General features: G+C 36.2%; 1 protein-coding gene across 1 annotated transcript; it reads right to left on the reverse strand.

Annotated features, from left to right (window-relative positions):
• Positions 1 to 3,390: 3,390 nt before the first annotated feature.
• Positions 3,391 to 9,153, reverse strand: LOC111893949 (RGG repeats nuclear RNA binding protein A). The gene is made up of 7 exons (XM_023890025.3): positions 8,744 to 9,153; positions 7,820 to 8,105; positions 7,399 to 7,464; positions 6,921 to 7,053; positions 6,240 to 6,398; positions 6,102 to 6,155; positions 3,391 to 3,831 (listed from the first exon to the last, which is right to left on the reverse strand). The coding sequence occupies exons 1-7, from the start codon at positions 8,916 to 8,918 to the stop codon at positions 3,646 to 3,648; spliced, it is 1,059 nt and encodes a 352-aa protein (XP_023745793.1). The 5' UTR covers positions 8,919 to 9,153; the 3' UTR covers positions 3,391 to 3,645.
• Positions 9,154 to 72,089: the final 62,936 nt, after the last annotated feature.

Here is a 72,089-nt window from a genome sequence, read left to right on the forward strand (position 1 = left end):
TTAATATAACTGAATGAAATGTTTAAAGTGTCATTTATAAATTGAAACGTATGACATCAAGGTCCAAGACACATTATCACAGCATGTCGTCTGAAACATCCACTACACTTCCATCTATCTAAAAGCAGTATACTACTTCAACCAACATTTAGCACTTCGATCATCATGGAAATTCTTCCAAAATCATCACATTAGTCGGGCATTTTTTTTATTGGAATAATTGTAAATGGGCACTTTGTGCCTACCACCTTCCCTGACATAACTGTCTGCTAGCCTTTCTGAAAGAACCTCTCTCACATTGTCTTGAAGCAAGTATTATTGAACAATTTACGTACTTTACTAGTAGTGCATCTTATTACTTAAGGTTTATAGGCAACCTTTATGATTACATCATTGGCTATAAGTCCTTACTTCAAAATAAATGTACATATCAACTGTTGTCTTCCATGGAGTTTATGATGCATGTTTAGACATTTCTCTACACAGCTATCCACGTTTCTCTTCAGTCTTAGACAACATTAACTTTCCTTCGCATCTCTGTATATCATAGTAGTACAGTGATTCTGACTTTGGAGCTTTCTCATAAAGGATTTTTGGTCACTAAAGCATTGAGCAAAAATGAGTAATGAGCACACAGCCAAAGTTATGTGACCAAAAATGACTTGAACACTAAATAATAATAACATATTACAATATAACTAAGGAAAATGACATTGTAGCACAATGAACATAGGTGTTTGGCACGAATTGACCATTTATGTTTTTTTTTCTTTTTCGTGCAATAGATCATCTTACTTTTACTGTATATGTTAATTAATCAATTATCGTTAGTTTTTAACCGTTAAGCAATTATTCTAAATTACACGAATGGCCCTATGGCTTAATTTTTTATTTTTTTTCGTAGTTGGTCCCTTGACCAATTCTTCACCGGCACCACCGTTCTTCTAACAACATAGTCTCATCCTAATACGCCTTTAATCTTATTTGTATCTGTCTAGAACCCCTTTCTCGAGATCGATCGCACTTCTGTGTGGCTCGTTCTTTCCTTCTTCAAAATTGATCACACCCCACCAAAATCATAACATCAAACTAGAAATCGGACCCACACTTCTTCATGTTCTTGCTTCCATCGATAGGAGTTCAGACGATCCTCTAATCGATCACCAAAACCTTCCTTCCTCCCACTCACTATCAATTATAGGTATGCCCTCCCTCTTCACCCTTCTTGATACGATTGCATTATCTCTCTCTCTCTCTCTCTCTCTCTATATATATATATATATATATATATATATATATATATATATATATATATATATATATATATATATATATATATAAAACAGTAAGGTGAGGGGAGCCTTTGGATTGGGAAGAACACACCCGGTGATTAATTGATCTAAAGAAGAAGGAAAACTGCGCTCAATATATATATATATATATATATATATATATATATATATATATATATATATATATATATATATATATATATATATATTGAGCGCAGTTTTCCTTCTTCTTTAGATCAATTAATCACCGGGTGTGTTCTTCCCAATCCAAAGGCTCCCTTCACCCTACTGTTTTTTTATTTGATGCAGATCAAGACAGGGAAACACTAATGGTGGCAGGGCGATGGTGGTGTACGGTGGAATCGGGTCAAGGAGTCGATGATGGTGGCTTGAAGGCTCGATGGTGGCTAAGATAGAATTCTTTATGCAGGTTTTAAGGGTTGAAGATAGTGGTTTTGTTGGCATTAAAGAAGAAGGAATTGTGGATTCAACATGGTAGAAGTAAGCAATAACCATTTTTTTGACATTTTTGTTTTTAGATTGATTATTGTAATGTTTTATTTAATTAATTTTTTTAATCAGGTGTGTTTAAAAACACGATTAATAACTATAAAACATCGACCCCTGAATTGAAAGAAGACTATTGTTGTTAGAAGAGCGGTGTTGTTCAACGATGATGGTTGTGGATGGTGGTGTCGGTAAGGGACTAAGTTAGATAGTATATTGCATAAAAAACCAACTACAAAAGAAATTTAAATTATAGGTGTCACTCGTTTAATTTAGAATAACTAGTTAACAGATAAATGATAAAAAAAAAAAAAAAAAAAAAAAAAAAAAAAAAAAGAAACATAAACCACTAATGATAATGGCTTAGTTGACATACACAGTAAAAGTTAAGTTAGATGGTCAAATTGGACCAAAAAAAACATAAATGGTCAAATTTAGGGGTGTCAAACGGGTAAATTTTTCGGGCTTCGGGTAGAAGGGGTTAAGAAAATAATACCAGATACCCGACCTATATTGTAATTCGGGTTTTCGGGTTTGAGGTCGGGTCGGATAATTATCGGGTATACTCGAAAATTTCTTAAATGACACTTATTGATCTTTTTTTATTTTTATTTTTTTATTTTTACATGTTGGTTGGTTTAATAAAGAATTTGATAGGAAAATACTCTATACAGTTGACAAATACATATATAATAGCAAAATATAAATCATTATAATATGTTATGTACTTTTTTAATTCAATTCTGTGCGATAATAAGAATCTGAGAATTGTGATGACGGTTCAGGACTTCAGCTTCAACGTCGTATTCCCTTTGCAAGTTTGCGTCGACTGTCGAGCCGTCCTTCATAAGAAGGAAACAAAGGGTTTTGTTTTATTTCAAGCGTGCGTACGTGACTGCATTGTATATTTGGTATTATTTTAAAAAACAAATTCAGGTATTCGGGTATACCCGAAAATAAATATTCATACCTAAAACCCGACCTATATTATTATCGGGTTAACCTATTACCCGAATGTTCATACCCGTTATCCGTTCTACCCGACCAATTCTACCCGAATTCGGAACGGGTCGGGTAGGTAGAACGGGTTTCGGGTTTTTTCGACAGGCCTAGTCAAATTGGACAAAACACCGCACATTGTGCTACAATGACATTTTTCATTTTATTTTGTAAAAAGGCTATTATTTAATACTGCTGGCAAGTTGTTAATATATTTGATAAATGTTTATTGTCATTTCTCAAATTAATATATAAAAAACTTCAAGTGAGACCAAGTATGGTGATGAATAATTGGGTCAGTCGATGTGTATTGCATTCCAATTATTAAAAAAAAAAACAAAAAAAAACAAAAAACAAAACAAAAAAAAACAAAAAACAAAAAAAAAAACTTTAAGTGGGACCAATTAAAAAAAAACCAGCTTTAAGTCAATCTAGCAAAACCTTTTTCAAAAAAACTCATACCCCCATATATTTTGATGAAAACTTGTGACAAAATGTTTAGGTTGATGATCTAACTTTGCCATGACTGCAAAGAAGAGGGATCTATTGACAAAACACATATTACAGACGTCAAAATTTAGAGACAAATAAATAAGAAAAAGGAATATATTGACTCTAATAATTCAAAAATGAGCATTGAGCAAAAACTCAAAATATTCAAGGCTATAAATAAAAATCGTATCCTCAAATGGTAAGAAATGCCACCGGCACCACCAGATGTGATCCAAGACACAAACCCAAGAAGACCAATAACTAAACAATTTACACACGTGAAACATAAAAACCATTTTAAGTTTTTTTAAGAGCAGCAGGAAATAAATATATTCTTGCAAAGACTCTCCTCCTCTTACTTGACACTCAATGATGGGAACTGACCAACATCCTCAATGGCAGGAGCCGCCACATCCATCATCCGGTTTCCACCGCCTCTGGACACACCACCACGCCCGCGGCCCCTACCACGTCCACCTGAACCTGGATTGTGGTACTTTTCCCCTTCACTCGGTTTTAAAAACTCATTGATGCTTAGTGACTGTCAAAATAAAAACAATTGCATATAAATATCATCCTAATGTTACAGCAATCATTAGCATTGCTTTGTATTTAGAAAAGATTGCTATAATTTATCAAGATTTTTCAAGCTTAGAAAATCTCAAAATAATAATAATAATAATATCAACCTGTTCAAAATGTTGGGTTAAATGATAAAAGAGCTGCATGCTTGCCTTTTTTTGTGTATCATAAATAATATCATAATTTCATTCCATCTATTACAGCCAAGGTTTTATAGTTAGGAAAAAATAATAGTACATTGAAAAGAACACCAATTTAAGTATACATTTTCACTTCAGCAGGCTTCAAATACTCAATTTCACAACAGCAATGCATTTTCAATTTCTTAAATATTAAGACATTGTATTTTGAAGTTTCTTAATTAGAAACAATAAATTCTACCCACTTATAGCAGAAATATTTGCTTTTGCATTTGGAACACATTGCGTAGATTTTTCAAAGAACAGTGTTGTAGTACATAAAAATTAGGGATAACGTCACTGTAGCACAATAAACTTTTGTCATTTTCCCGATTTGGTCACTAAACTTTTTTTTTTGCACAATAGATCCCTAAAGTGTCATTTTACCTGTTAAATAAGCCATTTTACTCGAATTTAGCAGGTAACCCAGTAAAAATGCTGATATGGCATTAATAATTATTTTATGTAGCCACGTCATATATTCTACATAGATAACATCTTACTTTTTAATGTCCAACCCCCCCCCCCATTGGAACTTTGCAGTCAGCCACCAGCCCACCACTATCTCCTTTACCATGGCCAAACCCATTGCAACCTTTCCTTATAGTCATGAACCTGTAGATGAAAACCTCAGCAATGGATTTTGCTTTGTTTGTAGATCTTGGTGATGAAGAAAACAGTAACAAATCCAACTCCCACCACTACCACTATCGTCCGCCTCCCATCACCCATCCATTGTCCACCTCCCAACATGATCACTTGAATAGACCAAAATAAACACCAAACCAGAAAAAGTTCTAAGCTTCAAAAGAATTTCAGAAAAAGCACCTGATCTAAAACGAATCTAAAAAACATTATTCGAGCTCTTCATCTTCCTCTATGAAACTACTTAAATACTTTGCCTATTCGAGTTCCTTATCTTCCGCTGTGTCTTTCACCTCCCAACAGGAGCATTATGAACAGACCGGTCGGACAGATGTAGGCATGAGAAAGACTCATGTTGAGATTCTATTACACACAACCATCACACTCTCTGATAATCTATATCACCGCTCAATGTTAACTAAGAAATCCCTAAACAAATTTCATCCCCAAGTAATTATTTATGCGAAGGATTAGGAAAATTCCATAACAGGAATACCCTCGTTCACATCGTTAGGCTCGTTTCCCAGACACACTCCTTCAAAACGTTCATCAGAGAGAAGAGTTGTGACCCTTCTCCGATCTTTGCTCCATACTTCCTATCGCTGACGCCAACTACTGCTCCTTTATCTGGTAAGTCCAACTTTCTTTATCCGGTGTAACCTCCTGGGTCGATACATGATGACTGATTTCTGGAATCGATGAAATATATGAGTCACCATCACCATTATCAACCACTTAAATTTTGATACCGAGAAGAAAGGGGGATTTGATTCCTTGGTGCTGAGGATTCACGCACATATACAGAAAATTTGTGAAGAATACAATGAATGAGGGTGCCTGTGATCGATTACTAGTAGGAGGTTTCGTTCTTTGATTGATACCTAAAATCAATACCAGAAGCTGCAATCGACAGAAGGAAACGAAAGAGTGGGATCGATCTCTATTTGCTTGGGGTAAAGGATACAAACGCAGAAGCAAGCACAATCTCTGCAAAATCGCTGGTTGATTTTTGTGGTGGTGGGAATCGGGAAGAAGACGTATTCTTGTTTAGATTTAGGGGAAAAAGAAAAGACATGTCCTTTAAAGACTTGATTTTTTAATTTTGAAAAAAGTCACATGACCAAATAACCGGTGAAACCGGAAGTAATTTACAAGACTCCCCTATTTAACAGGTAAAATGACACTTTAAGGATCTATTGCGCAAAAAAAAAATTAGTGACCAAATCGGAAAAATGACAAAAGTTTATTGTGCTACAGTGACATTATCCCTAAAAACTAAATTAGGATGCTAAAATATATAATTCAATGAAAAATAACAAAATTTTAATTATTTTATAAATTATGATAAAAAGTAAAATGTTGTCACAATGAGTAAAAGATGAAATCTGAGATCAAATGAACTTGCCTTTCTAGCTCTGTCTTCCTTGTCTGCCTCTTTGCGCTTATCCTTCTCAGAACCCTGCTTGCAACAAATAAATAAATATGAATACAGAAACTAAAAGAAAAATTCATATATATTCTTCCACTAGTGAAGGGATTTTACCAATTTAACAAATATGTCCTCTTCACTCTTTTTGTTGGATAGCAACTGCATTTTTGCTAGATCTTTGTCCAATCCAACCTTTCTCTCTTCAGACTTGAGTGCTAGCAATGCTTTTCTCTTCTCCTCTAGAACCTTCTCATACTCTTCCAGTGTCATTTCCTGTTCACCGAAAAAATCTTAAAAGTTTCCTTTAGACTTAATACAAAAAAAGAACTTAGATGAGAAAGTAAAGCCATAACTCCCAACTCTTTACATAAAAGTAATTTAATTGGCCACATGAAAGAATCTCCCAACTCTTTACATAAATGTAATTGACCACATGAATCATGATTATCTATCTGCCAATTTCATGTTAAACTAACATATTAATATTACAAAGTACAACAGATGCAATTATACCACCGCCAAGAAAAAGAAACAAGAAGGTAATGTTTGGATTAAAAGAAGAATCTAATATTAAGAAACAATCAAACTGGGGTGCTCACACTCACAGACAGAAATTATTATTACAACTAATATAAGGTTCTTTTTCTTTTTAGCAATAAAGAAAAAATGTGTTGTATTCGTTTCTTTTTTACTTAATAGAAAAAGCAAACAAATCAGAACTAAAGAAGGAGAGAAATGCAAATAATAATAATAATAATAATAATAATAATAATAATAATAATAAAGAGACATCACCTTCTCCTCAGGCTCTTTCTCCTCCGTCTCATTAACAGGATTCTCCTTATTGGCATCAACTGATTCTTCCTGAACAGCTGGCTTCTCAGAGTCCACCTTCTTTTCACCTTCAACCATAGCTTCTTCAGGCTCCCTATAATTAAAAACGCAACCAGACAAGTCAACTCATTGAACATAAAATCCATGAAAGAATGAAGAAAATATCTATTGAAGATTGCAACATATAACAGAAACAAAGATTCTGGAGACTTGAATATAACACAATGAAGTAAAGTGTGCCTTAGATTATTAATTAAGTAGCTCATCAATGTTGAAAGAAACGTCGCATTTAGGTTTTAATTTTCAGTTTTGCAATACTATACCAAACCAACCCTAAAATTGTGGTTTTCTTAGAAACACAAAACCCAAAAAAATGAGGTGCACTTATTCAGCTCATAAAAGTGGGGCTCTGAGAGCTAAATAAACTTTGAGCACTTACAAGGCAACCTCATCGGTTGCAGTTCCCCAATTGCCACGACCAGCACCTTCACGCTTAAACCCATTACTGCATATCAAATAAATAGCATAATCAGAAAGATATTACTAAATAATAGAAAAACCAGCCTCTCAGAAACAGAAAGACTTCACCTTTTAAGGGATAAATTCAAGACAAAGCATTAATTTGCATATTATAGCATCCTACTTTCATTTCTTTCAATTAAAGAAGTATACTTGAGATCTTTTTCTAACTAAGGCATGCATATCATTTTTTTCTTATCACCGCCTTTTACTTTACAAAAAAACATAGAAAATTGTGTTTATTGTATATTTCAATGGCATAGCTATACTTGGATAGAGTTATCAAGTATGATGACATAATAAACAATTCAATGAAATCAGACACAAGTACAAGTACTAACCCACGACCAGTTCCGCTGCGGCGTTCAAACACCCTCCGAGGGCGTTCCCCTTCAACATCCCCCCCATTTGTATAGCCACCCCGACGACCACCACGGTATCCGCCACGTGGACCATTATACCCTCCTCCTCCTCGTCTTTCAGACTTGTCAACATCTCCATCTTCTGAAGGTCTGCTGTATCCTCCATTGTTAGTTCCATTAGAGTTCTCATTGTTGCCAAAATCACGATTAAACCCACGTCCACCAAAACGCCCCCCTCTCTGACCACCGTTCCTCGCCTCTTGCACTACACCTCAAAACATCAACAATGTTCAATACAATCCATGTAACAACTTAAAACACCATGTGTGTGTGTATATATATATATATATATATATATATTCTATGCTCAAATTCCAGCAAACGGTGCATGTGCAGCTACAGACAATTATATGACTTGTTTTTTACCATGAAAGTTACACAATATTAATAATATATGTCATTCTCACTCGTCTCAAGAACACTCCATATATCAATATCAGCACCACCCATCCAGGCATTTGCATCATCAAAATATACATCTTAATAATACAAACTTTACTTAAAGATTAAAGAAACACGGTGGCTCGCTTCAGTTTTAAAATTATAGGTGCTTTTATACAACATCAAAAGCACATTAGTTGTTGCAAAACAAAATTTTTACTACATTTTGTGCATCCGTTGTGGAATAACCATGTTAAACGTCACTATGGTTCATTGATAAAAAATTGACTGATACAATAATTCAACAACACAAACATGGTATATCTGAGATCCTTCAAAAAAAGTGGCACTTAAACTGAGTGCACGCTTGCGCATTCACACAAAATATCATACGACGGAACCCGTGCACATTTGCAAATAGATGTAAACCAAAAAAAAAAAAAAAAAAATAGATAAATTTACCAGCCTGGGCAGGAGGAAGCGGCTTGGACGGAAGCTTGGCTGCCGGCTTAGCAGCCGCAACACCAGCCGGAGATTTCTTGATGGACGGTGCCATTGCAGGTAGCTTAGCTATGAGCTGACTGGGGTCATCGTTATCATCATCGCCCAAAAGATCAAACGGATTCGTTGTTGCCATTTTTTCACCACACTAAAAAATGTTGAAACTTCAGAAACCAAAAACTATCGGGGGCAAACAACACGGAACCTATAGGTTGTGCTTAGCGTCCATTAATCGACTCAATCAATTAACGGCGGAATAATAGTGAGAGTGGGCGTATGTGAGCATCAAGAGAAAATTAGTGGTGATATTGGGAAAAACCCTAGCTGAAGGGGAAGATATTTGAGAAGTGGCGTACTTGTAGTTTTAGAAGATAAAAAGCCCTACAGAGTACAGAGGGTTTTGTTGACGAATTCATTGGGCTGAGCGTAGGTATCTATATTCGCGGGCTGATTTTTTGAGTCAAAACAATCCAATATCTTTTTAGTGTTATTAGACAAATATGCCAAAATATGTCTTACGTATACATATTTTTTTGTTTTTTGGTTTAAATTTTTTTTGGATTGGTGTTGCTTTTAAGTTGAAATTGGTCTTTGATAAACTTTAAAAAACTAATATGCCCTCTTAATTTGTTTTTTTTATTTTTTAAATATTTTTTTAGTTAAATATCATTGTTAAAACAAATAAATAAAAGGGCATCTCTCTCTCTGCAACCTAAAAATATCATGGTTGTATTTTCTAGCTACCGTCGCCCCTCTTTTCACCTTTTAGATCGAACCTCATCCATGTCATTCGCAACAATCAGTCACCAATCTACCACTTCTCACCCCTTTGTATGATCGACAACCACCAACCTCGAAATCATTATTGCACCTACCATCAGACACATCACCCTATTCTTTCACCTTCATTTACCAGCAGTTCCCCACCTCTGTACATACCACTTTTAGAATCGATTTGTTCATATACAAAAAGGGAAAACACCACCGGTCACCTTTGACTTAAAATCAAAATCAGTCTTGAAACCTGTAATAAAACCCAAACTAAAATAAACATCAAACAACTCAAAACCAAAACTAACGAAATTTAAACCAAAATTGTTAACGTATCACACTAGGAACATGTCACACCCCAAAAACAAGAACAGCGGAATCGTTCAGGGGCGGAGGACGTCATATACAGTATCACAACAATGAAAAGTAGTAAACAAGCAACAACATCATCCATTGCATTAATAATATAATTATTATACAAGTGTGTTCTGTCAATTTTTGATAAACACTAAAACATAAATCAAAATGAAAGATGAGTCTTGAACGAGCTCCATCTTCTCTAAACCTTGCATCGGTACTTGTCTATAATTGACCTGAGGATACAAGTAATTTTGAAAGCGAGTATCAGCTTTGAAGCTGGTGAGATCATAAGTATTTTAGTGTCTTAATTTGTATGTAAGAATTTGTAAGTATTGAAAATGTATATGAATCGTAAGTATGAAAATGTTTGTAAAACAACTGTAAACGTTTGGAAAAACTCTAGAAATCCCTATGACTCCTATTATAACAGGGAGTCTTCTACCAAGACTTAACTGATCTATATGTAGCCTTCTACCAAGGCATCTAGTGTTTGTGTGTGTCTCCTGAAAGAGTGTGTATTTTCCCAAGTCTGACTATCATTAACCAAAAAGATAGTTTCTACATTACCGTGCGTCGTGTGAATATTCACGAAGTGAATCTAATGGGAAAATGAAATAGTATTATGGTGTAGTGCCGAACTACAACCGTACCAATTACCTTAAGTCTAGGGTAATTCTTCTAAGTACTGTAGCATTTGTAATAAATAACTACATCGGTACTCAACTGCCTTATTTGAGGGATAATGTGATGTGTAGATCCCAGGCTATACGCTCCCCTGTCAAAGGGATTTTGGGACCTACCCACGACCCTTGCATGTATGCAAGCCGTGAGCATCCACATTACTATGATCATGTATACTCGATATAACTATCACAATTGTGTTGTGATTCATCGGTATAGTTAGATCCTGAACTGGTTCCATGCTATAGCACCTAGTGACGTCTGTTCTATGTATATGTAAGCGTACTCATGTAAGTGTGATCATGTAATTGTACTCATGTAAGTGTGATTATGTAATTGTACTCATGTAAGTGTGATCATGTAATAGTATAGTAATGTACTGTAATGTTCTACTTGTGCTAGCTGTAATGTGTATTCTCTCTCTATCTAGCATGTATAGTAATGTACTGTAATGCTCTAGCTGTAATGGCTCTCTCTATCTAGCAAGTATAGTAATGTACTGTAATGTTCTAGAAAGTATTGGCTCATGAGTAAACTGACTCATTGTGTGATATCGCGTTCTAGTAATAGTTCTAGTATCTTCCTAAACTACCCATATGGTAGTTTACTAGTAATCTAACCGGTACGTATGAACATGGATGTATACCCTTGCTACCCAAGGGCATTGGATGAACTGGAAAGACCTTTTATGACTATATATGTACACATGATATATAACTAATATTTAAACGACCTTCGGACGAGTACCCGATATCCCACCAGACCACATCCAAATCGAGGAAAAGGAAACAGGGTGGATAGCCTTCCTAAGTCTTTTAAACGTTACTTATAACTATACATATAGAGGCATGCAATTTATAATATAAAAGCATAAAATAAGTTTTGTAAAACCTTTGATCATAATTATTATCTAATAAAAGATCGACTTGATGTCAATCTATAAAACGGTTTGAAGGCATGGGTTTGATAAAACAGTTTAGTATAAAGAAACATTTGTTTGAAACACAATTGTAAATAAGTTTGAAATAAAACATACAGAATAAAATGTACACTGTAATAAGGAGTTTTAAACACATAAAGTGTTTATGAAAAACATTTGAAGGAAACTGTTTGGTAAAACGGCTAATGAGTAGTAAACAAGCAACAACATCATCCATTGCATTAATAATATAATTATTATACAAGCGTGTTCTGTCAATTTTTGATAAACACTAAAACATAAATCAAAATGAAAGATGAGTCTTGAACGAGCTCCATCTTCTCTAAACCTTGCATCGGTACTTGTCTATAATTGACCTGAGGATACAAGTAATTTTGAAAGCGAGTATCACCTTTGAAGCTGGTGAGATCATAAGTATTTTAGTGTCTTAATTTGTATGTAAGAATTTGTAAGTATTGAAAATGTATATGAATCGTAAGTATGAAAATGTTTGTAAAACAACTGTAAACGTTTGGAAAAACTCTAGAAATCCCTATGACTCCTATTATAACAGGGAGTCTTCTACCAAGACTTAACTGATCTATATGTAGCCTTCTACCAAGGCATCTAGTGTTTGTGTGTGTCTCTTGAAAGAGTGTGTATTTTCCCAAGTCTGACCATCATTAACCAAAAAGATAGTTTCTACATTACCGTGCGTCGTGTGAATATTCACGAAGTGAATCTAATGGGAAAATGAAATAGTACTATGGTGTAGTGCCGAACTACAACCGTACCAATTACCTTAAGTCTAGGGTAATTCTTCTAAGTACTGTAGCATTTGTAATAAATAACTACATCGGTACTCAACTGCCTTATTTGAGGGATAATGTGATGTCTAGATCCCAGGCTATACGCTCCCCTGTCAAAGGGATTTTGGGACCTACCCACGACCCTTGCATGTATGCAAGCCGTGAGCATCCACATTACTATGATCATGTATACTCGATATAACTATCACAATTGTGTTGTGATTCATCGGTATAGTTAGATCCTGAACTGGTTCCATGCTATAGCACCTACTGACGTCTGTTCTATGTATATGTAAGCGTACTCATGTAAGTGTGATCATGTAATTGTACTCATGTAAGTGTGATTATGTAATTGTACTCATGTAAGTGTGGTCATGTAATAATATAGTAATGTACTGTAATGTTCTACTTGTGCTAGCTGTAATGTGTATTCTCTCTCTATCTAGCATGTATAGTAATGTACTGTAATGCTCTAGCTGTAATGGCTCTCTCTATCTAGCAAGTATAGTAATGTACTGTAATGTTCTAGAAAGTATTGGCTCATGAGTAAACTGACTCATTGTGTGATATCGCGTTCTAGTAATAGTTCTAGTATCTTCCTAAACTACCCATATGGTAGTTTACTAGTAATCTAACCGGTACGTATGAACATGGATGTATACCCTTGCTACCCAAGGGCATTGGATGAACTGGAAAGACCTTTTATGACTATATATGTACACATGATATATAACTAATATTTAAACGACCTTCGGACGAGTACCCGATATCCCACCAGACCACATCCAAATCGAGGAAAAGGAAACAGGGTGGATAGCCTTCCTAAGTCTTTTAAACGTTACTTATAACTATACATATAGAGGCATGCAATTTATAATATGAAAGCATAAAATAAGTTTTGTAAAACCTTTGATCATAATTATTATCTAATAAAAGATCGACTTGATGTCAATCTATAAAACGGTTTGAAGGCATGGGTTTGATAAAACAGTTTAGTATAAAGAAACATTTGTTTGAAACACAATTGTAAATAAGTTTGAAATAAAACATACAGAATAAAATGTACACTGTAATAAGGAGTTTTAAACACATAAAGTGTTTATGAAAAACATTTGAAGGAAACTGTTTGGTAAAACGGCTAATGAGTAGTAAACAAGCAACAACATCATCCATTGCATTAATAATATAATTATTATACAAGTGTGTTCTGTCAATTTTTGATAAACACTAAAACATAAATCAAAATGAAAGATGAGTCTTGAACGAGCTCCATCTTCTCTAAACCTTGCATCGGTACTTGTCTATAATTGACCTGAGGATACAAGTAATTTTGAAAGCGAGTATCACCTTTGAAGCTGGTGAGATCATAAGTATTTTAGTGTCTTAATTTGTATGTAAGAATTTGTAAGTATTGAAAATGTATATGAATCGTAAGTATGAAAATGTTTGTAAAACAACTGTAAACGTTTGGAAAAACTCTAGAAATCCCTATGACTCCTATTATAACAGGGAGTCTTCTACCAAGACTTAACTGATCTATATGTAGCCTTCTACCAAGGCATCTAGTGTTTGTGTGTGTCTCTTGAAAGAGTGTGTATTTTCCCAAGTCTGACCATCATTAACCAAAAAGATAGTTTCTACATTACCGTGCGTCGTGTGAATATTCACGAAGTGAATCTAATGGGAAAATGAAATAGTACTATGGTGTAGTGCCGAACTACAACCGTACCAATTACCTTAAGTCTAGGGTAATTCTTCTAAGTACTGTAGCATTTGTAATAAATAACTACATCGGTACTCAACTGCCTTATTTGAGGGATAATGTGATGTCTAGATCCCAGGCTATACGCTCCCCTGTCAAAGGGATTTTGGGACCTACCCACGACCCTTGCATGTATGCAAGCCGTGAGCATCCACATTACTATGATCATGTATACTCGATATAACTATCACAATTGTGTTGTGATTCATCGGTATAGTTAGATCCTGAACTGGTTCCATGCTATAGCACCTACTGACGTCTGTTCTATGTATATGTAAGCGTACTCATGTAAGTGTGATCATGTAATTGTACTCATGTAAGTGTGATTATGTAATTGTACTCATGTAAGTGTGGTCATGTAATAATATAGTAATGTACTGTAATGTTCTACTTGTGCTAGCTGTAATGTGTATTCTCTCTCTATCTAGCATGTATAGTAATGTACTGTAATGCTCTAGCTGTAATGGCTCTCTCTATCTAGCAAGTATAGTAATGTACTGTAATGTTCTAGAAAGTATTGGCTCATGAGTAAACTGACTCATTGTGTGATATCGCGTTCTAGTAATAGTTCTAGTATCTTCCTAAACTACCCATATGGTAGTTTACTAGTAATCTAACCGGTACGTATGAACATGGATGTATACCCTTGCTACCCAAGGGCATTGGATGAACTGGAAAGACCTTTTATGACTATATATGTACACATGATATATAACTAATATTTAAACGACCTTCGGACGAGTACCCGATATCCCACCAGACCACATCCAAATCGAGGAAAAGGAAACAGGGTGGATAGCCTTCCTAAGTCTTTTAAACGTTACTTATAACTATACATATAGAGGCATGCAATTTATAATATGAAAGCATAAAATAAGTTTTGTAAAACCTTTGATCATAATTATTATCTAATAAAAGATCGACTTGATGTCAATCTATAAAACGGTTTGAAGGCATGGGTTTGATAAAACAGTTTAGTATAAAGAAACATTTGTTTGAAACACAATTGTAAATAAGTTTGAAATAAAACATACAGAATAAAATGTACACTGTAATAAGGAGTTTTAAACACATAAAGTGTTTATGAAAAACATTTGAAGGAAACTGTTTGGTAAAACGGCTAATGAGTAGTAAACAAGCAACAACATCATCCATTGCATTAATAATATAATTATTATACAAGTGTGTTCTGTCAATTTTTGATAAACACTAAAACATAAATCAAAATGAAAGATGAGTCTTGAACGAGCTCCATCTTCTCTAAACCTTGCATCGGTACTTGTCTATAATTGACCTGAGGATACAAGTAATTTTGAAAGCGAGTATCACCTTTGAAGCTGGTGAGATCATAAGTATTTTAGTGTCTTAATTTGTATGTAAGAATTTGTAAGTATTGAAAATGTATATGAATCGTAAGTATGAAAATGTTTGTAAAACAACTGTAAACGTTTGGAAAAACTCTAGAAATCCCTATGACTCCTATTATAACAGGGAGTCTTCTACCAAGACTTAACTGATCTATATGTAGCCTTCTACCAAGGCATCTAGTGTTTGTGTGTGTCTCTTGAAAGAGTGTGTATTTTCCCAAGTCTGACCATCATTAACCAAAAAGATAGTTTCTACATTACCGTGCGTCGTGTGAATATTCACGAAGTGAATCTAATGGGAAAATGAAATAGTACTATGGTGTAGTGCCGAACTACAACCGTACCAATTACCTTAAGTCTAGGGTAATTCTTCTAAGTACTGTAGCATTTGTAATAAATAACTACATCGGTACTCAACTGCCTTATTTGAGGGATAATGTGATGTCTAGATCCCAGGCTATACGCTCCCCTGTCAAAGGGATTTTGGGACCTACCCACGACCCTTGCATGTATGCAAGCCGTGAGCATCCACATTACTATGATCATGTATACTCGATATAACTATCACAATTGTGTTGTGATTCATCGGTATAGTTAGATCCTGAACTGGTTCCATGCTATAGCACCTAGTGACGTCTGTTCTATGTATATGTAAGCGTACTCATGTAAGTGTGATCATGTAATTGTACTCATGTAAGTGTGATTATGTAATTGTACTCATGTAAGTGTGATCATGTAATAGTATAGTAATGTACTGTAATGTTCTACTTGTGCTAGCTGTAATGTGTATTCTCTCTCTATCTAGCATGTATAGTAATGTACTGTAATGCTCTAGCTGTAATGGCTCTCTCTATCTAGCAAGTATAGTAATGTACTGTAATGTTCTAGAAAGTATTGGCTCATGAGTAAACTGACTCATTGTGTGATATCGCGTTCTAGTAATAGTTCTAGTATCTTCCTAAACTACCCATATGGTAGTTTACTAGTAATCTAACCGGTACGTATGAACATGGATGTATACCCTTGCTACCCAAGGGCATTGGATGAACTGGAAAGACCTTTTATGACTATATATGTACACATGATATATAACTAATATTTAAACGACCTTCGGACGAGTACCCGATATCCCACCAGACCACATCCAAATCGAGGAAAAGGAAACAGGGTGGATAGCCTTCCTAAGTCTTTTAAACGTTACTTATAACTATACATATAGAGGCATGCAATTTATAATATAAAAGCATAAAATAAGTTTTGTAAAACCTTTGATCATAATTATTATCTAATAAAAGATCGACTTGATGTCAATCTATAAAACGGTTTGAAGGCATGGGTTTGATAAAACAGTTTAGTATAAAGAAACATTTGTTTGAAACACAATTGTAAATAAGTTTGAAATAAAACATACAGAGTAAAATGTATAGTGTAATAAGGAGTTTTAAACACATAAAGTGTTTATGAAAAACATTTGAAGGAAACTGTTTGGTAAAACGGCTAATGAGTAGTAAACAAGCAACAACATCATCCATTGCATTAATAATATAATTATTATACAAGTGTGTTCTGTCAATTTTTGATAAACACTAAAACATAAATCAAAATGAAAGATGAGTCTTGAACGAGCTCCATCTTCTCTAAACCTTGCATCGGTACTTGTCTATAATTGACCTGAGGATACAAGTAATTTTGAAAGCGAGTATCAGCTTTGAAGCTGGTGAGATCATAAGTATTTTAGTGTCTTAATTTGTATGTAAGAATTTGTAAGTATTGAAAATGTATATGAATCGTAAGTATGAAAATGTTTGTAAAACAACTGTAAACGTTTGGAAAAACTCTAGAAATCCCTATGACTCCTATTATAACAGGGAGTCTTCTACCAAGACTTAACTGATCTATATGTAGCCTTCTACCAAGGCAACTAGTGTTTGTGTGTGTCTCTTGAAAGAGTGTGTATTTTCCCAAGTCTGACTATCATTAACCAAAAAGATAGTTTCTACATTACCGTGCGTCGTGTGAATATTCACGAAGTGAATCTAATGGGAAAATGAAATAGTACTATGGTGTAGTGCCGAACTACAACCGTACCAATTACCTTAAGTCTAGGGTAATTCTTCTAAGTACTGTAGCATTTGTAATAAATAGCTACATTGGTACTCAACTGCCTTATTTAAGGGATAATGTGATGTCTAGATTCCAGGCTATACGCTCCCTTGTCAAAGGGATTTTGGGACCTACCCACGACCCTTGCATGTATGCAAGCCGTGAGCATCCACATTACTATGATCATGTATACTCGATATAACTATCACAATTGTGTTGTGATTCATCGGTATAGTTAGATCCTGAACTGGTTCCATGCTATAGCACCTAGTGACGTCTGTTCTATGTATATGTAAGCGTACTCATGTAAGTGTGATCATGTAATTGTACTCATGTAAGTGTGATTATGTAATTGTACTCATGTAAGTGTGATCATGTAATAGTATAGTAATGTACTGTAATGTTCTACTTGTGCTAGCTGTAATGTGTATTCTCTCTCTATCTAGCATGTATAGTAATGTACTGTAATGCTCTAGCTGTAATGGCTCTCTCTATCTAGCAAGTATAGTAATGTACTGTAATGTTCTAGAAAGTATTGGCTCATGAGTAAACTGACTCATTGTGTGATATCGCGTTCTAGTAATAGTTCTAGTATCTTCCTAAACTACCCATATGGTAGTTTACTAGTAATCTAACCGGTACGTATGAACATGGATGTATACCCTTGCTACCCAAGGGCATTGGATGAACTGGAAAGACCTTTTATGACTATATATGTACACATGATATATAACTAATATTTAAACGACCTTCGGACGAGTACCCGATATCCCACCAGACCACATCCAAATCGAGGAAAAGGAAACAGGGTGGATAGCCTTCCTAAGTCTTTTAAACGTTACTTATAACTATACATATAGAGGCATGCAATTTATAATATAAAAGCATAAAATAAGTTTTGTAAAACCTTTGATCATAATTATTATCTAATAAAAGATCGACTTGATGTCAATCTATAAAACGGTTTGAAGGCATGGGTTTGATAAAACAGTTTAGTATAAAGAAACATTTGTTTGAAACACAATTGTAAATAAGTTTGAAATAAAACATACAGAATAAAATGTACACTGTAATAAGGAGTTTTAAACACATAAAGTGTTTATGAAAAACATTTGAAGGAAACTGTTTGGTAAAACGGCTAATGAGTAGTAAACAAGCAACAACATCATCCATTGCATTAATAATATAATTATTATACAAGTGTGTTCTGTCAATTTTTGATAAAAACTAAAACATAAATCAAAATGAAAGATGAGTCTTGAACGAGCTCCATCTTCTCTAAACCTTGCATCGGTACTTGTCTATAATTGACCTGAGGATACAAGTAATTTTGAAAGCGAGTATCACCTTTGAAGCTGGTGAGATCATAAGTATTTTAGTGTCTTAATTTGTATGTAAGAATTTGTAAGTATTGAAAATGTATATGAATCGTAAGTATGAAAATGTTTGTAAAACAACTGTAAACGTTTGGAAAAACTCTAGAAATCCCTATGACTCCTATTATAACAGGGAGTCTTCTACCAAGACTTAACTGATCTATATGTAGCCTTCTACCAAGGCATCTAGTGTTTGTGTGTGTCTCTTGAAAGAGTGTGTATTTTCCCAAGTCTGACTATCATTAACCAAAAAGATAGTTTCTACATTACCGTGCGTCGTGTGAATATTCACGAAGTGAATCTAATGGGAAAATGAAATAGTACTATGGTGTAGTGCCGAACTACAACCGTACCAATTACCTTAAGTCTAGGGTAATTCTTCTAAGTACTGTAGCATTTGTAATAAATAACTACATCGGTACTCAACTGCCTTATTTGAGGGATAATGTGATGTCTAGATCCCAGGCTATACGCTCCCCTGTCAAAGGGATTTTGGGACCTACCCACGACCCCTGCATGTATGCAAGCCGTGAGCATCCACATTACTATGATCATGTATACTCGATATAACTATCACAATTGTGTTGTGATTCATCGGTATAGTTAGATCCTGAACTGGTTCCATGCTATAGCACCTAGTGACGTCTGTTCTATGTATATGTAAGCGTACTCATGTAAGTGTGATCATGTAATTGTACTCATGTAAGTGTGATTATGTAATTGTACTCATGTAAGTGTGATCATGTAATAGTATAGTAATGTACTGTAATGTTCTACTTGTGCTAGCTGTAATGTGTATTCTCTCTCTATCTAGCATGTATAGTAATGTATTGTAATGCTCTAGCTGTAATGGCTCTCTCTATCTAGCAAGTATAGTAATGTACTGTAATGTTCTAGAAAGTATTGGCTCATGAGTAAACTGACTCATTATGTGATATCGCGTTCTAGTAATAGTTCTAGTATCTTCCTAAACTACCCATATGGTAGTTTACTAGTAATCTAACCGGTACGTATGAACATGGATGTATACCCTTGCTACCCAAGGGCATTGGATGAACTGGAAAGACCTTTTATGACTATATATGTACACATGATATATAACTAATATTTAAACGACCTTCGGACGAGTACCCGATATCCCACCAGACCACATCCAAATCGAGGAAAAGGAAACAGGGTGGATAGCCTTCCTAAGTCTTTTAAACGTTACTTATAACTATACATATAGAGGCATGCAATTTATAATATAAAAGCATAAAATAAGTTTTGTAAAACCTTTGATCATAATTATTATCTAATAAAAGATCGACTTGATGTCAGTCTATAAAACGGTTTGAAGGCATGGGTTTGATAAAACAGTTTAGTATAAAGAAACATTTGTTTGAAACACAATTGTAAATAAGTTTGAAATAAAACATACAGAATAAAATGTACACTGTAATAAGGAGTTTTAAACACATAAAGTGTTTATGAAAAACATTTGAAGGAAACTGTTTGGTAAAACGGCTAATGAGTAGTAAACAAGCAACAACATCATCCATTGCATTAATAATATAATTATTATACAAGTCTGTTCTGTCAATTTTTGATAAAAACTAAAACATAAATCAAAATGAAAGATGAGTCTTGAACGAGCTCCATCTTCTCTAAACCTTGCATCGGTACTTGTCTATAATTGACCTGAGGATACAAGTAATTTTGAAAGCGAGTATCAGCTTTGAAGCTGGTGAGATCATAAGTATTTTAGTGTCTTAATTTGTATGTAAGAATTTGTAAGTATTGAAAATGTATATGAATCGTAAGTATGAAAATGTTTGTAAAACAACTGTAAACGTTTGGAAAAACTCTAGAAATCCCTATGACTCCTATTATAACAGGGAGTCTTCTACCAAGACTTAACTGATCTATATGTAGCCTTCTACCAAGGCATCTAGTGTTTGTGTGTGTCTCTTGAAAGAGTGTGTATTTTCCCAAGTCTGACTATCATTAACCAAAAAGATAGTTTCTACATTACCGTGCGTCGTGTGAATATTCACGAAGTGAATCTAATGGGAAAATGAAATAGTACTATGGTGTAGTGCCGAACTACAACCGTACCAATTACCTTAAGTCTAGGGTAATTCTTCTAAGTACTGTAGCATTTGTAATAAATAACTACATCGGTACTCAACTGCCTTATTTAAGGGATAATGTGATGTCTAGATCCCAGGCTATACGCTCCCCTGTCAAAGGGATTTTGGGACCTACCCACGACCTTTGCATGTATGCAAGCCGTGAGCATCCACATTACTATGATCATGTATACTCGATATAACTATCACAATTGTGTTGTGATTCATCGGTATAGTTAGATCCTGAACTGGTTCCATGCTATAGCACCTAGTGACGTCTGTTCTATGTATATGTAAGCGTACTCATGTAAGTGTGATCATGTAATTGTACTCATGTAAGTGTGATTATGTAATTGTACTCATGTAAGTGTGATCATGTAATAGTATAGTAATGTACTGTAATGTTCTACTTATGCTAGCTGTAATGTGTATTCTCTCTCTATCTAGCATGTATAGTAATGTACTGTAATGCTCTAGCTGTAATGGCTCTCTCTATCTAGCAAGTATAGTAATGTACTGTAATGTTCTAGAAAGTATTGGCTCATGAGTAAACTGACTCATTGTGTGATATCGCGTTCTAGTAATAGTTCTAGTATCTTCCTAAACTACCCATATGGTAGTTTACTAGTAATCTAACCGGTACGTATGAACATGGATGTATACCCTTGCTACCCAAGGGCATTGGATGAACTGGAAAGACCTTTTATGACTATATATGTACACATGATATATAACTAATATTTAAACGACCTTCGGACGAGTACCCGATATCCCACCAGACCACATCCAAATCGAGGAAAAGGAAACAGGGTGGATAGTCTTCCTAAGTCTTTTAAACGTTACTTATAACTATACATATAGAGGCATGCAATTTATAATATAAAAGCATAAAATAAGTTTTGTAAAACCTTTGATCATAATTATTATCTAATAAAAGATCGACTTGATGTCAATCTATAAAACGGTTTGAAGGCATGGGTTTGATAAAACAGTTTAGTATAAAGAAACATTTGTTTGAAACACAATTGTAAATAAGTTTGAAATAAAACATACAGAATAAAATGTACACTGTAATAAGGAGTTTTAAACACATAAAGTGTTTATAAAAAACATTTGAAGGAAACTGTTTGGTAAAACGGCTAATGAGTAGTAAACAAGCAACAACATCATCCATTGCATTAATAATATAATTATTATACAAGTGTGTTCTGTCAATTTTTGATAAACACTAAAACATAAATCAAAATGAAAGATGAGTCTTGAACGAGCTCCATCTTCTCTAAACCTTGCATCGGTACTTGTCTATAATTGACCTGAGGATACAAGTAATTTTGAAAGCGAGTATCAGCTTTGAAGCTGGTGAGATCAAAAGTATTTTAGTGTCTTAATTTGTATGTAAGAATTTGTAAGTATTGAAAATGTATATGAATCGTAAGTATGAAAATGTTTGTAAAACAACTGTAAACGTTTGGAAAACTCTAGAAATCCCTATGACTCCTATTATAACAGGGAGTCTTCTACCAAGACTTAACTGATCTATATGTAGCCTTCTACCAAGGCATCTAGTGTTTGTGTGTGTCTCTTGAAAGAGTGTGTATTTTCCCAAGTCTGACTATCATTAACCAAAAAGATAGTTTCTACATTACCGTGCGTCGTGTGAATATTCACGAAGTGAATCTAATGGGAAAATGAAATAGTACTATGGTGTAGTGCCGAACTACAACCGTACCAATTACCTTAAGTCTAGGGTAATTCTTCTAAGTACTGTAGCATTTGTAATAAATAACTACATCGGTACTCAACTGCCTTATTTGAGGGATAATGTGATGTCTAGATCCCAGGCTATACGCTCCCCTGTCAAAGGGATTTTGGGACCTACCCACGACCCTTGCATGTATGCAAGCCGTGAGCATCCACATTACTATGATCATGTATACTCGATATAACTATCACAATTGTGTTGTGATTCATCGGTATAGTTAGATCCTGAACTGGTTCCATGCTATAGCACCTAGTGACGTCTGTTCTATGTATATGTAAGCGTACTCATGTAAGTGTGATCATGTAATTGTACTCATGTAAGTGTGATTATGTAATTGTACTCATGTAAGTGTGATCATGTAATAGTATAGTAATGTACTGTAATGTTCTACTTGTGCTAGCTGTAATGTGTATTCTCTCTCTATCTAGCATGTATAGTAATGTACTGTAATGCTCTAGCTGTAATGGCTCTCTCTATCTAGCAAGTATAGTAATGTACTGTAATGTTCTAGAAAGTATTGGCTCATGAGTAAACTGACTCATTGTGTGATATCGCGTTCTAGTAATAGTTCTAGTATCTTCCTAAACTACCCATATGGTAGTTTACTAGTAATCTAACCGGTACGTATGAACATGGATGTATACCCTTGCTACCCAAGGGCATTGGATGAACTGGAAAGACCTTTTATGACTATATATGTACACATGATATATAACTAATATTTAAACGACCTTCGGACGAGTACCCGATATCCCACCAGACCACATCCAAATCGAGGAAAAGGAAACAGGGTGGATAGCCTTCCTAAGTCTTTTAAACGTTACTTATAACTATACATATAGAGGCATGCAATTTATAATATAAAAGCATAAAATAAGTTTTGTAAAACCTTTGATCATAATTATTATCTAATAAAAGATCGACTTGATGTCAATCTATAAAACGGTTTGAAGGCATGGGTTTGATAAAACAGTTTAGTATAAAGAAACATTTGTTTGAAACACAATTGTAAATAAGTTTGAAATAAAACATACAGAATAAAATGTACACTGTAATAAGGAGTTTTAAACACATAAAGTGTTTATGAAAAACATTTGAAGGAAACTGTTTGGTAAAACGGCTAATGAGTAGTAAACAAGCAACAACATCATCCATTGCATTAATAATATAATTATTATACAAGTGTGTTCTGTCAATTTTTGATAAAAACTAAAACATAAATCAAAATGAAAGATGAGTCTTGAACGAGCTCCATCTTCTCTAAACCTTGCATCGGTACTTGTCTATAATTGACCTGAGGATACAAGTAATTTTGAAAGCGAGTATCACCTTTGAAGCTGGTGAGATCATAAGTATTTTAGTGTCTTAATTTGTATGTAAGAATTTGTAAGTATTGAAAATGTATATGAATCGTAAGTATGAAAATGTTTGTAAAACAACTGTAAACGTTTGGAAAAACTCTAGAAATCCCTATGACTCCTATTATAACAGGGAGTCTTCTACCAAGACTTAACTGATCTATATGTAGCCTTCTACCAAGGCATCTAGTGTTTGTGTGTGTCTCTTGAAAGAGTGTGTATTTTCCCAAGTCTGACTATCATTAACCAAAAAGATAGTTTCTACATTACCGTGCGTCGTGTGAATATTCACGAAGTGAATCTAATGGGAAAATGAAATAGTACTATGGTGTAGTGCCGAACTACAACCGTACCAATTACCTTAAGTCTAGGGTAATTCTTCTAAGTACTGTAGCATTTGTAATAAATAACTACATCGGTACTCAACTGCCTTATTTAAGGGATAATGTGATGTCTAGATCCCAGGCTATACGCTCCCCTGTCAAAGGGATTTTGGGACCTACCCACGACCTTTGCATGTATGCAAGCCGTGAGCATCCACATTACTATGATCATGTATACTCGATATAACTATCACAATTGTGTTGTGATTCATCGGTATAGTTAGATCCTGAACTGGTTCCATGCTATAGCACCTAGTGACGTCTGTTCTATGTATATGTAAGCGTACTCATGTAAGTGTGATCATGTAATTGTACTCATGTAAGTGTGATTATGTAATTGTACTCATGTAAGTGTGATCATGTAATAGTATAGTAATGTACTGTAATGTTCTACTTATGCTAGCTGTAATGTGTATTCTCTCTCTATCTAGCATGTATAGTAATGTACTGTAATGCTCTAGCTGTAATGGCTCTCTCTATCTAGCAAGTATAGTAATGTACTGTAATGTTCTAGAAAGTATTGGCTCATGAGTAAACTGACTCATTGTGTGATATCGCGTTCTAGTAATAGTTCTAGTATCTTCCTAAACTACCCATATGGTAGTTTACTAGTAATCTAACCGGTACGTATGAACATGGATGTATACCCTTGCTACCCAAGGGCATTGGATGAACTGGAAAGACCTTTTATGACTATATATGTACACATGATATATAACTAATATTTAAACGACCTTCGGACGAGTACCCGATATCCCACCAGACCACATCCAAATCGAGGAAAAGGAAACAGGGTGGATAGTCTTCCTAAGTCTTTTAAACGTTACTTATAACTATACATATAGAGGCATGCAATTTATAATATAAAAGCATAAAATAAGTTTTGTAAAACCTTTGATCATAATTATTATCTAATAAAAGATCGACTTGATGTCAATCTATAAAACGGTTTGAAGGCATGGGTTTGATAAAACAGTTTAGTATAAAGAAACATTTGTTTGAAACACAATTGTAAATAAGTTTGAAATAAAACATACAGAATAAAATGTACACTGTAATAAGGAGTTTTAAACACATAAAGTGTTTATAAAAAACATTTGAAGGAAACTGTTTGGTAAAACGGCTAATGAGTAGTAAACAAGCAACAACATCATCCATTGCATTAATAATATAATTATTATACAAGTGTGTTCTGTCAATTTTTGATAAACACTAAAACATAAATCAAAATGAAAGATGAGTCTTGAACGAGCTCCATCTTCTCTAAACCTTGCATCGGTACTTGTCTATAATTGACCTGAGGATACAAGTAATTTTGAAAGCGAGTATCAGCTTTGAAGCTGGTGAGATCAAAAGTATTTTAGTGTCTTAATTTGTATGTAAGAATTTGTAAGTATTGAAAATGTATATGAATCGTAAGTATGAAAATGTTTGTAAAACAACTGTAAACGTTTGGAAAACTCTAGAAATCCCTATGACTCCTATTATAACAGGGAGTCTTCTACCAAGACTTAACTGATCTATATGTAGCCTTCTACCAAGGCATCTAGTGTTTGTGTGTGTCTCTTGAAAGAGTGTGTATTTTCCCAAGTCTGACTATCATTAACCAAAAAGATAGTTTCTACATTACCGTGCGTCGTGTGAATATTCACGAAGTGAATCTAATGGGAAAATGAAATAGTACTATGGTGTAGTGCCGAACTACAACCGTACCAATTACCTTAAGTCTAGGGTAATTCTTCTAAGTACTGTAGCATTTGTAATAAATAACTACATCGGTACTCAACTGCCTTATTTGAGGGATAATGTGATGTCTAGATCCCAGGCTATACGCTCCCCTGTCAAAGGGATTTTGGGACCTACCCACGACCCTTGCATGTATGCAAGCCGTGAGCATCCACATTACTATGATCATGTATACTCGATATAACTATCACAATTGTGTTGTGATTCATCGGTATAGTTAGATCCTGAACTGGTTCCATGCTATAGCACCTAGTGACGTCTGTTCTATGTATATGTAAGCGTACTCATGTAAGTGTGATCATGTAATTGTACTCATGTAAGTGTGATTATGTAATTGTACTCATGTAAGTGTGATCATGTAATAGTATAGTAATGTACTGTAATGTTCTACTTGTGCTAGCTGTAATGTGTATTCTCTCTCTATCTAGCATGTATAGTAATGTACTGTAATGCTCTAGCTGTAATGGCTCTCTCTATCTAGCAAGTATAGTAATGTACTGTAATGTTCTAGAAAGTATTGGCTCATGAGTAAACTGACTCATTGTGTGATATCGCGTTCTAGTAATAGTTCTAGTATCTTCCTAAACTACCCATATGGTAGTTTACTAGTAATCTAACCGGTACGTATGAACATGGATGTATACCCTTGCTACCCAAGGGCATTGGATGAACTGGAAAGACCTTTTATGACTATATATGTACACATGATATATAACTAATATTTAAACGACCTTCGGACGAGTACCCGATATCCCACCAGACCACATCCAAATCGAGGAAAAGGAAACAGGGTGGATAGCCTTCCTAAGTCTTTTAAACGTTACTTATAACTATACATATAGAGGCATGCAATTTATAATATAAAAGCATAAAATAAGTTTTGTAAAACCTTTGATCATAATTATTATCTAATAAAAGATCGACTTGATGTCAATCTATAAAACGGTTTGAAGGCATGGGTTTGATAAAACAGTTTAGTATAAAGAAACATTTGTTTGAAACACAATTGTAAATAAGTTTGAAATAAAACATACAGAATAAAATGTACACTGTAATAAGGAGTTTTAAACACATAAAGTGTTTATGAAAAACATTTGAAGGAAACTGTTTGGTAAAACGGCTAATGAGTAGTAAACAAGCAACAACATCATCCATTGCATTAATAATATAATTATTATACAAGTGTGTTCTGTCAATTTTTGATAAAAACTAAAACATAAATCAAAATGAAAGATGAGTCTTGAACGAGCTCCATCTTCTCTAAACCTTGCATCGGTACTTGTCTATAATTGACCTGAGGATACAAGTAATTTTGAAAGCGAGTATCACCTTTGAAGCTGGTGAGATCATAAGTATTTTAGTGTCTTAATTTGTATGTAAGAATTTGTAAGTATTGAAAATGTATATGAATCGTAAGTATGAAAATGTTTGTAAAACAACTGTAAACGTTTGGAAAAACTCTAGAAATCCCTATGACTCCTATTATAACAGGGAGTCTTCTACCAAGACTTAACTGATCTATATGTAGCCTTCTACCAAGGCATCTAGTGTTTGTGTGTGTCTCTTGAAAGAGTGTGTATTTTCCCAAGTCTGACTATCATTAACCAAAAAGATAGTTTCTACATTACCGTGCGTCGTGTGAATATTCACGAAGTGAATCTAATGGGAAAATGAAATAGTACTATGGTGTAGTGCCGAACTACAACCGTACCAATTACCTTAAGTCTAGGGTAATTCTTCTAAGTACTGTAGCATTTGTAATAAATAACTACATAGGTACTCAACTGCCTTATTTGAGGGATAATGTGATGTCTAGATCCCAGGCTATACGCTCCCCTGTCAAAGGGATTTTGGGACCTACCCACGACCCTTGCATGTATGCAAGCCGTGAGCATCCACATTACTATGATCATGTATACTCGATATAACTATCACAATTGTGTTGTGATTCATCGGTATAGTTAGATCCTGAACTGGTTCCATGCTATAGCACCTAGTGACGTCTGTTCTATGTATATGTAAGCGTACTCATGTAAGTGTGATCATGTAATTGTACTCATGTAAGTGTGATTATGTAATTGTACTCATGTAAGTGTGATCATGTAATAGTATAGTAATGTACTGTAATGTTCTACTTGTGCTAGCTGTAATGTGTATTCTCTCTCTATCTAGCATGTATAGTAATGTACTGTAATGCTCTAGCTGTAATGGCTCTCTCTATCTAGCAAGTATAGTAATGTACTGTAATGTTCTAGAAAGTATTGGCTCATGAGTAAACTGACTCATTGTGTGATATCGCGTTCTAGTAATAGTTCTAGTATCTTCCTAAACTACCCATATGGTAGTTTACTAGTAATCTAACCGGTACGTATGAACATGGAAGTATACCCTAGCTACCCAAGGGCATTGGATGAACTGGAAAGACCTTTTATGACTATATATGTACACATGATATATAACTAATATTTAAACGACCTTCGGACGAGTACCCGATATCCCACCAGACCACATCCAAATCGAGGAAAAGGAAACAGGGTGGATAGCCTTCCTAAGTCTTTTAAACGTTACTTATAACTATACATATAGAGGCATGCAATTTATAATATAAAAGCATAAAATAAGTTTTGTAAAACCTTTGATCATAATTATTATCTAATAAAAGATCGACTTGATGTCAATCTATAAAACGGTTTGAAGGCATGGGTTTGATAAAACAGTTTAGTATAAAGAAACATTTGTTTGAAACACAATTGTAAATAAGTTTGAAATAAAACATACAGAGTAAAATGTATAGTGTAATAAGGAGTTTTAAACACATAAAGTGTTTATGAAAAACATTTGAAGGAAACTGTTTGGTAAAACGGCTAATGAGTAGTAAACAAGCAACAACATCATCCATTGCATTAATAATATAATTATTATACAAGTGTGTTCTGTCAATTTTTGATAAACACTAAAACATAAATCAAAATGAAAGATGAGTCTTGAACGAGCTCCATCTTCTCTAAACCTTGCATCGGTACTTGTCTATAATTGACCTGAGGATACAAGTAATTTTGAAAGCGAGTATCAGCTTTGAAGCTGGTGAGATCATAAGTATTTTAGTGTCTTAATTTGTATGTAAGAATTTGTAAGTATTGAAAATGTATATGAATCGTAAGTATGAAAATGTTTGTAAAACAACTGTAAACGTTTGGAAAAACTCTAGAAATCCCTATGACTCCTATTATAACAGGGAGTCTTCTACCAAGACTTAACTGATCTATATGTAGCCTTCTACCAAGGCATCTAGTGTTTGTGTGTGTCTCCTGAAAGAGTGTGTATTTTCCCAAGTCTGACTATCATTAACCAAAAAGATAGTTTCTACATTACCGTGCGTCGTGTGAATATTCACGAAGTGAATCTAATGGGAAAATGAAATAGTATTATGGTGTAGTGCCGAACTACAACCGTACCAATTACCTTAAGTCTAGGGTAATTCTTCTAAGTACTGTAGCATTTGTAATAAATAACTACATCGGTACTCAACTGCCTTATTTGAGGGATAATGTGATGTGTAGATCCCAGGCTATACGCTCCCCTGTCAAAGGGATTTTGGGACCTACCCACGACCCCTGCATGTATGCAAGCCGTGAGCATCCACATTACTATGATCATGTATACTCGATATAACTATCACAATTGTGTTGTGATTCATCGGTATAGTTAGATCCTGAACTGGTTCCATGCTATAGCACCTAGTGACGTCTGTTCTATGTATATGTAAGCGTACTCATGTAAGTGTGATCATGTAATTGTACTCATGTAAGTGTGATTATGTAATTGTACTCATGTAAGTGTGATCATGTAATAGTATAGTAATGTACTGTAATGTTCTACTTGTGCTAGCTGTAATGTGTATTCTCTCTCTATCTAGCATGTATAGTAATGTACTGTAATGCTCTAGCTGTAATGGCTCTCTCTATCTAGCAAGTATAGTAATGTACTGTAATGTTCTAGAAAGTATTGGCTCATGAGTAAACTGACTCATTGTGTGATATCGCGTTCTAGTAATAGTTCTAGTATCTTCCTAAACTACCCATATGGTAGTTTACTAGTAATCTAACCGGTACGTATGAACATGGATGTATACCCTTGCTACCCAAGGGCATTGGATGAACTGGAAAGACCTTTTATGACTATATATGTACACATGATATATAACTAATATTTAAACGACCTTCGGACGAGTACCCGATATCCTACCAGACCACATCCAAATCGAGGAAAAGGAAACAGGGTGGATAGCCTTCCTAAGTCTTTTAAACGTTACTTATAACTATACATATAGAGGCATGCAATTTATAATATAAAAGCATAAAATAAGTTTTGTAAAACCTTTGATCATAATTATTATCTAATAAAAGATCGACTTGATGTCAATCTATAAAACGGTTTGAAGGCATGGGTTTGATAAAACAGTTTAGTATAAAGAAACATTTGTTTGAAACACAATTGTAAATAAGTTTGAAATAAAACATACAGAATAAAATGTACACTGTAATAAGGAGTTTTAAACACATAAAGTGTTTATGAAAAACATTTGAAGGAAACTGTTTGGTAAAACGGCTAATGAGTAGTAAACAAGCAACAACATCATCCATTGCATTAATAATATAATTATTATACAAGTGTGTTCTGTCAATTTTTGATAAACACTAAAACATAAATCAAAATGAAAGATGAGTCTTGAACAAGCTCCATCTTCTTTAAACCTTGCATCGGTACTTGTCTATAATTGACCTGAGGATACAAGTAATTTTGAAAGCGAGTATCAGCTTTGAAGCTGGTGAGATCATAAGTTTTTTAGTGTCTTAATTTGTATGTAAGAATTTGTAAGTATTGAAAATGTATATGAATCGTAAGTATGAAAATGTTTGTAAAACAACTGTAAACGTTTGGAAAAACTCTAGAAATCCCTATGACTCCTATTATAACAGGGAGTCTTCTACCAATACTTAACTGATCTATATGTAGCCTTCTACCAAGGCATCTAGTGTTTGTGTGTGTCTCTTGAAAGAGTGTGTATTTTCCCAAGTCTGACTATCATTAACCAAAAAGATAGTTTCTACATTACCGTGCGTCGTGTGAATATTCACGAAGTGAATCTAATGGGAAAAATGAAATAGTACTATGGTGTAGTGCCGAACTACAACCGTACCAATTACCTTAAGTCAAGGGTAATTCTTCTAAGTACTGTAGCATTTGTAATAAATAACTACATCGGTACTCAACTGCCTTATTTGAGGGATAATGTGATGTCTAGATCCCAGGCTATACGCTCCCCTGTCAAAGGGATTTTGGGACCTACCCACGACCCTTGCATGTATGCAAGCCGTGAGCATCCACATTACTATGATCATGTATACTCGATATAACTATCACAATTGTGTTGTGATTCATCGGTATAGTTAGATCCTGAACTGGTTCCATGCTATAGCACCTAGTGACGTCTGTTCTATGTATATGTAAGCGTACTCATGTAAGTGTGATCATGTAATTGTACTCATGTAAGTGTGATTATGTAATTGTACTCATGTAAGTGTGATCATGTAATAGTATAGTAATGTACTGTAATGTTCTACTTGTGCTAGCTGTAATGTGTATTCTCTCTCTATCTAGCATGTATAGTAATGTACTGTAATGCTCTAGCTGTAATGGCTCTCTCTATCTAGCAAGTATAGTAATGTACTGTAATGTTCTAGAAAGTATTGGCTCATGAGTAAACTGACTCATTGTGTGATATCGCGTTCTAGTAATAGTTCTAGTATCTTCCTAAACTACCCATATGGTAGTTTACTAGTAATCTAACCGGTACGTATGAACATGGATGTATACCCTTGCTACCCAAGGGCATTGGATGAACTGGAAAGACCTTTTATGACTATATATGTACACATGATATATAACTAATATTTAAACGACCTTCGGACGAGTACCCGATATCCCACCAGACCACATCCAAATCGAGGAAAAGGAAACAGGGTGGATAGCCTTCCTAAGTCTTTTAAACGTTACTTATAACTATACATATAGAGGCATGCAATTTATAATATAAAAGCATAAAATAAGTTTTGTAAAACCTTTGATCATAATTATTATCTAATAAAAGATCGACTTGATGTCAATCTATAAAACGGTTTGAAGGCATGGGTTTGATAAAACAGTTTAGTATAAAGAAACATTTGTTTGAAACACAATTGTAAATAAGTTTGAAATAAAACATACAGAATAAAATGTACACTGTAATAAGGAGTTTTAAACACATAAAGTGTTTATGAAAAACATTTGAAGGAAACTGTTTGGTAAAACGGCTAATGAGTAGTAAACAAGCAACAACATCATCCATTGCATTAATAATATAATTATTATACAAGTGTGTTCTGTCAATTTTTGATAAACACTAAAACATAAATCAAAATGAAAGATGAGTCTTGAACGAGCTCCATCTTCTCTAAACCTTGCATCGGTACTTGTCTATAATTGACCTGAGGATACAAGTAATTTTGAAAGCGAGTATCAGCTTTGAAGCTGGTGAGATCATAAGTATTTTAGTGTCTTAATTTGTATGTAAGAATTTGTAAGTATTGAAAATGTATATGAATCGTAAGTATGAAAATGTTTGTAAAACAACTGTAAACGTTTGGAAAAACTCTAGAAATCCCTATGACTCCTATTATAACAGGGAGTCTTCTACCAAGACTTAACTGATCTATATGTAGCCTTCTACCAAGGCATCTAGTGTTTGTGTGTGTCTCTTGAAAGAGTGTGTATTTTCCCAAGTCTGACTATCATTAACCAAAAAGATAGTTTCTACATTACCGTGCGTCGTGTGAATATTCACGAAGTGAATCTAATGGGAAAATGAAATAGTACTATGGTGTAGTGCCGAACTACAACCGTACCAATTACCTTAAGTCTAGGGTAATTCTTCTAAGTACTGTAGCATTTGTAATAAATAACTACATCGGTACTCAACTGCCTTATTTGAGGGATAATGTGATGTGTAGGTCCCAGGCTATACGCTCCCCTGTCAAAGGGATTTTGGGACCTACCCACGACCCCTGCATGTATGCAAGCCGTGAGCATCCACATTACTATGATCATGTATACTCGATATAACTATCACAATTGTGTTGTGATTCATCGGTATAGTTAGATCCTGAACTGGTTCCATGCTATAGCACCTAGTGACGTCTGTTCTATGTATATGTAAGCGTACTCATGTAAGTGTGATCATGTAATTGTACTCATGTAAGTGTGATTATGTAATTGTACTCATGTAAGTGTGATCATGTAATAGTATAGTAATGTACTGTAATGTTCTACTTGTGCTAGCTGTAATGTGTATTCTCTCTCTATCTAGCATGTATAGTAATGTACTGTAATGCTCTAGCTGTAATGGCTCTCTCTATCTAGCAAGTATAGTAATGTACTGTAATGTTCTAGAAAGTATTGGCTCATGAGTAAACTGACTCATTGTGTGATATCGCGTTCTAGTAATAGTTCTAGTATCTTCCTAAACTACCCATATGGTAGTTTACTAGTAATCTAACCGGTACGTATGAACATGGATGTATACCCTTGCTACCCAAGGGCATTGGATGAACTGGAAAGACCTTTTATGACTATATATGTACACATGATATATAACTAATATTTAAACGACCTTCGGACGAGTACCCGATATCCCACCAGACCACATCCAAATCGAGGAAAAGGAAACAGGGTGGATAGCCTTCCTAAGTCTTTTAAACGTTACTTATAACTATACATATAGAGGCATGCAATTTATAATATAAAAGCATAAAATAAGTTTTGTAAAACCTTTGATCATAATTATTATCTAATAAAAGATCGACTTGATGTCAATCTATAAAACGGTTTGAAGGCATGGGTTTGATAAAACAGTTTAGTATAAAGAAACATTTGTTTGAAACATAATTGTAAATAAGTTTGAAATAAAACATACAGAATAAAATGTACACTGTAATAAGGAGTTTTAAACACATAAAGTGTTTATGAAAAACATTTGAAGGAAACTGTTTGGTAAAACGGCTAATGAGTAGTAAACAAGCAACAACATCATCCATTGCATTAATAATATAATTATTATACAAGTGTGTTCTGTCAATTTTTGATAAAAACTAAAACATAAATCAAAATGAAAGATGAGTCTTGAACGAGCTCCATCTTCTCTAAACCTTGCATCGGTACTTGTCTATAAATTACCTGAGGATACAAGTAATTTTGAAAGCGAGTATCAGCTTTGAAGCTGGTGAGATCATAAGTATTTTAGTGTCTTAATTTGTATGTAAGAATTTGTAAGTATTGAAAATGTATATGAATCGTAAGTATGAAAATGTTTGTAAAACAACTGTAAACGTTTGGAAAAACTCTAGAAATCCCTATGACTCCTATTATAACAGGGAGTCTTCTACCAAGACTTAACTGATCTATATGTAGCCTTCTACCAAGGCATCTAGTGTTTGTGTGTGTCTCTTGAAAGAGTGTGTATTTTCCCAAGTCTGACTATCATTAACCAAAAAGATAGTTTCTACATTACCGTGCGTCGTGTGAATATTCACGAAGTGAATCTAATGGGAAAATGAAATAGTACTATGGTGTAGTGCCGAACTACAACCGTACCAATTACCTTAAGTCTAGGGTAATTCTTCTAAGTACTGTAGCATTTGTAATAAATAACTACATCGGTACTCAACTGCCTTATTTGAGGGATAATGTGATGTGTAGATCCCAGGCTATACGCTCCCCTGTCAAACGGATTTTGGGACCTACCCACGACCCTTGCATGTATGCAAGCCGTGAGCATCCACATTACTATGATCATGTATACTCGATATAACTATCACAATTGTGTTGTGATTCATCGGTATAGTTAGATCCTGAACTGGTTCCATGCTATAGCACCTAGTGACGTCTGTTCTATGTATATGTAAGCGTACTCATGTAAGTGTGATCATGTAATTGTACTCATGTAAGTGTGATTATGTAATTGTACTCATGTAAGTGTGATCATGTAATAGTATAGTAATGTACTGTAATGTTCTACTTGTGCTAGCTGTAATGTGTATTCTCTCTCTATCTAGCATGTATAGTAATGTACTGTAATGCTCTAGCTGTAATGGCTCTCTCTATCTAGCAAGTATAGTAATGTACTGTAATGTTCTAGAAAGTATTGGCTCATGAGTAAACTGACTCATTGTGTGATATCGCGTTCTAGTAATAGTTCTAGTATCTTCCTAAACTACCATATGGTAGTTTACTAGTAATCTAACCGGTACGTATGAACATGGATGTATACCCTTGCTACCCAAGGGCATTGGATGAACTGGAAAGACCTTTTATGACTATATATGTACACATGATATATAACTAATATTTAAACGACCTTCGGACGAGTACCCGATATCCCACCAGACCACATCCAAATCGAGGAAAAGGAAACAGGGTGGATAGCCTTCCTAAGTCTTTTAAACGTTACTTATAACTATACATATAGAGGCATGCAATTTATAATATAAAAGCATAAAATAAGTTTTGTAAAACCTTTGATCATAATTATTATCTAATAAAAGATCGACTTGATGTCAATCTATAAAACGGTTTGAAGGCATGGGTTTGATAAAACAGTTTAGTATAAAGAAACATTTGTTTGAAACACAATTGTAAATAAGTTTGAAATAAAACATACAGAGTAAAATGTATAGTGTAATAAGGAGTTTTAAACACATAAAGTGTTTATGAAAAACATTTGAAGGAAACTGTTTGGTAAAACGGCTAATGAGTAGTAAACAAGCAACAACATCATCCATTGCATTAATAATATAATTATTATACAAGTGTGTTCTGTCAATTTTTGATAAACACTAAAACATAAATCAAAATGAAAGATGAGTCTTGAACGAGCTCCATCTTCTCTAAACCTTGCATCGGTACTTGTCTATAATTGACCTGAGGATACAAGTAATTTTGAAAGCGAGTATCAGCTTTGAAGCTGGTGAGATCAAAAGTATTTTAGTGTCTTAATTTGTATGTAAGAATTTGTAAGTATTGAAAATGTATATGAATCGTAAGTATGAAAATGTTTGTAAAACAACTGTAAACGTTTGGAAAACTCTAGAAATCCCTATGACTCCTATTATAACAGGGAGTCTTCTACCAATACTTAACTGATCTATATGTAGCCTTCTACCAAGGCATCTAGTGTTTGTGTGTGTCTCTTGAAAGAGTGTGTATTTTCCCAAGTCTGACTATCATTAACCAAAAAGATAGTTTCTACATTACCGTGCGTCGTGTGAATATTCACGAAGTGAATCTAATGGGAAAATGAAATAGTACTATGGTGTAGTGCCGAACTACAACCGTACCAATTACCTTAAGTCTAGGGTAATTCTTCTAAGTACTGTAGCATTTGTAATAAATAACTACATCGGTACTCAACTGCCTTATTTGAGGGATAATGTGATGTCTAGATCCCAGGCTATACGCTCCCCTGTCAAAGGGATTTTGGGACCTACCCACGACCCCTGCATGTATGCAAGCCGTGAGCATCCACATTACTATGATCATGTATGCTCGATATAACTATCACAATTGTGTTGTGATTCATCGGTATAGTTAGATCCTGAACTGGTTCCATGCTATAGCACCTAGTGACGTCTGTTCTATGTATATGTAAGCGTACACATGTAAGTGTGATCATGTAATTGTACTCATGTAAGTGTGATTATGTAATTGTACTCATGTAAGTGTGATCATGTAATAGTATAGTAATGTACTGTAATGTTCTACTTGTGCTAGCTGTAATGTGTATTCTCTCTCTATCTAGCATGTATAGTAATGTACTGTAATGCTCTAGCTGTAATGGCTCTCTCTATCTAGCAAGTATAGTAATGTACTGTAATGTTCTAGAAAGTATTGGCTCATGAGTAAACTGACTCATTGTGTGATATCGCGTTCTAGTAATAGTTCTAGTATCTTCCTAAACTACCCATATGGTAGTTTACTAGTAATCTAACCGGTACGTATGAACATGGATGTATACCCTTGCTACCCAAGGGCATTGGATGAACTGGAAAGACCTTTTATGACTATATATGTACACATGATATATAACTAATATTTAAACGACCTTCGGACGAGTACCCAATATCCCACCAGACCACATCCAAATCGAGGAAAAGGAAACAGGGTGGATAGCCTTCCTAAGTCTTTTAAACGTTACTTATAACTATACATATAGAGGCATGCAATTTATAATATAAAAGCATAAAATAAGTTTTGTAAAACCTTTGATCATAATTATTATCTAATAAAAGATCGGCTTGATGTCAATCTATAAAACGGTTTGAAGGCATGGGTTTGATAAAACAGTTTAGTATAAAGAAACATTTGTTTGAAACACAATTGTAAATAAGTTTGAAATAAAACGTACAGAGTAAAATGTACAGTGTAATAAGGAGTTTTAAACACATAAAGTGTTTATGAAAAACATTTGAAGGAAACTGTTTGGTAAAACGGCTAATGAGTAGTAAACAAGCAACAACATCATCCATTGCATTAATAATATAATTATTATACAAGTGTGTTCTGTCAATTTTTGATAAACACTAAACCATAAATCAAAATGAAAGATGAGTCTTGAACGAGCTCCATCTTCTCTAAACCTTGCATCGGTACTTGTCTATAATTGACCTGAGGATACAAGTAATTTTGAAAGCGAGTATCAGCTTTGAAGCTGGTGAGATCATAAGTATTTTAGTGTCTTAATTTGTATGTAAGAATTTGTAAGTATTGAAAATGTATATGAATCGTAAGTATGAAAATGTTTGTAAAACAACTGTAAATGTTTGGAAAAACTCTAGAAATCCCTATGACTCCTATTATAACAGGGAGTCTTCTACCAATACTTAACTGATCTATATGTAGCCTTCTACCAAGGCATCTAGTGTTTGTGTGTGTCTCTTGAAAGAGTGTGTATTTTCCCAAGTCTGACTATCATTAACCAAAAAGATAGTTTCTACATTACCGTGCGTCGTGTGAATATTCACGAAGTGAATCTAATGGGAAAATGAAATAGTACTATGGTGTAGTGCCGAACTACAACCGTACCAATTACCTTAAGTCTAGGGTAATTCTTCTAAGTACTGTAGCATTTGTAATAAATAACTACATCGGTACTCAACTGCCTTATTTGAGGGATAATGTGATGTCTAGATCCCAGGCTATACGCTCCCCTGTCAAAGGGATTTTGGGACCTACCCACGACCCCTGCATGTATGCAAGCCGTGAGCATCCACATTACTATGATCATGTATACTCGATATAACTATCACAATTGTGTTGTGATTCATCGGTATAGTTAGATCCTGAACTGGTTCCATGCTATAGCACCTAGTGACGTCTGTTCTATGTATATGTAAGCGTACTCATGTAAGTGTGATCATGTAATTGTACTCATGTAAGTGTGATTATGTAATTGTACTCATGTAAGTGTGATCATGTAATAGTATAGTAATGTACTGTAATGTTCTACTTGTGCTAGCTGTAATGTGTATTCTCTCTCTATCTAGCATGTATAGTAATGTACTGTAATGCTCTAGCTGTAATGGCTCTCTCTATCTAGCAAGTATAGTAATGTACTGTAATGTTCTAGAAAGTATTGGCTCATGAGTAAACTGACTCATTGTGTGATATCGCGTTCTAGTAATAGTTCTAGTATCTTCCTAAACTACCCATATGGTAGTTTACTAGTAATCTAACCGGTACGTATGAACATGGATGTATACCGTTGCTACCCAAGGGCATTGGATGAACTGGAAAGACCTTTTATGACTATATATGTATACATGATATATAACTAATATTTAAACGACCTTCGGACGAGTACCCGATATCCCACCAGACCACATCCAAATCGAGGAAAAGGAAACAGGGTGGATAGCCTTCCTAAGTCTTTTAAACGTTACTTATAACTATACATATAGAGGCATGAAATTTATAATATAAAAGCATAAAATAAGTTTTGTAAAACCTTTGATCATAATTATTATCTAATAAAAGATCGACTTGATGTCAATCTATAAAACGGTTTGAAGGCATTGGTTTGATAAAACAGTTTAGTATAAAGAAACATTTGTTTGAAACACAATTGTAAATAAGTTTGAAATAAAACATACAGAGTAAAATGTACAGTGTAATAAGGAGTTTTAAACACATAAAGTGTTTATGAAAAACATTTGAAGGAAACTGTTTGGTAAAACGGCTAATGAGTAGTAAACAAGCAACAACATCATCCATTGCATTAATAATATAATTATTATACAAGTGTGTTCTGTCAATTTTTGATAAACACTAAAACATAAATCAAAATGAAAGATGAGTCTTGAACGAGCTCCATCTTCTCTAAACCTTGCATCGGTACTTGTCTATAATTGACCTGAGGATACAAGTAATTTTGAAAGCGAGTATCAGCATTGAAGCTGGTGAGATCAAAAGTATTTTAGTGTCTTAATTTGTATGTAAGAATTTGTAAGTATTGAAAATGTATATGAATCGTAAGTATGAAAATGTTTGTAAAACAACTGTAAACGTTTGGAAAAACTCTAGAAATCCCTATGACTCCTATTATAACAGGGAGTCTTCTACCAAGACTTAACTGATCTATATGTAGCCTTCTACCAAGGCATCTAGTGTTTGTGTGTGTCTCCTGAAAGAGTGTGTATTTTCCCAAGTCTGACTATCATTAACCAAAAAGATAGTTTCTACATTACCGTGCGTCGTGTGAATATTCACGAAGTGAATCTAATGGGAAAATGAAATAGTATTATGGTGTAGTGCCGAACTACAACCGTACCAATTACCTTAAGTCTAGGGTAATTCTTCTAAGTACTGTAGCATTTGTAATAAATAACTACATCGGTACTCAACTGCCTTATTTGAGGGATAATGTGATGTCTAGATCCCAGGCTATACGCTCCCCTGTCAAAGGGATTTTGGGACCTACCCACGACCCTTGCATGTATGCAAGCCGTGAGCATCCACATTACTATGATCATGTATACTCGATATAACTATCACAATTGTGTTGTGATTCATCGGTATAGTTAGATCCTGAACTGGTTCCATGCTATAGCACCTAGTGACGTCTGTTCTATGTATATGTAAGCGTACTCATGTAAGTGTGATCATGTAATTGTACTCATGTAAGTGTGATTATGTAATTGTACTCATGTAAGTGTGATCATGTAATAGTATAGTAATGTACTGTAATGTTCTACTTGTGCTAGCTGTAATGTGTATTCTCTCTCTATCTAGCATGTATAGTAATGTACTGTAATGCTCTAGCTGTAATGGCTCTCTCTATCTAGCAAGTATAGTAATGTACTGTAATGTTCTAGAAAGTATTGGCTCATGAGTAAACTGACTCATTGTGTGATATCGCGTTCTAGTAATAGTTCTAGTATCTTCCTAAACTACCCATATGGTAGTTTACTAGTAATCTAACCGGTACGTATGAACATGGATATATACCCTTGCTACCCAAGGGCATTGGATGAACTGGAAAGACCTTTTATGACTATATATGTACACATGATATATAACTAATATTTAAACGACCTTCGGACGAGTACCCGATATCCCACCAGACCACATCCAAATCGAGGAAAAGGAAACAGGGTGGATAGCCTTCCTAAGTCTTTTAAACGTTACTTATAACTATACATATAGAGGCATGCAATTTATAATATAAAAGCATAAAATAAGTTTTGTAAAACCTTTGATCATAATTATTATCTAATAAAAGATCGGCTTGATGTCAATCTATAAAACGGTTTGAAGGCATGGGTTTGATAAAACAGTTTAGTATAAAGAAACATTTGTTTGAAACACAATTGTAAATAAGTTTGAAATAAAACATACAGAGTAAAATGTACAGTGTAATAAGGAGTTTTAAACACATAAAGTGTTTATGAAAAACATTTGAAGGAAACTGTTTGGTAAAACGGCTAATGAGTAGTAAACAAGCAACAACATCATCCATTGCATTAATAATATAATTATTATACAAGTGTGTTCTGTCAATTTTTGATAAACACTAAACCATAAATCAAAATGAAAGATGAGTCTTGAACGAGCTCCATCTTCTCTAAACCTTGCATCGGTACTTGTCTATAATTGACCTGAGGATACAAGTAATTTTGAAAGCGAGTATCACCTTTGAAGCTGGTGAGATCATAAGTATTTTAGTGTCTTAATTTGTATGTAAGAATTTGTAAGTATTGAAAATGTATATGAATCGTAAGTATGAAAATGTTTGTAAAACAACTGTAAATGTTTGGAAAAACTCTAGAAATCCCTATGACTCCTATTATAACAGGGAGTCTTCTACCAATACTTAACTGATCTATATGTAGCCTTCTACCAAGGCATCTAGTGTTTGTGTGTGTCTCTTGAAAGAGTGTGTATTTTCCCAAGTCTGACTATCATTAACCAAAAAGATAGTTTCTACATTACCGTGCGTCGTGTGAATATTCACGAAGTGAATCTAATGGGAAAATGAAATAGTACTATGGTGTAGTGCCGAACTACAACCGTACCAATTACCTTAAGTCTAGGGTAATTCTTCTAAGTACTGTAGCATTTGTAATAAATAACTACATCGGTACTCAACTGCCTTATTTGAGGGATAATGTGATGTCTAGATCCCAGGCTATACGCTCCCCTGTCAAAGGGATTTTGGGACCTACCCACGACCCCTGCATGTATGCAAGCCGTGAGCATCCACATTACTATGATCATGTATACTCGATATAACTATCACAATTGTGTTGTGATTCATCGGTATAGTTAGATCCTGAACTGGTTCCATGCTATAGCACCTAGTGACGTCTGTTCTATGTATATGTAAGCGTACTCATGTAAGTGTGATCATGTAATTGTACTCATGTAAGTGTGATTATGTAATTGTACTCATGTAAGTGTGATCATGTAATAGTATAGTAATGTACTGTAATGTTCTACTTGTGCTAGCTGTAATGTGTATTCTCTCTCTATCTAGCATGTATAGTAATGTACTGTAATGCTCTAGCTGTAATGGCTCTCTCTATCTAGCAAGTATAGTAATGTACTGTAATGTTCTAGAAAGTATTGGCTCATGAGTAAACTGACTCATTGTGTGATATCGCGTTCTAGTAATAGTTCTAGTATCTTCCTAAACTACCCATATGGTAGTTTACTAGTAATCTAACCGGTACGTATGAACATGGATGTATACCCTTGCTACCCAAGGGCATTGGATGAACTGGAAAGACCTTTTATGACTATATATGTATACATGATATATAACTAATATTTAAACGACCTTCGGACGAGTACCCGATATCCCACCAGACCACATCCAAATCGAGGAAAAGGAAACAGGGTGGATAGCCTTCCTAAGTCTTTTAAACGTTACTTATAACTATACATATAGAGGCATGAAATTTATAATATAAAAGCATAAAATAAGTTTTGTAAAACCTTTGATCATAATTATTATCTAATAAAAGATCGACTTGATGTCAATCTATAAAACGGTTTGAAGGCATTGGTTTGATAAAACAGTTTAGTATAAAGAAACATTTGTTTGAAACACAATTGTAAATAAGTTTGAAATAAAACATACAAAGTAAAATGTACAGTGTAATAAGGAGTTTTAAACACATAAAGTGTTTATGAAAAACATTTGAAGGAAACTGTTTGGTAAAACGGCTAATGAGTAGTAAACAAGCAACAACATCATCCATTGCATTAATAATATAATTATTATACAAGTGTGTTCTGTCAATTTTTGATAAACACTAAAACATAAATCAAAATGAAAGATGAGTCTTGAACGAGCTCCATCTTCTCTAAACCTTGCATCGGTACTTGTCTATAATTGACCTGAGGATACAAGTAATTTTGAAAGCGAGTATCAGCTTTGAAGCTGGTGAGATCATAAGTATTTTAGTGTCTTAATTTGTATGTAAGAATTTGTAAGTATTGAAAATGTATATGAATCGTAAGTATGAAAATGTTTGTAAAACAACTGTAAACGTTTGGAAAATCTCTAGAAATCCCTATGACTCCTATTATAACAGGGAGTCTTCTACCAAGACTTAACTGATCTATATGTAGCCTTCTACCAAGGCATCTAGTGTTTGTGTGTGTCTCCTGAAAGAGTGTGTATTTTCCCAAGTCTGACTGTCATTAACCAAAAAGATAGTTTCTACATTACCGTGCGTCGTGTGAATATTCACGAAGTGAATCTAATGGGAAAATGAAATAGTATTATGGTGTAGTGCCGAACTACAACCGTACCAATTACCTTAAGTCTAGGGTAATTCTTCTAAGTACTGTAGCATTTGTAATAAATAACTACATCGGTACTCAACTGCCTTATTTGAGGGATAATGTGATGTCTAGATCCCAGGCTATACGCTCCCCTGTCAAAGGGATTTTGGGACCTACCCACGACCCTTGCATGTATGCAAGCCGTGAGCATCCACATTACGATGATCATGTATACTCGATATAACTATCACAATTGTGTTGTGATTCATCGGTATAGTTAGATCCTAAACTGGTTCCATGCTATAGCACCTAGTGACGTCTGTTCTATGTATATGTAAGCGTACTCATGTAAGTGTGATCATGTAATTGTACTCATGTAAGTGTGATTATGTAATTGTACTCATGTAAGTGTGATCATGTAATAGTATAGTAATGTACTGTAATGTTCTACTTGTGCTAGCTGTAATGTGTATTCTCTCTCTATCTAGCATGTATAGTAATGTACTGTAATGCTCTAGCTGTAATGGCTCTCTCTATCTAGCAAGTATAGTAATGTACTGTAATGTTCTAGAAAGTATTGGCTCATGAGTAAACTGACTCATTGTGTGATATCGCGTTCTAGTAATAGTTCTAGTATCTTCCTAAACTACCCATATGGTAGTTTACTAGTAATCTAACCGGTACGTATGAACATGGATGTATACCCTTGCTACCCAAGGGCATTGGATGAACTGGAAAGACCTTTTATGACTATATATGTATACATGATATATAACTAATATTTAAACGACCTTCGGACGAGTACCCGATATCCCACCAGACCACATCCAAATCGAGGAAAAGGAAACAGGGTGGATAGCCTTCCTAAGTCTTTTAAACGTTACTTATAACTATACATATAGAGGCATGAAATTTATAATATAAAAGCATAAAATAAGTTTTGTAAAACCTTTGATCATAATTATTATCTAATAAAAGATCGACTTGATGTCAATCTATAAAACGGTTTGAAGGCATTGGTTTGATAAAACAGTTTAGTATAAAGAAACATTTGTTTGAAACACAATTGTAAATAAGTTTGAAATAAAACATACAAAGTAAAATGTACAGTGTAATAAGGAGTTTTAAACACATAAAGTGTTTATGAAAAACATTTGAAGGAAACTGTTTGGTAAAACGGCTAATGAGTAGTAAACAAGCAACAACATCATCCATTGCATTAATAATATAATTATTATACAAGTGTGTTCTGTCAATTTTTGATAAACACTAAAACATAAATCAAAATGAAAGATGAGTCTTGAACGAGCTCCATCTTCTCTAAACCTTGCATCGGTACTTGTCTATAATTGACCTGAGGATACAAGTAATTTTGAAAGCGAGTATCAGCTTTGAAGCTGGTGAGATCATAAGTATTTTAGTGTCTTAATTTGTATGTAAGAATTTGTAAGTATTGAAAATGTATATGAATCGTAAGTATGAAAATGTTTGTAAAACAACTGTAAACGTTTGGAAAATCTCTAGAAATCCCTATGACTCCTATTATAACAGGGAGTCTTCTACCAAGACTTAACTGATCTATATGTAGCCTTCTACCAAGGCATCTAGTGTTTGTGTGTGTCTCCTGAAAGAGTGTGTATTTTCCCAAGTCTGACTGTCATTAACCAAAAAGATAGTTTCTACATTACCGTGCGTCGTGTGAATATTCACGAAGTGAATCTAATGGGAAAATGAAATAGTATTATGGTGTAGTGCCGAACTACAACCGTACCAATTACCTTAAGTCTAGGGTAATTCTTCTAAGTACTGTAGCATTTGTAATAAATAACTACATCGGTACTCAACTGCCTTATTTGAGGGATAATGTGATGTCTAGATCCCAGGCTATACGCTCCCCTGTCAAAGGGATTTTGGGACCTACCCACGACCCTTGCATGTATGCAAGCCGTGAGCATCCACATTACGATGATCATGTATACTCGATATAACTATCACAATTGTGTTGTGATTCATCGGTATAGTTAGATCCTAAACTGGTTCCATGCTATAGCACCTAGTGACGTCTGTTCTATGTATATGTAAGCGTACTCATGTAAGTGTGATCATGTAATTGTACTCATGTAAGTGTGATTATGTAATTGTACTCATGTAAGTGTGATCATGTAATAGTATAGTAATGTACTGTAATGTTCTACTTGTGCTAGCTGTAATGTGTATTCTCTCTCTATCTAGCATGTATAGTAATGTACTGTAATGCTCTAGCTGTAATGGCTCTCTCTATCTAGCAAGTATAGTAATGTACTGTAATGTTCTAGAAAGTATTGGCTCATGAGTAAACTGACTCATTGTGTGATATCGCGTTCTAGTAATAGTTCTAGTATCTTCCTAAACTACCCATATGGTAGTTTACTAGTAATCTAACCGGTACGTATGAACATGGATGTATACCCTTGCTACCCAAGGGCATTGGATGAACTGGAAAGACCTTTTATGACTATATATGTACACATGATATATAACTAATATTTAAACGACCTTCGGACGAGTACCCGATATCCCACCAGACCACATCCAAATCGAGGAAAAGGAAACAGGGTGGATAGCCTTCCTAAGTCTTTTAAACGTTACTTATAACTATACATATAGAGGCATGCAATTTATAATATAAAAGCATAAAATAAGTTTTGTAAAACCTTTGATCATAATTATTATCTAATAAAAGATCGGCTTGATGTCAATCTATAAAACGGTTTGAAGGCATGGGTTTGATAAAACAGTTTAGTATAAAGAAACATTTGTTTGAAACACAATTGTAAATAAGTTTGAAATAAAACGTACAGAGTAAAATGTACAGTGTAATAAGGAGTTTTAAACACATAAAGTGTTTATGAAAAACATTTGAAGGAAACTGTTTGGTAAAACGGCTAATGAGTAGTAAACAAGCAACAACATCATCCATTGCATTAATAATATAATTATTATACAAGTGTGTTCTGTCAATTTTTGATAAACACTAAACCATAAATCAAAATGAAAGATGAGTCTTGAACGAGCTCCATCTTCTCTAAACCTTGCATCGGTACTTGTCTATAATTGACCTGAGGATACAAGTAATTTTGAAAGCGAGTATCAGCTTTGAAGCTGGTGAGATCATAAGTATTTTAGTGTCTTAATTTGTATGTAAGAATTTGTAAGTATTGAAAATGTATATGAATCGTAAGTATGAAAATGTTTGTAAAACAACTGTAAATGTTTGGAAAAACTCTAGAAATCCCTATGACTCCTATTATAACAGGGAGTCTTCTACCAATACTTAACTGATCTATATGTAGCCTTCTACCAAGGCATCTAGTGTTTGTGTGTGTCTCTTGAAAGAGTGTGTATTTTCCCAAGTCTGACTGTCATTAACCAAAAAGATAGTTTCTACATTACCGTGCGTCGTGTGAATATTCACGAAGTGAATCTAATGGGAAAATGAAATAGTACTATGGTGTAGTGCCGAACTACAACCGTACCAATTACCTTAAGTCTAGGGTAATTCTTCTAAGTACTGTAGCATTTGTAATAAATAACTACATCGGTACTCAACTGCCTTATTTGAGGGATAATGTGATGTCTAGATCCCAGGCTATACGCTCCCCTGTCAAAGGGATTTTGGGACCTACCCACGACCCCTGCATGTATGCAAGCCGTGAGCATCCACATTACTATGATCATGTATACTCGATATAACTATCACAATTGTGTTGTGATTCATTGGTATAGTTAGATCCTGAACTGGTTCCATGCTATAGCACCTAGTGACGTCTGTTCTATGTATATGTAAGCGTACTCATGTAAGTGTGATCATGTAATTGTACTCATGTAAGTGTGATTATGTAATTGTACTCATGTAAGTGTGATCATGTAATAGTATAGTAATGTACTGTAATGTTCTACTTGTGCTAGCTGTAATGTGTATTCTCTCTCTATCTAGCATGTATAGTAATGTACTGTAATGCTCTAGCTGTAATGGCTCTCTCTATCTAGCAAGTATAGTAATGTACTGTAATGTTCTAGAAAGTATTGGCTCATGAGTAAACTGACTCATTGTGTGATATCGCGTTCTAGTAATAGTTCTAGTATCTTCCTAAACTACCCATATGGTAGTTTACTAGTAATCTAACCGGTACGTATGAACATGGATGTATACCCTTGCTACCCAAGGGCATTGGATGAACTGGAAAGACCTTTTATGACTATATATGTACACATGATATATAACTATTATTTAAACGACCTTCGGACGAGTACCCGATATCCCACCAGACCACATCCAAATCGAGGAAAAGGAAACAGGGTGGATAGCCTTCCTAAGTCTTTTAAACGTTACTTATAACTATACATATAGAGGCATGCAATTTATAATATAAAAGCATAAAATAAGTTTTGTAAAACCTTTGATCATAATTATTATCTAATAAAAGATCGACTTGATGTCAATCTATAAAACGGTTTGAAGGCATGGGTTTGATAAAACAGTTTAGTATAAAGAAACATTTGTTTGAAACACAATTGTAAATAAGTTTGAAATAAAACATACAGAGTAAAATGTACAGTGTAATAAGGAGTTTTAAACACATAAAGTGTTTATGAAAAACATTTGAAGGAAACTGTTTGGTAAAACGGCTAATGAGTAGTAAACAAGCAACAACATCATCCATTGCATTAATAATATAATTATTATACAAGTGTGTTCCGTCAATTTTTGATAAACACTAAAACATAAATCAAAATGAAAGATGAGTCTTGAACGAGCTCCATCTTCTCTAAACCTTGCATCGGTACTTGTCTATAATTGACCTGAGGATACAAGTAATTTTGAAAGCGAGTATCAGCTTTGAAGCTGGTGAGATCATAAGTATTTTAGTGTCTTAATTTGTATGTAAGAATTTGTAAGTATTGAAAATGTATATGAATCGTAAGTATGAAAATGTTTGTAAAACAACTGTAAATGTTTGGAAAAACTCTAGAAATCCCTATGACTCCTATTATAACAGGGAGTCTTCTACCAATACTTAACTGATCTATATGTAGCCTTCTACCAAGGCATCTAGTGTTTGTGTGTGTCTCTTGAAAGAGTGTGTATTTTCCCAAGTCTGACTATCATTAACCAAAAAGATAGTTTCTACATTACCGTGCGTCGTGTGAATATTCACGAAGTGAATCTAATGGGAAAATGAAATAGTACTATGGTGTAGTGCCGAACTACAACCGTACCAATTACCTTAAGTCTAGGGTAATTCTTCTAAGTACTGTAGCATTTGTAATGAATAACTACATCGGTACTCAACTGCCTTATTTGAGGGATAATGTGATGTCTAGATCCCAGGCTATACGCTCCCCTGTCAAAGGGATTTTGGGACCTACCCACGACCCCTGCATGTATGCAAGCCGTGAGCATCCACATTACTATGATCATGTATACTCGATATAACTATCACAATTGTGTTGTGATTCATCGATATAGTTAGATCCTGAACTGGTTCCATGCTATAGCACCTAGTGACGTCTGTTCTATGTATATGTAAGCGTACTCATGTAAGTGTGATCATGTAATTGTACTTATGTAAGTGTGATTATGTAATTGTACTCATGTAAGTGTGATCATGTAATAGTATAGTAATGTACTGTAATGTTCTACTTGTGCTAGCTGTAATGTGTATTCTCTCTCTATCTAGCATGTATAGTAATGTACTGTAATGCTCTAGCTGTAATGGCTCTCTCTATCTAGCAAGTATAGTAATGTACTGTAATGTTCTAGAAAGTATTGGCTCATGAGTAAACTGACTCATTGTGTGATATCAAATTCTAGTAATAGTTCTAGTATCTTCCTAAACTACCCATATGGTAGTTTACTAGTAATCTAACCGGTACGTATGAACATGGATGTATACCCTTGCTACCCAGGGCATTGGATGAACTGGAAAGACCTTTTATCACTATATATGTATACATGATATATAACTAATATTTAAACGACCTTCGGACAAGTACCCGATATCCCACCAGACCACATCCAAATCGAGGAAAAGGAAACAGGGTGGATAGCCTTCCTAAGTCTTTTAAACGTTACTTATAACTATACATATAGAGGCATGAAATTTATAATATAAAAGCATAAAATAAGTTTTGTAAAACCTTTGATCATAATTATTATCTAATAAAAGATCGACTTGATGTCAATCTATAAAACGGTTTGAAGGCATTGGTTTGATAAAACAGTTTAGTATAAAGAAACATTTGTTTGAAACACAATTGTAAATAAGTTTGAAATAAAACATACAGAGTAAAATGTACAGTGTAATAAGGAGTTTTAAACACATAAAGTGTTTATGAAAAACATTTGAAGGAAACTGTTTGGTAAAACGGCTAATGAGTAGTAAACAAGCAACAACATCATCCATTGTATTAATAATATAATTATTATACAAGTGTGTTCTGTCAAATTTTGATAAAAACTAAAACATAAATCAAAATGAAAGATGAGTCTTGAACGAGCTCCATCTTCTCTAAACCTTGCATCGGTACTTGTCTATAATTGACCTGAGGATACAAGTAATTTTGAAAGCGAGTATCACCTTTGAAGCTGGTGAGATCATAAGTATTTTAGTGTCTTAATTTGTATGTAAGAATTTGTAAGTATTGAAAATGTATATGAATCGTAAGTGTGAAAATGTTTGTAAAACAACTGTAAACGTTTGGAAAAACTCTAGAAATCCCTATGACTCCTATTATAACAGGGAGTCTTCTACCAAGACTTAACTGATCTATATGTAGCCTTCTACCAAGGCATCTAGTGTTTGTGTGTGTCTCTTGAAAAAGTGTGTATTTTCCCAAGTCTGACTATCATTAACCAAAAAGATAGTTTTTACATTACCGTGCGTCGTGTGAATATTCACGAAGTGAATCTAATGGGAAAATGAAATAGTACTATGGTGTAGTGCCGAACTACAACCGTACCAATTACCTTAAGTCTAGGGTAATTCTTCTAAGTACTGTAGCATTTGTAATAAATAACTACATCGGTACTCAACTGCCTTATTTGAGGGATAATGTGATGTCTAGATCCCAGGCTATACGCTCCCCTGTCAAAGGGATTTTGGGACCTACCCACGACCCCTGCATGTATGCAAGCCGTGAGCATCCACATTACTATGATCATGTATACTCGATATAACTATCACAATTGTGTTGTGATTCATCGGTATAGTTAGATCCTAAACTGGTTCCATGCTATAGCACCTAGTGACGTCTGTTCTATGTATATGTAAGCGTACTCATGTAAGTGTGATCATGTAATTGTACTCATGTAAGTGTGATCATGTAATAGTATAGTAATGTACTGTAATGTTCTACTTGTGCTAGCTGTAATGTGTATTCTCTCTTTATCTAGCATGTATAGTAATGTACTGTAATGCTCTAGCTGTAATGGCTCTCTCTATCTAGCAAGTATAGTAATGTACTGTAATGTTCTAAAAAGTATTGGCTCATGAGTAAACTGACTCATTGTGTGTTATCGCGTTCTAGTAATAGTTCTAGTATCTTCCTAAACTACCCATATGGTAGTTTACTAGTAATCTAACCGGTACGTATGAACATGGATGTATACCCTTGCTACCCAAGGGAATTGGATGAACTGGAAAGACCTTTTATGACTATATATGTACACATGATATATAACTAATATTTAAACGACCTTCGGATGAGTACCCGATATCCCACCAGACCACATCCAAATCGAGGAAAAGGAAACAGGGTGGATAGCCTTACTAAGTCTTTTAAACGTTACTTATAACTTTACATATAGAGGCATGCAATTTATAATATAAAAGCATAAAATAAGTTTTGTAAAACCTTTGATCATAATTATTATCTAATAAAAGATCGACTTGATGTCAATCTATAAAACGGTTTGAAGGCATGGGTTTGATAAAACAGTTTAGTATAAAGAAACATTTGTTTGAAACACAATTGTAAATAAGTTTGAAATAAAACATACAGAGTAAAATGTACAATGTAATAAGGAGTTTTAAACACATAAAGTGTTTATGAAAAACATTTGAAGGAAACTGTTTGGTAAAACGGCTAATGTGTAGCCAATCATTTGAATGCTGCTTATTAATCACATGTGATTGATATAATAATTAGCATACTTCTACTTGTATCCCCCCCATAAAACATTTAAAAACAGTTAAAACATTGATTAAGGGGTATGAACTCACCTGTTGTGGGTGATACGAATGAACTGAAGAGGTAGGACTGCTAGGTGTCAAGTGAAGACTTTAGACACACACAATGGTCCTAATTACATATGAAGACATATGTATATAAACAATTAGTGATTATAACACTAATTAAACATGTATAAACATCCTAATGCGAGGAAAACACTTTTGGTCAAGTACTAGGAGGCTAATGGGTTGCAACAAATGAGTGCAAGACCTCTTATGGGAGTTTATGGTCAAAAGACCATATGTGTTGGAGTTTACGGCCCAGGGGAGTAAACTCCTGGCTGTAAACTCTCTATAGGGTCCCTAAATGAAGCTTAACATTATTACAACTTAAGTGGTGAAGTGCTTCAAGGCTTAAACAAGTGTTTGGGCTTCCTTTTAACTCCTTTGAGGAGTTCACGGCCCATGGACCATATCCCATGGAGATTACGGCCGTAATCTCCCTTGGGAGGGGGGTTGTGGTGTTTTCAAGTCCCTAATTTATCCAAGAATGAATCAAGGAAATTGTCTAAGGCTTTAGGAGAGTTTATAGCACCATTTGGCACTATTTTATGGAGTTCACGGCCCTAGAACTTCTTGGGCCGTGAACACCTTACTCTTGGTGTTCTAAGGGTGTTTTCTAGTCCTAAACTCATTTAGGTACATGTCTAAATTAGTCTCTTGGCTTAAGGAAGGTTTTTAAGGCATTTTGTCACTTAAAAATGGAATTCATGGCCCAAGAACTTCCTTGGCCGTGAACTCACTTCTAGCCTTGATTCTTAATTGTTTTGTGGTCTAAAACATGTAATGGAGGCGTCTAGTTTGAGTTCCAAGGCTTTGAGGGACATTGGGCACTCTTTTGGCCCTTAAAAAGGAGTTTACTCTCCAAGTGTTCTTGGGCGGTAAACTCCCAAATCTTGGGGTTTTGATCCGATTTTGATGTTATAAAACATAATCTAAGCTTATATAAAACAACTAGATAGAAGTACTCACGATTTGGGATAAAAACCCGAAGATCCGTGAGAGAGAATTTGACTTTTCTCTAGTTGGAAATGTAACTAATGAATAAATATGGTCCAGATTTCTATATATAGTCCTGAGACTTTTGGCAGAAAAATATTTTATTCCCGGAATGAACTCTAATATCCTAGAGTATTGGAATAACAGTGTTGCACAAAACCCTAGTGCATCCACTCTCCTGATATCTCCTTAAGTGCTAATCTTGAAATACTCAAACTTATACCCAAAGTTTGGAATTTCACTGTAACTGTTCTAACTTCTACTGGCTTGATATGGTTTGTTCATAATGGAAATTTCGGGTTGTCACATCATCCCCCTGTTGAAGGGAATTTCGTCCCGAAATTAGAATTTAGGCAAGGAAGTAGGTACGAATGATCGAGTCATGAGGAGGAAACTTCCTAATCGATTGGTTCTAGCGCTCCTAAGTGAAATCGAGTTCTCAGTTGGTATCCCAACGAACCTTCACTAATGGGCGACGACGTTGCTTCGTCCTCTTGACCTCTCGGTCGAGGGTCACTACGGTTCTAATACGAAAGCGAGGATCTCGACGAGTGGACTTACTAAATTCCTAACGGAAAGGTATGGTTTCACGATCGAGATGCGAAGAATAGAATGTATGTTACTGAGTTCGCGGAGTAGGTCTAGTTTGTGCGAGGCACAGGACCGATTCTGGTAAGAATCTCGAAGGTCCTATCTATATTGGATTTAACTTTCCACGCGATACGAAGCATATTAAGCCATTCCCAGAGTGAGTTTTCCTAAAGAACTTGGTCTCTCACTTGGAATTCCAAAGGTTCTTTCTCTTGCTAAACTTCCCAGTCAAGGGCCACCCCTTGCCGGGTAAAAGTCGTACGGGTTTCCGTGATTTGCGAGGATTTATGGACGAACTACGACAGTAGGTATGTAAGACCTAGAATTTGGCGAATGTATGTCGGCGTTTCTGGTGTCGACAAATTCTCAACGGTTTTGACAAATTGAAAGAGTACTCAAAATTTCTCACATCACTAACAGTGTGTCATAGGAATCTGACTCTTCAATTTCAAAACTTGTGCTTAGAGAACTTCGCGAAAGTTCCTCTAAAGGAAATGTTTCCAGGGGTTCCTTCTTACCACGAGGTTAGATAAGTAAGTCATTACATGGAGAAATGACGAACTGATCCAAGTAAGAAAGACAGACTCTATTCATTAAGCTCATGAATGCTTCGGGCGTATTGGTCCTATCCGAGGGGTATCACTACGGACCCGAAGTGTCCGCATCGAGTTCGGAAGGTAGTCTTCCAGACATCCTTCCCTAACACTTGAACTGGTGATATTCGGATCTCAGATCCATTTCTGAAAGTAATTCTTTCCTTGTGTTTGCTCAATAAACTCATCTATGTGAGGCAGAGATAACGATTTCTACTGGAAAATCTTGGCGGATTCCTCGATAGCCGAGGCACATATGATGCAATCCGTCGATCTCTGGAAGAATAAGACTGGGGGTCTCCAGGGTGAGAAGCCTAGTCTTCTTATTCTATCATTGTGTGGTTTGCTAAGTTGTATGCACTGTTCTTGTGTCTCCGTAGGTGTTTAGGCTATAGGGAAATCTGTTTACAGGAGTCGTATTGGGTTCTAAGTTTGTTCACATGACGATGCGATTACTCGTAGTCTTGAGTAGTTCTCCGTCCTGAAGTTCATATTAGAATTCATACATGGTTTCACAATCACAATTTCGTGTATACGAATCGTATATAATTAAGATTGAAAAGGTAGTCGAATAACTGATTCTTCTTTAAGCTCACATCCTTTCGAGGAAAAAGAAGTTAAAGTGGAATCATCAATTCTAAACCTGTAGAACCTTGATTATATATCACTCTTATGTATACATTCCTCAGTGATAGATCGACCGTATGAATCCTTGGATTGAACTTGACGTACTGCACGAGTGGTACTTCGGGGATTTCTTCGGAAAGAAAATAACTATGAGGTACTCCATGCATGAGTACTTCGGTGTTCTGATATGACGGTTTCGCTAAAAAGACGTTTACTGATAAGGAGACGTATGTATGAAGCTGTTTTTGTGAGGATCAAATTGAATCGAGTCGTATGATAATGTCGGAATCATACTGAAACTTAAAAGACATTAGATTTGAACATAAGACGTTTTACAGACAAAACACAACCGTGCAACCATCAACAGAGTTACAATACTTTAGACTTATAACAAGACCATTGCTGCGAATGAGGTATACTACAAAAGACAAGTATACGCAGCACGAGCATCCTTATACTGACAGGATCTTGCAAAAAGGTAAGACTCTAGTTGCACTAGTTCTGGATAGTTTATAATTTTGCTACAACAACACGCCTAAATTACATTAACGAGAGTTCCGGAGTAGGCTCTCTTGCCACTGTGATCCTAAGAATCCTCCCATCTGCGCCAGATGTAACGCCCGGGTTTCAGGGCTAAGCATTTTTGTCAATGTAATAGTCTAGGTCAACTATTGTAACTCTTTTTGAAGTAATAAAGATGAAATATTTGAGTACTATGTGAATTATGTGTGTTTATGTGTTTATTATTTAATTATAAATGTATAATTAATAAAGAATAAAAATAAGCGTCAAAATCAAAGTGTGAGATAAGCCTGATATCTTTATATAAAGTTGTAGTGGTCGAAACAAGGATTCTGGGGATATAAGGAACGCCGAAATCCGAGTTATAACGAAGAAGTTATGACCCGTCGAAGTTTCGCGACAGAACCGACACGATACCGGAAAGCGTAAATAGTGAATTTACGATAGAGCGAGATTTAGCCTTAGCGATCTAAACGAAAGTCGTAGAATATGTTAAACTAAGAACATCGATAAAAAGAACACCCAAATCTGACTTCGTATGAAGAAGTTATGATTTTTCGAAGTTTCGGAATAGCAGTGTACAGCCCGAAATTCGAATATTAGATCGAGTGATTTTTAGCCGACACGACCTAAACGATAATCGAAGGGAAGAAATGAGATGGATGCTCCACGAGAATAGGGACGAACCTACCATACATGTTGAACCGACGGAGCCAATTCCCGAGCAATCTGAGGAAGGGAACTACAGCCGCCAAGTGAGTCAAGTAGGGACTCAAGGTGAGCAAATGGATGGCCCGGAAAGGAGAAACAACAAGGATGGGCGGATGTACAAAAATTTATTGGGTGCGAAACCACCAAGTCTCTCAGGAAGCCCAAAGCCTATTGAGATTATGGACTGGATCTCCGAGATGGAGATGGTGTTTGAGAGCCGCGACTGCAGCGAGAAGCAGAAGATTGTCTTCGCTATGAGACAATTGGAAACTAGAGTCTTGAGTTGGTGGAAGCTATTGGCAGATACAATGCCGCGAGGAGAAGCTCTGAAAATGTCATGGGATGAGTTCTTGGAACAACTGAAGGCGCAATACTGTTCAGAGATAGACCTGATTGATCTGAACAATGAGTTCCAAAATTTAAAGAAGGGGAGAATGAGCATCAATGACTATGTTGTTGCATTTATGGAAAAGATGAAGTTGTTTCCATACCTAGTGCCAACCGAACTTTCCAAATTTGAGAAATTCGCAAACGGACTGCCGGCTGACTTTGGCCCAACAGTCAAGATGGCAACCACTCTGAAATCAGCTGTTCGAGCAGCTAAGAACGTGGAGACCCAACAAAAGGAAAGAGGTCTGGAAAGGGCTGAGGTTGGTGAGAAACGGAAGTTCGATGGATCCTCAGAGTCCAACAAGAAGAGTAGATTCTCGAAGTCTGGTTCGAGAGGAGGAGGATCAGAAGCGAAGTGGTGTGACAAGTGCAAGAAGAAGCACTCTGGGAAGTGTGACGGAGGGGTCACTTGTTTCAAATGCGGAAAGCCTGGGCACTATACCAATGAATGCACCCTCAACCAGAAGGCCTGTTATGGGTGTAAGAAAGAAGGGCACATTTTGAAGGACTGCCCGAAGAAGAAAGAGGCAGGAAGACCCAACATACCACCAAAACCGAAGGCGAGAGCCCTCCAGATGACGCTCGAGGCTGCGAAGGAGGCAGCAGACGTCGCTTCAGGTACCTTTCTTGTAAATGGTTTGCCTGCAAATATACTATTTGATTCCGGAGCCAACTACTCCTTTGTGTCACATAAATTTGGTGGGAAATTAGCATTGCCTGTAGAAAAACTAGATAATGCCCTGATTGTAGAAGTTGCCAGTGGCAAATTCGTACCTGTTAGTAATCGTATTAGGAACATCGTCATTGACCTAAACAGAAACGAATTCCACAAAGAGCTGTTACCCATAGAGTTAAACGGTTTCGACATCATTTTGGGTATGGATTGGCTTAGAGCCAACGATGCTGAGATTCAATGCCGAAAGAAGATAGTAAGGGTGAACCCACCTGGAAAAGAATCATTTATGGTGTACGGGGACAAACGCAGAGTGAATTCTGGAATCATATCCCTGATGAAAGCCAGGAAATGTTTGTCCAAAGGATGTGCATCGTACTTGGCATTTGTAATCGATGCTAAGAAGGAGAAGAAAGAGGTGCAGAATATACCGGTTGTGTGTGATTATCCGGAAGTCTTTCCTGAAGATCTTCCCGGATTACCACCCGATAGGCAAGTGGAGTTTCGTATAGACTTGTTACCAGGAACGACACCGATAGCAAAAGCACCTTACCGATTAGCACCGACGGAGATGAAGGAGCTTATGACGCAACTTCAGGAGCTGTTGGACAACGGTTTCATTCGACCTAGTTCATCACCCTGGGGAGCTCCGGTGTTATTCATGAAGAAGAAGGACGGAAGCTTGAGGATGTGCATAGACTACCGAGAGCTGAATAAGACACGGTAAAGAATAAGTATCCATTGCCGAGGATTGACGACCTATTCGATCAGCTGCAAAATTCGAGCTACTTCTCAAAGATCGATCTTAGGTCAGGATATCATCAGCTGAAGGTGAGAGAGCAGGATATTGAGAAGACTGCATTCAGAACACGATATGGACACTACGAGTTCTTGGTTATGTCATTTGGACTAACCAATGCTCCTGCATCATTCATGGATTTGATGAATAGGGTTTGTAAACCATTCCTCAATAAATCTGTGATAGTTTTCATCGATGACATTCTCATCTACTCGAAAAGTCAAGAGGAGCATGGCAAGCATCTACGGGAAGTATTAGAAGTGTTGAAGAAGGAGAAGCTTTTTGCAAAGTTCTCCAAATGCGACTTTTGGATACGGGAAGTCCAATTCTTGGGTCATGTTGTTAACCAGGAGGGAATAATGGTTGACCTCGCAAAGATCGAGGCTGTGATGAAGTGGGAACGTCCGAAAAGTCCCACGGAGATTCAAAGCTTTTTAGGATTAGCCGGATATTATCGACGATTTATCCAAGGCTTTTCTTCGATAGCTGATCCATTAACAACTTTGACTCATAAAGGAGCTACGTATACGTGGAGTAAGAAACACGATGAGGCATTCGAGAAGCTAAAGAAGAAGTTATATGAAGCACCGATACTTTCTCTACCCAATGGAGTTGAAGACTTTGCGGTTTATAGTGATGCATATGGAGTCGGTTTGGGTTGTGTTCTGACCCAAAGAGAAAAGGTGATAGCATACGCATCTCGACAATTGAAAGAGCACGAAAAGAACTACCCCACTGATGATCTGGAGTTGGCAGCGGTAGTATTTGCCTTAAAGATATGGAGACATTACCTCTACGGCACGAAGTGCAAGCTCTTCACTGATCATAAGAGTCTCCGGTATCTCTTTAATCAGAAGGAGTTGAACATGAGGCAATGACGATGGCTAGAACTACTCAAGGACTACGACTGTGAGATACTTTACCACCCAGGTAAAGCAAATATTGTTGGTGATGCTCTCAGTCAGAAAGTCAATCTTGAAAGGAAAAGGCCAAGAGCGTTAAGAATTGAAGTCGTCTCGACAATTGTGGAAAGTATCAGGAAAGCTCAAGAAGAAGCTTTATAGAAGAATGACCGAAAGGAAGAACGTTTGGGAAGAACGTTAGTGTTCAGTACAAACAGTCGAGGACTGAAGGTATTCCAAGATCGAATTTGGGTACCTAAGACGGGAGGAATAAGAGGTATTCTAATGGAAGAAGCACACAAGACCATGTACTCAATTCATCCCGGTAGCACTAAAATGTATAGGGACCTAAAACCCTACTACTGGTGGCCGACGATGAAGCTCGATGTTGCGAAGTATGTGGCCGAGTGCGTGACATGTGCAAGAGTTAAGGCACAACATCAGAAACTGTATGGGAGTTTAGAACCCTTACATGTTCCCATGGGTAAATGGGAAGACATCACCAAGGATTTTGTGACTAAACTGCCCAGGACGAAGAACGGACACGACATGATTTGGGTAGTCGTGGATCGTTTCACCAAGAGTGCACACTTCATAGCAGCCAATGAGAAGTGGTCTATGGATAAGCTCGCAAATGCTTACGTGAAAGAGATAGTAAGACTTCACGATGTTCCTCTTACAATTGTATCTGATCGTGATAGTCGTTTTACGTCACGGTTTTGGAGGAGTGTACAAGAGGAGTTGGGTACAAAGTTATGTTTGAGTACTGCTTACCATCCGCAAACCGATGCCTAGAGCGAAAGAACGATTCAGACACTGGAAGATATGCTGAGAGCATGTACCCTCGAATTCCAAGGGAATTGGGACGAGCACTTACCTCTGGTAGAATTCTCCAACAACAATAGTTTTCACTCGAGCATCAAGATGGCACCTTACCAAGCCTTGTATGGACAAAAGTGTCGTACGCCGTCTTGTTGGCTTGAAGCCGGAGAGAAGCAGTTTATGGGCCCCGAGATAGTCCATGAGAATGCTGAGAAGTTGAAGGTGATTAGGGAAAGAATGTTAGCTGCTCAGGATCGTCAGAAGAGCTATGCTGACAAGAAAAGACGACCGATAACCTTCGAAGTTGGGGATTCCGTTTTGCTTAAAGTCTCACCGTGGAAGGGACTTATACGATTTGGGAAACGAGGAAAGTTGAGTCCAAGGTTTATTGGACCGTTCAAAGTTCTTCAGAGGATTGGAAACCAAGCTTACAAGCTAGAATTACCCGAAGAACTCAATGGTATTCATAACACCTTCCATGTGTGTTATTTGAGGAAATTCACAGGAGATGTTCCCGACATAATTTCAATCTCAGAGTTAAGGATGGATGAGAATAAGAGGCTGATCGAAGAGCCCGAGGCAATTGTTGACCGTAAGACTAAGAAGTTACGACGCAAGATGGTCGACTTAGTGCTAGTCAGATGAAACATTCGAATGGGACGAATCTCACTTGGGAAACAGAGGATGACATGATGATTCGCTATCCACATCTGTTTGCTGATGCATGATTCCGGGACGGAATCATCCTAAGGGGGGGGGGGGAGAATTGTAACGCCCGGGTTTCAGCGCTAAGCATTTTTGTCAATGTAATAGTCTAGGTCAACTATTGTAACTCTTTTTGAAGTAATAAAGATGAAATATTTGAGTACTATGTGAATTATGTGTATTTATGTGTTTATTATTTAATTATAAATGTATAATTAATAAAGAATAAAAATAAGTGTCAAAATCAAAGTGTGAGATAAGCCCGATATCTTTATATAAAGTTGTAGTGGTCGAAACAAGGATTCTAGGGATATAAGGAACGCCGAAATCCGAGTTATAATGAAGAAGTTATGACCCGTCGAAGTTTCGCGACAGAACCGACACGATACCGGAAAACGTAAATAGTGAATTTACGATAGAGCGAGATTTAGCCTTAGTGATCTAAACGAAAGTCGTAGAATATGTTAAACTAAGAACATCGATAAAAAGAACGCCCAAATCTGACTTCGTATGAAGAAGTTATGATTTTTCGAAGTTTCGGAATAGCAGTGTACAGCTCGAAATTCGAATATTAGATCGAGTGATTTTTAGCCGACATGACCTAAACGAGAATCGAAGATCTCGTTGAGAGTAGCGTAACGAGAAAAAGATGGGCGAAAACGGACGTCGGATGAAGAAGTTATGAGGATTTAACGGACCAATCCTGTCCCGGCCTGTTAATAATATAAAATTTAAAATCGAGTCAAAATTAGCCGACGATGTCTAAATGAAAGTTGTAGAGTACGTTCCCACCTTCGCGTGGATATAAAGAACGTCGAAAACGGAGCTCGTATGCGAAAGTTACGAATTTTTAAAGTTAGAAAGTGAAATTGCGAAGCTGATGCATGGACTGATGACGTGGCTTAATCCTGACCGTCGCTTGCTGATCACGGCTCGCTTCGGATGGCCAACACATGGTCCTCGCTTACGCCCCGCATCCGAAGTCAGTACGCCCCGTGTACCCTCGCCCTTATCTCTTCCGGAGTGCAAGACAGCTGGTCCGAGGTGGCGCCCTTATCCGAGCCATTACGCCCAGCGTAGGTCCGAGGTACGCGCAGCGTACCGAGGCCTCGCAGGCTATAAAAGGGGGCCGAGAGTTCCGACTTTTTCACACCGAAATCACTTCTCTCTCTAACTTCTTTCTCTCTCTACAACCCCAAACCACCCCTAAACCCTAGGGAACCTCCCTAGCACCCGAGGGAAACCCCGAGGCTCCCGGAGTCCCGAGAAAAAGGAGTCTTTCGGTTTCGAAACGCTGCTCCAAATAAGTTCCGGTTTTCTATAAAATTCGCTGTAAGTGTGCTACGCTTACGCAATTTTTAATATAGCTTTCAAATAATTATAGGAATGTTATTAGGTCCTTAAAATAATTATTTGGGCTATTATTATGAGTTATATTGAGTGTTATTAACGCTTATATAATAATAATAATAATAATAATAATAATAATAATAATAATAATAATAATAATAATAATAATAATAATAATAGTCAGACAATTAATTTGTCGCGGTTATCGTTAGACTAAACCCTAGTGGTATCGATGCTAGATTTTATCGAAGGAAAATCGTTTTGAGAGTATCGAAGCGCTGTCCGAGTGCTGAGTCACCACCTTTCAACTGAGTGCATAGTTACTTTCAGCTTACACATAGATATGAAGTATTTTATATAAATTACGTGCTATGTGTGCATATTATCTGAATACTTGCTATCTATGCTGGATGAACATTGTTATACATGTTTTCAATGATTTAAACTGTATATGTATTTTATATCTACGAAAATGTTGGGGTAAAACATGGGTAGATGTAATAGGTGATGTGTGATAAAATGATGAGAGGCCTCGATGTTGATGTTGTTGAATCTGTCATCTAGCGGAGTATGGATAACGACCACGGACTCTTCTAGACAGTCCAGTGGAACACTAGCAGGCTCGCAACCTGTATGTGTTTATGAACGATGTGTTCACCGGTGTACTCCATCCCCCACATGGTTGCCTTTAGGACATTTATTGCTAAGGAATCCCCTTAGCAGTAGTGTCCGTCCCGATGATGATCCTTAGGCTAGGTCCCTTATGATAGGTGTTTAGGGACGTAAAGTGAGGATAACGGGAATGGGTAATCGGGTTATTGTTGATTGATGAAATTAATAAACTTATTTATTGTGGGTTGAAAACCCTATGTGCTCACCAGGCTCCCAAGCATGACCCACTCAGTTTTATGTATTACAAGTAGTGGCGCTTGAGCATAGATATGATGTTTGGACGAGGGATTACGGATATAGGCCCGTAGATATGAAATAATGTAGTAAGGCTTATATTGTACTGTTTATGCTTTTGATCTGTACGAACATGACATCCCAAGTCTTTTAATGAAATACATTTCTATGGAAATGCTTTTGATAAATCTTTATCATATTTTGTTTTGGGACAAATTCCGCAACACTTTTATTTAAAATGTTACTCTGATTTTCAAACAAAGCATAAACAAAATCGGTCTTTTCTGGCCGTGATTTTGGGGATGTCACACCAGAGTTCTATGCTATAGGACAATCCTTCTTGAAGTGCCCTATCTCACCGCATTGGTGGCATGATGGCTAGTACTTGCGTTGGTGACGGGAGTGCGGTGTTTAGCCAGTGTTATGTGGACACAAGTGTCTTCCTCATTACTCCACCTTGGAAATTGCTTCCTAAAGCGCTCGGCTTTATAGCTACTCTTGTGTGTAGGGTTGGTCCCGATGAAAGGGACTTGAGTGATGGGTCATGCCGGTGCTCCACAGCTACGAGCATGGTGCCCTATTTTTAGGCAATTGCAACATTGCATCTCATGGCAAGCCCCATGATGATGGAAACTACACTTATCACAGTTCAGGAGTTTTCCCTCGTATGGCCTGCTCGGTACGGGGATGGCAGGGGTTTCCATTTGCTGCTATTGCCTAGACAGCCTTTGGGATTTCTTGCATTGTTTCTGGGCTTGACGCTTTCGTTTCTTGTTCTCTGCTTTTTGGCTTAGCGAGCCTGTGACTGTCATCGTTTGACGACTTCCTGGATGGATACCATGATTGGAAACTTCAATCCCATCATCAGCATTGATTGTGCTGATAGCGCTACGGTGCGCAAGTACAACTATCACGGCAGTTGTAACTGCGGTTTGAAAGGTTGCGGCGTCCATAGGAAAGGCGGAGGTTTCTTTGTTCGACTGATTGCTTCCGAATGACGACATGATTCTGTAACACGAAAGATAAGGATTTTGTGAGCGATTCTGGTTGACCTTAGGTGTAGTTCGATTGTTATGTAAAGAATAGAAGTATGTTTTCGAAAGGTTGACCTACATCCCTATGATGCAGTCCTAGTACGGATTGGAGGTATGATCGTGAAGGTTTGACCTACATCCCTATGATGCAGTCCTAGTACAGAATGGAAGTGAGTTTGTAGAATGGTCTCAAGATGTTTGTCGTTCAAGCTGAGGTATCGATGGTTGGTGCATAACAGGATCCAACCACGAAAAGAGACTTGGAAATGTCTCAGGAGCTAAATTACTATAGTCCAATGACTTGACTAAAGCAGGTTTCAGATAGACTCCAATGAAAGTATGATGATAGTACTTGAATAAAGGAAATGACACAGAAGTTAGCCGACTGTCAATATCTTTGATATTCATGACGTAAAAGTTCAGGAAAATGACCTTGTAAAGGTCTTACATCATATCCAGAGAAGATAGTCCTTGATAGCGTAAAGACTTAACCAAAAGTACTTACAGTACAAGATAATTTCATAGAAAATGCCACATCGGGCATAGACAGAAAAACGATTCCTTTTAATAAGGAACATAAAGTAAAGCGTCTACTACTGGCGACAGTCATCCCTCTGGTGAACTCTCAGTTCAACCAGTTGACGTTCCACGTCAAGTAGGTGTCTTTCGTACACCCTCTGGCGTACTCGGAGCTCTATGACTTCGGCTCGTGATTCAGCCAGTGCTTGCAGTAGGGTTTCATGGTTTATCTCAGATGGTGCGGAGAGTATGCATTCTCGCATCGGCGACAACTTCAGTAATCTGATGTAGGGTTGTCCTGCCTTGAATCTCATTTCGGGCCACTCTGCGGACCAAGATTGGCAAGATTCTGTCTGCTGAGCCCCCATTGCTCGAGTCGTAGAAGCTTCGGTCACCATTAAATGGCATGGGCTAATCTTGTCCTTGGTTCCATGTTTCCAAGCATTCCACCCACTCAGGCGTCAGGCCATGAAAAGCCGGACGAGGGTTAGGAATTGGAACAGGAGCTGCCTGTGCTAGGTTCTCAACCTCAGGTTCGGAGTTAGCATCGTCCGAAAGGTCTTCATCATGGTGATCATTCAAAGGGATAGGATGATCATTCTCTGGTTCTTCTTCTAACCATCCAACAATGACCTCATTCGGGAGGTATGGGTTGCCGTGGGGATGGAATCCAGCCATGTTATCTACGCGAGAATTGGGGTAAGAAAATAATTATTAGACGAACTATCTAGATAATTATTTAGAAAATCTTCATTAGTTACATCGCTATTTGTGAAGTGCATACCAGTTATATGTAATCTAAACAGGATAGGCCTTCGAATAAATGACTTTAACTCCAAATTCACACAGAATAGGGGTAAAGTAGAATTTTCACAGATTCTAAGTCTATAACATCCTAATTACATATAGCCTTAGTGTATCCACTTAGCAACTATCAACTTGGTAATGAAGATCCTGTTTTAGTTCTCAAGTATAACGTACTTATAGTAACACCAAATACTCTTATAGTATTTTAAGTTTAATGTTATGTTCTACTGTTCTCATTGTGGTAGGGTTGGTAAGATTTTAGACTTGTTGCAACCACACAATTAAACCTAGGCACATGCTAGTCTACTGTTCTCAATGTTATCTTCCCAGTTTTGACTATATGTCTCTAAGCCTACCTGTGTTCCCAACAATCGTAATTATTTTGTACTGTCCTAGTGACACTGATTTTAGTATGAATGCAGGCACGTATACTTTATTAAATATTTTATTATTTAAAGTATAAACTCTTGGTCAGAGTATTTTTAATCCCTTATGTATTTATAGTTAGTATATCTTTTATGGGTTGATATACTTAATTCACTATAAACAATGCTCTGATACCAATCTGTCACACCCCAAAACCAAGAACGGCGGAATCGTTCTGGGGGGGAGGACGTCATGTACAATATCACAACAATGAAAAGTAGTAAACAAGAACAACATCATCCATTGCATTAATAATATAATTATTATACAAGTGTGTTCTGTCAATTTTTGATAAACACTAAAACATAAATCAAAATGAAAGATGAGTCTTGAACGAGCTCCATCTTCTCTAAACCTTGCATCGGTACTTGTCTATAATTGACCTGAGGATACAAGTAATTTTGAAAGCGAGTATCAGCTTTGAAGCTGGTGAGATCATAAGTATTTTAGTGTCTTAATTTGTATGCAAGAATTTGTAAGTATTGAAAATGTATATGAATCGTAAGTATGAAAATGTTTGTAAAACAACTGTAAACGTTTGGAAAAACTCTAGAAATCCCTATGACTCCTATTATAACAGGGAGTCTTCTACCAAGACTTAACTGATCTATATGTAGCCTTCTACCAAGGCATCTAGTGTTTGTGTGTGTCTCTTGAAAGAGTGTGTATTTTCCCAAGTCACTCATTAACCAAAAAGATAGTTTCTACATTACCGTGTGTCGTGTGAATATTCACGAAGTGAATCTAATGGGAAAATGAAATAGTACTATGGTGTAGTGCCGAACTACAACCGTAACAATTACCTTAAGTCTAGGGTAATTCTTCTAAGTACTGTAGCATTTGTAATATATAACTACATCGGTACTCAACTGCCTTATTTGAGGGATAAGGTATAATGTGATGTCTAGATCCCAGGCTATACGCTCCCCTGTCAAAGGGATTTTGGGACCTACCCACGACCCCTGCATGTATGCAAGCCGTGAGCATCCACATTACTATGATCATGTATACTCGATATAACTGTTGGAATAGTGTCTAAGGCTGCAACTATATTGGGCAAGTATTTGACCCGATTGTGCATGGTCCTTTTGGGTTGCCTTCACCATAGCAACTTGATAGGATGATTTATTATGATAGAATAAATATTATTGATATATTATGAGAATAATATAATGAATAATAGTATTGTTAGTTGATTAATATAAGTCATAAATTAATTAATATTAATTTGGTGACTTAAAGAGATTAATTAAATAAGAAGGGTATAAACTGTCAATTGTTTGATAGTTACACTTTAGACTGTAAATCCTTAAAGGATAAGGGTTGGACGGATTCTAGGGCTTAGGATAGCTCAAAATCGTCCAAGGCTTATCTAAGGTAAGGATTTGGATTGCTTTAAGGAAAGATTATCCAGCTAGGGTTTAAAGGTGAAACCCTAGGAGTCTACAAGTATAAATAGACCCCTTGCGCAAGGGAAATCGGTATCTCTTCAAAGGAAAAGAACCCCTGGCCGATTTCTTCCCAACCTCTCTCTCAAATTATCCTCTTTGCTAGTTGGTGTTTGTAAGCCATTAGAGGAGTGACAATTGTGACTCTAGAGCTCCAAGACAACAAGATCAAACAAGAGATTCAAAGGTAAACTTCTAGATCTGATTTTTGTATTGTTCTTATACGTAATTAGTCATTAGAAGTCTTGGATTCAAAGCATGTTTAATTAGAAAGCCTAGATCCAAGCATTAGGGTTTTGCATGCGCACATAGGAAAGTTCTTATGGCTAAAACCCATCAGTGGTATCAAAGTCTAGATTGGTTTCTATTAAATTGTTGCTTGTTTGTTTGAATCTTATTTGCAAAATTCGATTTTTGTGTTTTTGAGTCATGGACTCGGCGAGTCCCACAGTGGACTCAGCGAGTTGGCCTGACTCGGCGAGTCCAGAATGGGTACTCGGCGAGTCCGAGCGTCAGGAAGGGCCAGATTCGGGATTTTTTGGTATTTATCTTATGGAAACTTGCCTTTATCATATTAGATCAACCCTAATCCGATTTTTTGATATATATGACTATAATCTTGATCTAATTAAAGATATTTATCAACTAATAAAATATTTAATTTCCTTATATGATAATTAATTAATTATTTTGATTAAATTGGTAATTATCTTGCAAGAAATCTTGAATAAATCAAACATGGATAATTATGGAATTAATTGTTAATTAAAATTATTTGTTATTTGATCCTCCATGTTTTAAATGTTTAAAACTTGTCCTCAAGTTTTGAAATTTATGTTTTGTGATTAAAAGTTTTTAATTTAGACAATTTAAATTTCAAACCCTAGATTTTTTAAAGGTTAAAATACAACCCTATACTAATATAATATTACAAGATTAATATATATTTATGTATAACTAAAATGCTAGTCTTACCGTTAGTAGACCTCATTCACGAAGCCGATCTATAAGGTGGGTATAAGGTTGCGGCCTATAAAATGGCGCTTAATGGGTGTACACTCACACCCACCGCTTGCTTGATCGGTGGAGGGTCGTTAGCCGAACGGGTAGGATAGGGCAGCCTCATCCTCTCATTAAAAGTATAATATGAAATACAAAGTAACTGCATTTTTTTTTTAAAATTTCCCAATCTTAGTTACTTTAGGAAAAGTGAATTGATGCAATCCCATGAAATTACACTTTGCACCCTTGTTAAGAAGTTAGTGGAGCGTGTGTGGTCTACCGGCACACTAATTGGTTCTAAGCAAAGGTGGCAAAAGGTGATTCATTGTTTATCATAGTTCGATGGAGCGTGTGTGGTTTACCGGCACATCGAATAGGTGATCGTTACAATGAAGGCACCATGTGAATTTGCATGGTAATTCACACTCGCTTTGTGATCCTCGGTATCCCAGTCACAAAAAAAGAGGGGCATATCGAGATTTAAACATGCCATTGAATAGTTTCAATGAATCTCATCCGAACCTAGGAATTCTCAATACATTTAGGACTTAAAGTTATGTTTTTATGGTGGAGAATTAGTGAATCGTCATTCACTTACCTTCATATTATTTGCATGTTGGATTACGGCATCCCTTTTCTAATATTTAAATATTGTTGTTGGATCCTAGCCCTAATTTTTCTTATTGGGTGATAATTAGGGATTCATATTCTAATCTATCTTTGTCCTTTCTATTTGTAGATGTCGAACGCAAACAACGCTGCTGCTAGTTCTTTCACATTGATGAGCCTTTGTCAAAAGGTCACTTTCGATGGGACGAACTTTAGCGAATGGATAAGATACATTCGCACCATTGCTCGCTATGAGGATAAGGAGTATGTCCTCGATGAGAAGCTCGAGAAAATTAACCCTGAAATCGCTACTCCGGCTGAAATGACCGCCTTTGAAACTCATGAGCGCGATGCAACGAAGGTACATTGCATCATGATAGCCACCATGAACTCCGAATTCCAAAAGTCCTATGAGGACATGTACCCGTACGAGATGCATCAAGACTTATTGGAGAGATACCACCAAAACGCGAGACAAGAGCGTTATGAGATTTTCACTAACATGATTTCCGCTAAGATGGGTCATGGAGAGTCTCTTACCGTGCACCTGCAAAAGATGCAAAGGTATGTCGACCGCCTTCGCAAGTTGAATGTTGACTTTGGGGAAGACTTGGCGATCGACATGGTGCTTCACTCTTTGCCTCCAAGCTATAATCAATTTAGGATGACTTACCACATGAACAAAGAAGAGGTCACCCTAAGCAAACTCCAAGGTCTCTTGAGGGTCGCTGAGAGCAACTTCAAGGACAAGTCTGTTGCACCAACTCCCAATCCACCCGCTGCTCCTGTCTTGGCTATTGGACAAGGAAAGGGAAAGAAGAGGAAGGCTTCGTCTAAGAACTATCGTAAGGTTAAAGCCCGAGATGGTGCCTCTTCTAGTGGGACCAAAGTTGATCCTGCTAAACCCCGCCCTAACCCAAAGGAGGCAGAGTGCCACCACTGCCACAAGATATGACATTGGAAGAGAAGTTGCCCAGAGTACCTGCAAGCCATCAAGGAAGGAAAGATCAAGCCATCTTTCACAGGTATATACACAATTAAATCTAACAATTCATCTCATGCTATTTCTTGGGTTCTTGATACCGGTTGTGGTTACCACATTTGTTCTAATGTGCAGGGACTAAGAAGAAATAGGGATGTGGAGGCTGGAAGAATTAATCTAATCATGGGGAACAGAAGATCGTCGCCTGTAACCAAGATTGGAGTATATTCTTTAGTGCTTAGGAATGGTTTAAGTTTAGATTTGAACAATTGTTGCTATTCGCCAGAAATGGCTAGAAACATCATTTCATTTCATGGTTTGTTTAGACAAGGTTTTAGATTTTCTTTTAATAATGAGAATGGTTCTATTTTAGCTTATCTAAATGGTGTCTTTTATTTTGAAGCTATGCCATGTAATGGAATATATGAAACTGTTATGATTGTTGATAACTTAGGAAATGATGTTTTAAACATAGATTCTTCCAATAGTATGGATAAAGCATCCTTGTGGCATTGTCGTCTTGGACATGTCAACAAGAAACGCATAGCCCAACTCCAAAAGGATGGAGTGTTAGAGTCATTCAACCTTAGGGAAGATGACACATGCGAATCTTGTTTGCTTGGAAAGATGACTAAGTCACCCTTCGCTGGCTCTTGCGAAAGGGGTGAGGGTCTATTGGACCTAATACATACCGATGTATGTGGACCGTTTAGATCAACCACGAAGGATGGGAACTGCTTCTACGTGACTTTCACCGATGACTATAGTAGATATGGGTATATCTATTTAATCAAGCAAAAGTCAGAAACTTGTGAAAAGTTCAAAGAGTTTAAGAATGAAGTGGAGAATCAATTGGGCAGGAAAATCAAGATGCTTCGATCCGATCGAGGAGGAGAATACCTAAGTCCTGAATTCCACGATTATCTCAAGGAGTGTGGAATAGTTTCACAATTGACGCCACCTAGGACACCACAATTGAATGGTGTGGCAGAAAGGCGTAATCGAACGTTATTGGATATGGTTCGCTCTATGATGAGTCGTGCTTCACTACCTATCTCTTTTTGGGGGTATGCCTTAGAGACTGCCGCCCATATCCTTAACCGAGTCCCTATTAAGAAGGTTGCCAAAACACCTCACGAGATGTGGACGGGGAAAGCTCCTTCGTTAGCACATATCAAGGTTTGGGGTTGCGAGGCTTTCGTAAGACGAGATACTCACGACAAGCTCGAACCTCGTAGTAAGTGATGTATTTTCATCGGCTACCCGCAGAAATCCTTTGGATATCTCTTCTATAGACCGAAGGACAATGTTGTCTTTGTTGCGAGGAGAGGAGTTTTCCGAGAACGAGAACTCATAGGCCAAGGAGACAGTGGGAGGCAAATCGAGCTTGAAGAGATTCAATAATCGATAAATGAAGGAACCTCCACCGCTGGCACTCAACCCGAGGAGGAAACTCCGGTTAAACCAATTGACGAGTCCTTACCTCTTAGACGTTCCGAAAGAGTTAGAGTTCAACCCCAATTTTATGGTTTTCATATTACTACCGAAGGGGACACGTATATTAGTAATGGTACACTAATAAACCTTGATGAACCTAATAGCTATAAGGAAGCCATGGCAGGCCCGGAGTCTGCGAAATGGAAAGAGGCAATGGATAGCGAGATTCAATCCATGTATGATAACCAAGTTTGGAATTTGGTTGATAATGTGCCCGGACGTAAGACCGTTGGGTGCAAATGGATCTTGAAGAAGAATACCGACGTGGATGGAAACGTACACACATATAAAGCGCGATTGGTCGTGAAGGGCTTTACTCAAACTCCCAGAGTTGACTATGACGAGACCTTCTCACCAGTTGCAAAGATAAAATCTATTAGAGTGATGCTAGCGATTGCCGCATTTCATGATTATGAGATTTGGCAAATGGATGTCAAGACCGCTTTCCTTAATGGGAAGTTGGCTGAGGATGTTTACATGGCTCAGCCAGAGGGGTTTGTGGATCCGAAGCATCCGAATAGAGTGTGTAAGCTTGAGAAGTCCATTTATGGACTTAAATAAGCGTCTCGCAGATGGAATCTTTGTTTTGATGAGAAAGTCAAAGAGTTTGGATTTGTACAAAGCGAAGATGAATCTTGTGTATATGTCAAAGCCAGTGGGAGTATAGTAAGCTTCCTCGTTCTATATTTTGATGAAATATTACTCATAGGAGACAACATCCTGACTTTGCAGGAGGTTAAGTCCTGGCTCGGGAAGTGCTTCGCTATGAAGGACCTCGGAGAGGCTTCCTATATTTTGGGAATAAGGATAGTGAGAGAAAGAAGTAAGAGACTAATAGGACTTAGTCAGAACACTTACTTAGAGAAGGTACTAAAACGTTTTAGTATGGAAAACTCGAAGAAGGGAGAATTACCGATACAAAGTAATGCCAAGTTGAGTAAGACTCAAAGTCCGAGTACTGAAGCTGAAATAGCAGAAATGAGCCGAGTACCATACGCTTCCACAGTTGGCTAAATCATGTACGCTATGACTTGTACTCGCCCTGATGTAGCCTTTGCTTTGAGCATGGTTAGTAGATATCAAGGGAACCCTGACAGAGCCCATTGGATTGCGGTGAAGAATATCCTTAAGTACCTTTGGAGGACGAAGGAATGGTTCTTAGTCCTTGGAGGGAGTGATGACTTGAAGGTGCGAGGGTATAGTGACGCCAGTTTTCAGACCGACAGGGACAAC

Source organism: Lactuca sativa, chromosome 6 (assembly GCF_002870075.4).
Source record: "Lactuca sativa cultivar Salinas chromosome 6, Lsat_Salinas_v11, whole genome shotgun sequence".
Lineage (NCBI taxonomy): Eukaryota > Viridiplantae > Streptophyta > Magnoliopsida > Asterales > Asteraceae > Lactuca > Lactuca sativa.

Bases quoted from the DNA above. Each gene is read 5' to 3' on its own strand.
- LOC111893949 (XM_023890025.3), bottom strand. From the start codon at position 8,918: ATGGCAACAACGAATCCGTTTGATCTTTTGGGCGATGATGATAACGAT. The intron at 8,106-8,743 runs GTAAATTTATCT...TTTGAGGTGTAG, and splicing joins GCTTCCTCCTGCCCAGGCTG to TGCAAGAGGCGAGGAACGGT. The intron at 6,399-6,920 runs GTGATGTCTCTT...TTCGGTGAACAG, and splicing joins AGAAAGAGCCTGAGGAGAAG to GAAATGACACTGGAAGAGTA.